This window comes from Lactuca serriola, chromosome 7 (assembly GCF_051521515.1).
Source record: "Lactuca serriola cultivar US96UC23 chromosome 7, Lser_US96UC23_V15, whole genome shotgun sequence".
NCBI classification, from domain to species: Eukaryota; Viridiplantae; Streptophyta; class Magnoliopsida; order Asterales; family Asteraceae; genus Lactuca; species Lactuca serriola.
The window spans coordinates 104,813,268-104,874,215 of NC_136414.1; the positions used below are offsets into that span (position 1 = coordinate 104,813,268).

At 36.1% G+C, this 60,948-nt stretch overlaps 2 protein-coding genes across 5 annotated transcripts; both read left to right on the top strand.

Annotated features, from left to right (window-relative positions):
* Window positions 1-23,001: 23,001 nt before the first annotated feature.
* Window positions 23,002-27,638, top strand: LOC145061330 (cyclin-T1-3-like). Of its 2 annotated transcripts, XM_079008767.1 has the most exons (7): window positions 23,004-23,187; window positions 24,310-24,931; window positions 25,040-25,121; window positions 25,298-25,432; window positions 25,511-25,686; window positions 27,080-27,225; window positions 27,299-27,638. In XM_079008767.1, the coding sequence occupies exons 2-7, from the start codon at window positions 24,315-24,317 to the stop codon at window positions 27,328-27,330; spliced, it is 1,188 nt and encodes a 395-aa protein (XP_078864893.1). In that variant the 5' UTR covers window positions 23,004-23,187; window positions 24,310-24,314; the 3' UTR covers window positions 27,331-27,638. The 2 variants fall into 2 exon arrangements, with proteins under 2 accessions (XP_078864894.1, XP_078864893.1); XM_079008768.1 differs by lacking the exons at window positions 27,080-27,225; window positions 27,299-27,638 and adding an exon at window positions 25,925-26,335 and having other exon boundaries at window positions 23,002-23,187.
* A 3,382-nt stretch (window positions 27,639-31,020) lies between these two features.
* On the top strand, window positions 31,021-40,219 carry CLC-D (chloride channel D). Of its 3 annotated transcripts, none has more exons than XM_079008346.1 (23): window positions 31,021-31,467; window positions 31,552-31,624; window positions 32,390-32,611; window positions 32,696-32,742; window positions 32,836-32,934; window positions 34,184-34,258; window positions 34,561-34,649; window positions 34,740-34,880; window positions 35,340-35,410; window positions 35,500-35,579; window positions 35,688-35,831; window positions 36,083-36,142; window positions 36,320-36,394; window positions 36,820-36,971; window positions 37,076-37,211; window positions 37,305-37,436; window positions 37,850-37,927; window positions 38,012-38,067; window positions 38,175-38,261; window positions 38,382-38,538; window positions 38,754-38,855; window positions 38,959-39,059; window positions 39,894-40,219. In XM_079008346.1, exons 1-22 carry the CDS (start codon window positions 31,282-31,284, stop codon window positions 39,013-39,015), a joined length of 2,319 nt encoding a protein of 772 aa, XP_078864472.1. In that variant the 5' UTR covers window positions 31,021-31,281; the 3' UTR covers window positions 39,016-39,059; window positions 39,894-40,219. The 3 variants fall into 3 exon arrangements, with proteins under 3 accessions (XP_078864472.1, XP_078864470.1, XP_078864471.1); XM_079008344.1 differs by having other exon boundaries at window positions 38,959-39,005; XM_079008345.1 differs by having other exon boundaries at window positions 38,959-39,000.
* Window positions 40,220-60,948: the final 20,729 nt, after the last annotated feature.

Consider the following 60,948-nt stretch of genomic DNA (forward strand, 5'->3'; position numbering starts at 1 on the left):
TGAAAATCGACCCTTATGCTCAACACAGTACAAAAGGGTTAAAGTATGAAGTTTGCATAAATTTTGAAAACATTTATGTTTAGCTTGTATTCCCCCCTGAAAACATTAAAAATACGGAAAACGTAGGGGTATGAACTCACCTCGGGTGATTTGAATGAAGGATCGACACGAAATGTTGGATGTTCAAGTGAAGCCTTGAACACACTTTGATCCTAATTAACATGTAATAAAACATAAAAGAGTCAAAAGATGGTATTTCACCACTAGATGTGATGAGGAACCATTCTAAGAACTTGGGACTACTTGCACTAAGTGTTAGGACCTCAAAGGATTGCATTAGTGAGGTGTATGGCCACTTTAAAGGTGTTTTCAAGGTCCATACTTGCATTCCATGAAGTGCCCTAGGCCCAAACTTGGTTTTAGTACAAGTTTAGGGTCTTAGAAATGGGTTTGTGGTCCTATGGTCTGTGTGAATGGTCGCACAAATGTGTGTGTTGCCGCTCACACGAGTGTGTGGTTGCTCTCCTTCAACGAGATGAAGAAAATGACGGGACTTTCATGATTCAAGGCCTATATCAAGAGGTTCTTCAAGTATAACAAGCTAAGGGATGGATTACTCATGTTTTTGAAGCTTTGGAGTTGGAGAAACTTTAGAGGAAATGATTTTGTGTGCTGCCAAGGTGTTAAAGGAATGAAAGGAAGGGGGCTACCCTTTATATAGGAGTAAAGGTGCTTCCCAAAAGAGAGTGTGCTGCCAAGGGAGTGGGTGTGCGGCCGCACACCCGTGTTTACGGCCGTACACTGCTCCAAGAGGTGTGTATGGCCCAATTTTTCACTATTCAACACTCCGACTCATTCCTAAACTCAACCTTGGTTATATATACAAGCTTAGAACACTTAAGTGACCCCTTGAATAGCACTAGAAATCGACGAAACAAGTTGAATATTGATTGAATTAATTAATTGTACAAGATTGAAATTTCGGGTTGTCACATCATCCCCTCGTTAGAGGGAATTTCGTCCCGAAATTCAAGGATAAAGTACAATCATGAACTTGGAAAGAGATAGGGGTACTTCTTCTTCATTGAATCCTCACGCTCCCAAGTGAATTCAGGACCCCACTTGGCATGCCAGCGGACCTTCACTATCGGGATGCGACTATGTTTTGTACGCTTGACTTCCCAATCCATGATTTCGACAGGTTCTTCCACGAAGTGTAGCCCCTCGTCTAATTCGATCTCGTCGAGAGGAATCATAAGTGTCTCATCGGACAGACACTTCTTTAGGTTCGACACGTGGAAGATAGGATGGATGTTGTTGAGCTCTCAAGGTAACTGGAGTTTGTATGCTACGACACCGATCCTAGCAAGGATCTCGAATGTTCCAACGTACCTTGGGTTTAGCTTTCCATGTTTTCCGAAACGTATCATGCCTTTCCAGGGCGAGACCTTCAGAAGAACGCGATCACCGACCTGGAATTCCAAGGGTTTTCGTATCTTATCGGCGTAGCTCTTTTGTCCATCCTGAGATGCTTTCAGTCGCTCTCTGATTTGCATGATCTTTTCTGTTGTCTCTCGGATGATTTCAGGACCCATGAGAGTGCTGTCAGGGACTTGACCCTTGACTAACTGCGTGTCACCTACTTCAGCCCAGCACAGAGGGTATCTGCACTTGCGGTCGTAGAAGGCTTCAAACGGCGCAACCTTGATGCTAGTATGGTAGCTGTTGTTGTAGGAAATTCGACCAAAGGAAGATGAGTGTCCCACGACGCACTGAAGTCACTAACGCAAGCTCTCAACATATCTTCCAATGTCTGAATTGTTCTCTCACTTTGTCCATCAGTCTGAGGATGATAAGCAGTGCTCATATCCATCTTAGTTCCAAGTGCCTTCTGAAGCGATTGCCAGAACCTTGAGGTGAACCTGCTATCTCGGTCAGAGATAATGGAGATAGGTACCCCATGAAGGCAAACTATTTCATGCATGTAGATTCGTGTAAGTCTCTCCATCTTGAAGTTTTCTTTGATTGGCAGGAAGTGGGCGGATTTAGTCAACCGATCGATAATCACCCAGATGGCGTCGTGCCCACTCGGGGATCTAGGTAACTTGGTGATAAAATCCATTGCTATCATTTCCCACTTCCACTCAGGTATTTCTGGCTGCTGAAGTAAACCTGAGGGCTTATGATATTCCACCTTCACCTTGTCGCAAGTCAAGCACTTGCCCACAAAGGTTGCAATCTCCGCTTTCATGTTTGGCCACCAATAGAGCTGTTTGAGATCCAGATACATCTTATCTGAACCGGGGTGAACAGAGTATTTCGTCTTGTGAGCCTCATTCATGACAACCTCTTTGTACCCACCGAACTTTGGGGTCTAGATCCGGTTCATGAAATAGTACACTCCGTCTCCCTTAACCTCTAAGTTCTTGTCCGTTTCTCAATGCTTCATCTGTCACTTTCTCTGGTTTCAAGGCTTCCTGCTGAGCCTCCCTGATTTGTGTGGATAGATGGGAATGAACGGTCATTGTCAATGCCTTCACCTTTCGCCCGGAGTATTCCTTTCGGCTGAGGGCATCTGCTACCACATTGGTCATGCCGGGATGGTACCAAATTTCGCACTCATAGTCACCGAATAGCTCTACCCATCGTCGCTGTCTCATGTTTAACTCTTTCTGATCAAGGATGTGTTGCAAGCTCTTATGGTCGGTGAAGATAGTGCACTTGGTTCCATAGAGATAGTGTCTCCAGATTTTCAATGTAAAGACAACTGCTCCCAACTATAGATCGTGAGTTGTGTAATTGACCTCGTGTGTCTTCAACTGCCTCGAGGCATAGGCAATGACCTTTCCTTGCTGCATGAGCACACAACCTAGGCCCTGATTGGATGCATCGTCATAGACCACGAAGTCTTCGGTCCCTTCGGGCAGGGACAAGATAGGTGCGCTACACAGGGCCTGCTTCAATGTTTGAAATGCATTGTCCTGCTTGACTCCCCGACTAAAGGTTACACCTTTCCATGTCAGGGTAGTTAAGGGCTTAGCGATTCTGGAGAAGTTCTGGATGAACCTGCAATAATAGCCCGCGAGGCCCAAGAATTGCCGAATTTCTGTGGGTGTTTTAGGTGCAGACCAATTCTCTATCGCTTTGATCTTGGAAGGGTCTATGTGAATACCTTCCTTGCTAACCACGTGCCCAAGGAAATTTACCTTCCTGATCCAAAACTCGCACTTCGAAAACTTCGCGTATAGCTTTTCCGCCCTTAATGTTTTCAACACCTGTCTCAAGTGGTGTTTATGATCACTCTCACTCCGCGAATAGACAAGTATGTCATCGATGAACATGATCATGAACTTGTCTAGGAAAGGGAGGCACACTCGATTCATCAGGTCCATGAATACTGTCGGTGCATTGGTCAGACCGAAGGGCATTACTACAAATTCGTAGTGTCCTTAGCGAGTTCGGAATGTTGTCTTAGGAACATCATTCTCGTGGACTCGCAAATGATGGTACCCTGATCTTAGATCTATCTTTGAGAAATAACTGGCTCCCTAAAGTTGGTCAAAGAGATCGTCGATTCTGGGTAAGGGATATCGGTTCTTGATGGTCAGCTTATTCAGCTCTCGGTAGTCAATGCACATCCGAAAGGATCCATCTTTCCTTTTCACGAATAAGATCGGAGCTCCCCAGGGTGAGGAACTCGACCTTATGAATCCTTTGCTGATCGGCTCATTGAGTTGGTTGGATAATTCTTGCATCTCCACTGGCGCTAAACGGTAGGGAGACTTAGCTACAGGAGTAGCTCCGGGGATTAAGTCAATACGAAACTCGACTTGACGTTCGGGAGGAATTCCTGGGAGATCTTCAGGAAAGTTGTAGACTTCGGGGATGCTCTTGAGGTCTTTAACTTTTTGCGTCCCATCAACAACATGAGCTAGAAACACATAGCATTCCTTCCGTAGGTACTTCTGAGCTTTGATGCACAAGATGATACGAAGGTTCGAACTAAGTTTGTCACCATAAATCATGAGGGCTTCGCCAGAGGGAAGGTTGAGTCGAATAGCTTTTTTGAAACAAAGTATATCAGTACGATTGGGGCTCAACCAATCCATACCGATAATGACATCGAAACTCTTGATAGATACAGGCATAAGATCGATAAGAAAGGAATGATTGCCTAAGGTAAGAGTACATCCTAGGAATATGTCGTTCACGCTCTCTTTCTCTCTGTTAGACATCTCGATGGTGAACGTTTTGGATAAAGGTTGGGATTTACATTTGATTAGATGTTTGAATGCATTACTAACAAAACTCCTTTCCGCACCAGAATCGAAAAGAATGCATGCATGAGAGTTGTCAAGGAGGAACGTACCCGTAACAATGATAGGATCAGCGACCGCTTCATTCTGGCCCATTGCCAAAACTCTCCCTGTATTGCCACCAGTCGTTTCCTTGGGGCAATTTCTCCTGAAATGCCCAACCTCTCCACATCCATAACAAGCTTGACCAGCACCTGCTCCCGCAGTCTGGTTGGTGGGTTGGGCTGGTACCTTGCAGTATCGAGCTGTGTGACCCTTCTTCCCACAGCTGTTGCAACTCAACTCACGACAGGGTCCGCGATGATGGAAGTTACACTTGTTGCACAAAGGTAATTTCCCAGCATAAACACCGGTAGGAGTTTGGGTGGTTGGAACAGTAGCTGGGGCAGCAGTAGGAGCAGTAATAGCATGAACTGCCACTATTTGTTGTTTCTTGGAGGGCTCCTGCGAAGACTGACCCTTGTGTTTGTTCCCTGATTTCTTCTTCTTCCCACCACTTTCCTTTTGTGGCTCAGAAACAGTTGCCACTTCATCTAGATCAACCCCATTATCGATCAGAATTTGTGCCAGATCCTTGGCGCTCTCAAATGTAGTCGGTCTAGCAGCCAAGACATTTCCCTTGGTGGGTTGTGTCAGCCCCCAGATGTACCTCTTGATTTTCTTGCTTTCCGGGGTGACCATTCCCGGACAGAGAAGTTCCAGTTCACAGAATCTAGTAGTGTAGGCAGTGATGTTGGAACCCTTCATCTTCAAGTTCCAAAGTTCGTGCTCCAACTTTTGCACTTTGCCCCTCGGGCAGTACTCCGCTAGCATGAGCTCCTTAAGCCTTTCCCAACCCATGGCATTAGCCACTGGCAGAGTTAGGGTTTTGACTCGACCATTCCACCAGGTCAAGGCTCTGTCAGTGAAGGTGCAGGCGGCAAACTTCACCTTGTTGACTTTAGAACACACGCAAATTTCGAAGATGGATTCGATCTTCTCGAACCATCGAGTCAGGGCGATGACACCTCCATTTCCATCGAAGGACTTGGGTTTCGCAGTCATGAAGTCCTTGTAGGAACACTCTTTCTGATGTCCCTGACTTCCATCTTGTCTCTGTGGGTCGGTTCCACCTCCATATCCTCCAACGTTCACTTGTGCCATTGTTGCAGTCACGGCGGTGGAAAATGCTGCCTGGAACATGACGGAGTCGAACCGAGGAGGGGGTGGTGGTGGCGGAGTGTCGTTGTTCCTTCTGATGGGTCTTGTTCGGGGAGGCATCTTGTTCTAGAAACAATCAGGAAGAAGATGATGGTAAGTCCTCGAGATATATAAGAGAACAAAATATATCTCATCCTAATAATGAAAGTATTCTACCGATCGATAATCATAGAAAGGTTACTAACACAAATAAGTTATCGCTTTAAGGAAGGAAAGGTAACAATACTTAGAGTGAATTTGCATACTAAGTTTGGCTCTAGCGAAAATACTCCTATAGTATTTTATGTGAGATGATTCTGGTAAGTTTTAGGCCTACTGTAGCACCGCAGTCACTCCCAAACACATGTTAGTCATGTCTCCACTGAATATAGTTGATCAGGCTATATTTACCCTAGACATGATTACATAACTGTCCAGGTTTAATCGTAGCATTCCAGCATCCAAATACTTTTGTTATGCTCTACTAGTGATACGAATCCTGTTATGTATGCATGCTCGTATACTTCTTATAAAAAATACTTATATTTTGAAAGTATACTTTTAGTGTAGAGAACTTAGGCCCCTTAGTGTTTATAGTTGTATACCACGTAAGGTTCGGTATACTAGTTCGCTATAAACATGGGCTCTGATACCAAACTGTCACACCCCAAAACCAGAATGGTAGAAACGTTCTGGGGTGGAGGACGTCATGTATAGCATCACAACCAATGTATAATAGCAATCATAGCAACGCAACCATTACCTTGAATACTTAAATAAAAATGTTTACATCAATTTGGAAATTGTTTGAAACTTGTTTGGATTTCATCATACAGAATATATATAGAATATAAACATTAAACTCTTATTGCTCCAACTCCTCAAAAACCCAGCAGGTACCTGTCTACTGATTTCATGAGAATACAAGCAGTTTAAAAATATCAGCATAAAGCTGGTGAGTTCATAAGCAGTAGTTTGTAATGAAACTAGTTGATGAGCTAGCAGAAATGTTTGTATAGTTTTAAGAAAATCCGATATTTTCTTTAGTAAAAATGTAGTGTTATCAGTTCTGTAGTAAACCATGAATATCTGTATGTTTCCAAGAAAATCCGATATTTTCTTTAGTGAAAATGTAGTGTTATCAGTTCTGTAGTAAACCATGAATATTTGTATGTTTCCAAGAAAACCCGACATTTTCTTTAGTGAAAATGTAGTGTTATCAATACTGTATAAAGCCATGAATGTTCGTTACTGAAAAATGTAGTGATATGCGCAATTACTACCTCATGTGACTAGCTAAAGCTAATCATGAAGTATAAGTATTTTTTATGTGAAGCCATTGCATAATTGGTTCTGTTTGAAAACCCTGGCTTTGGCCAGTATACGTAGTGTGTTTTAGTTCTATTTAGAATGAATAAAACTATTGAAGAGTGGCCGTTGTAAACTAAAGATGATTTATACATAATGTGAGTCGTATAACCATACTTGATATGACTAGAGACCTTTCCAACATTCTTTAGGCGTCGAGTTAAATGACATTTGTCACCCTGGGCATGCCTGCCCAACTGTAGCTAGCAGTTCGGGTGTGGGATTGTCAGTCCCAAATAGATCTATTCACAAATCTCACGCTCTCCCTCCAGGAGACTCTGGTTATACTATGATAGGATTTATCCCTGTACACCTAAGGGCACAGTAGTGAAGCAGCGCCTCACAGTATCGTACAATCTAGTTTACATGTAGTGTAGTAGCGTTCTACCGTAGTGAAAATCCGAATGTATACTTTTCGTAGTGATAATTATAGTTATGAAAACGTGATAAAGTAGTGGTGCAAACTGTAAACTATTTTTGTCTTGGTGCATACATTTAGTAGTGAAAGTTTCTATCCTTGTTATGTTTAGAAAAATCCCAAACTATCCCGATTATAGTTTGCATGTATAACGTAGTGAATGGCGAATCCGAAAAACGATGAAATTTTAGTGAAAATCGACCCTTATGCTCAACACAGTACAAAAGGGTTAAAGTATGAAGTTTGCATAAATTTTGAAAACATTTATGTTTAGCTTGTATTCCCCCCTGAAAACATTAAAAATACGGAAAACGTAGGGGTATGAACTCACCTCGGGTGATTTGAATGAAGGATCGACACGAAATGTTGGATGTTCAAGTGAAGCCTTGAACACGCTTTGATCCTAATTAACATGTAATGAAACATAAAAGAGTCAAAAGATGGTATTTCACCACTAGATGTGATGAGGAACCATTCTAAGAACTTGGGACTACTTGCACTAAGTGTTAGGACCTCAAAGGATTGCATTAGTGAGGTGTATGGCCACTTTAAAGGTGTTTTCAAGGTCCATACTTGCATTCCATGAAGTGTCCTAGGCCCAAACTTGGTTTTAGTACAAGTTTAGGGTCTTAGAAATGGGTTTGTGGTCCTATGGTGTGTGTGAATGGTCACACAAATGTGTGTGCTGCCGCATATAGGAGTGTGTGGCCGCACACACGGGTGTGCTGCCGCTCACACGAGTGTGTGGTCGCTCTCCTTCAACGAGATAAAGAACATGACGGGACTTTCATGATTCAAGGCCTAGATCAAGAGGTTCTTCAAGTATAACAAGCTAAGGGATGGATTACTCACGTTTTTGAATCTTTGGAAGGTTCAAAGTTGGAGAAACTTGAGAGGAAATGATGTTGTGTGCTGCCAAGGTGTTAAAGGAATGAAAGGAAGGGGGCTACCCTTTATATAGGGGTAAAAGGTGCTGCCCAAAAGTGAGTGTGCTGCCAAGGGAGTGGGTGTGCGGCCGCACACCCGTGTGTACAACCGTACACTCCTCCATGAGGTGTGTATGGCCCACTTTTTCACTATTCAACACTCCGACTCATTCCTAAACTCAACCTTGGTTATATATACAAGCTTAGAACACTTAAGTGACCCCTTGAATAGCACTAGAAATCGACGAAACAAGTTGAATATTGATTGAATTAATTAATTGTACAAGATTGAAATTCCGGGTTGTCACAGTTAAGCACTTGCATCACGCTAGGAGCATTGGGCTGAAGGACGATATTAGTTTAGATTAGATAGTTTGGAAACGTGTAATAGATAAATTCTTATTAACATTCGATGATTAAATAAAAGAGTATTATTTATTAGTAATGTCACTGTCTTATGTTAATCGTTTATCTTTTGTTTCATTTTGCATGTTTTGACTTCCTGAATAATTGATTTATTTGATAATAATCGAATTATTCAAACGGTCCACAGTCGTTCATATGTTGGAAGTAGATATGAATGAAGATTGTCATGAATTGGTGTGTAGATTGTCTAAAGTGTATTAGACATAGCAAAAGTTTGCTACAACGTTCATGAGTGCTTATGAATTTGATTTGAGCATTGGAATAGACCCACACTTGCTGAAATCACTTCATGGAATTTATCATGAGTGATCGCAAGATGGTAATATCATACGGTCTTAAAACATAGATATATGGTTTATTGTTTGCTAATTGGTTGTGCACTGATAATGCGTAAACACATCAATAACTTGATGTTATAAAACGCATTGTTGTGTATGATTTGATTAGTGGATAGTAAATGCATATAAGTCGAAGTTTATCTGTTCCTTTTATTCTAAGAGGATAAAAGCGATATCAGGGCCCCTCGATGATTTGATTTAACTTATGTGTCGGGCCCGATCAGGACTGAATTGATGTGTTCAATTAAGTTCTATGTCAAATGGATCTGAGATCGAGATAAAAATTGTTGGACAATGAGTATGACAATGTTCCATGTAACTGTCCACACGATATCTAGAACCGAGGATTGTGCGATCCCTTATATGAAGGATAGGTTACTGATAAGATCAGAGTTTGACAACGTCTTTAAGAGCTACGATTGCTAATCAGATTGTGCTTGCATTTGTAGTTACTAGACTTATCCAAGTGGGAGACTGTTGGATTAGTGTCTAAGCCCGTAACTATATTTGGTAAGTACTTGACCCGGTTGTGCATGGTCTTTTTGGGTTTCCTTCACCACAACAACTTGACAGGGTAATTTATGAAGAGATAGAAGATATTATTATAATACATTATGAGAATAATATATTAAAGGAATAATTATATTATTTAATTAATATTAGTCATAGATTAATTAGGAATTAATTTGGTGACTAAAAGAGGTTAATTAAATAAAGGGGACTGGAACTTTCAATTGTGTGATAATTGGTTTTTGGGCTATGGATCCTTATGGATTATAGGGTGGACGAAATTAAGGTGTATGGACTCCTTAAATTCGTCCAAGCCTTAATCTAGAAGGATCCTTGGATTGCTTAGGGCCTAAGTTATCCAATTAGGGTTTCAAGATGTTACCCTAGGAGCTCAAGTATTTAAAGACCTTAAGGGCTACAGAAATCGGCTACCAGAAACCTTAAGGAGTTCCAAGATCCGATTTTGTGCCTACATCCTCTCTCCAAATCATTCTCTTGCTAGTTGGTGTTTGTAAGCCATTAGAGGAGTGACAATTGTGACTCTAAGCTCCAAGAACAAGAAGATTCAAGCAAGCTACAAAAGGTAATCATCTAGATCTGATTTCTTATGTCAAATTTGAATTGTATTCACTAGATCTAAGTTTTGCAAGACATGGATACATTGCATGTTCAATTAGAGAAACCTAGATCCAAGCATTAGTGTAACACCCCGAGTTCAGAAGTGCAAGTTCAGGGTTCTTAGTGTAAATAAGGAAGATCAACTCGGCGAGTCGATGGGTAGACTCAGCGAGTCGAGTCATAGTTCTGGTCGTATGCTAAAGTGACCAACTCGGCGAGTTGGTGTTGGAATGAGAAAAACCCTAATCTTCGGGGTTGCCCCCTATTTAAAGGACTTTATGTCCATCACCCAGACCCCTAATCCCCCAGAGAGTTCCAGAAGCCCTAATATCTGAGAGTGTGAGCTTCGAGAAGTGTTTGGAGCTTTGAGGAGTGAACTTTGTGAAGAGGACTTATAGATCAAGAGGCTAGCACCAAGGATTTCGTGTTAATCAAGAACCCACTCCAGTTTGGGCACGTTTTGGGAGGTAATAAGTTGTTATCTTAACCTTTTCTTCTAGAATCATTCGTATGTGGAGGCTAGGGCTTTCCTTGGTTAAGAAATTTTATTATGGAAGCTAGATTCGAAGTTGAAACTTTAGATCTGAACCTTTTTTGAGTCCTAAGCCCATAAAGTTTATAGTTCTTGCAAGGATGAGACTCTCCTAAGGTGTAAAGCTCCATTAGAAGCTTAGTTTGGTCATTTAGAGCCCCTAGAGCCTTGCATACACGTAAAGTTTGCAACTTTACGTGATAATCATGCCCTAGAAGCTTGGATCTACAATATGGAGTTGTTGCATGGCGTAGAAAGCCACTGTATGGATTAAGAGCTGAAGTGACTCGGCGAGTCACATGGGTGGACTCGGCGAGTTGTATGAATATGTACATGGACTCGACGAGTTGGAAGAACAACTCGGCAAGTCTGTTGAAGATTTCCTTGGACTCGGTGAGTCTATTCTCGGACTCGGCGAGTCTGATCGAGAAGTCCTAACCTTTTTGGTTGAGCTGTGAATCGGGGAGTCGAGGGACGACTAGGTGAGTTGAGCAGGAAGGGACTCGGAGCTTGTTGGACTCGACGAGTCTTGGGGTGACTCGGCGAGTTGAGTCGTGGCATGGGAGTTTCTAAGCATAGGAACTCGACGAGTCAACGGGTTGACTCGGCGAGTAGGGTCAACCAGGAAGGTTGACTTTGACTGAGGACTTTGACCTTGACCAAGGGTTGACCAGTTGACTTCCAAAGGTATTTTGGTAATTATTGGTGTTAATTGGTTTTGGTTATTTGGTAATGATCAGTGGTGGAGTTCGTGCTGGTGGTCGGAGCAGCGTGGCCTTATTTCTTCAAGTCGACAGTTGCAGGTGAGTTATCCTCACTATATCGACAGGGTCTAAGGCACCAAGGTCGGCCCTTAATCGGATGGGAATCCGGGTAGTTGTTTGTTATGTTATTGCTTGGCTATGTATGCATCCGGGTAGTTAGGATGATATATATTAGAAACATGGTTAAGGTCGGTATCCTGGTATATAGGATGATGCTATGCTAGTGACCGGTTAGGTCGGTATCCCGATTAGGATGTTGCTATGTTATGTGATCTGCTAGATCGGTTGATTAGTTGTGAATTGCTATATGATTATATGTTTATGCGCACATGGTTGTTGGAATGGGGTGGGGTTGAGGCGGGTCCTGCTTCGTGTTGTAGGCCAACATACTCAGGGCGGACCGGTTAGACTGAAGGCCTGACGAGCGGTCCGGATAGGCTGAAGGCCCCAAGAGGGCGGACCAGACGTGCCGAGACTCGGATAGTGGACCAGACAGACTGAAGGCCCGGTGCGGGCGGACTAGTCACACTGTAGACTTGATATGCATGGTTGTTCTGTTTATGTTATGATATGATATGATATGATATGATATGATATGATTTGTGTATGGTATTGTGGTTGGTATTTTGGGGGTAACTCACTAAACTTTGGGGTTACAGTTTCAGTGTATTGTTTCAGGTACTTTAGGAGACCGTGGAAAGGCGAAGGCGTGACCGTATCGCTCCTCATCCTTATGTTATGATTTTTGGGACACTCTGATGGAAAATGATTTAAACATTTTGTAAACAATGTTATGTGGCTTTTAATTATGATTGAAAAAGTTTAAATTTGGTATGAATTTTGTGGATGTTACAATTAGGTTTTGCATGTGCACATAGGAAAGTTCTTATGGCTCAAACCCATCATAGGTCTCACGACTTGGGATCGGCTTAATGACCCAAAACCCTAATTTTCAGGTATGTAAGTGAATTAAAGGCTAGGGTTATCCATCCTCAGCCTCTCTCACCCTTTAAGCCTCTGGAAAACCCTAATCTCGACTCTCTTGAAGTTTATAAGCATTTTTGAGATCCTTGAAGTATTCTTTGGTGGTTTTTAGTTACTTGAAGTGGAAGAAGATCTTGTTTGAGCATCCGCTTGGCGTTTTGGCTTTCATCTTGCAATCTCTTGGAGCTTTTGGACCATTGTAAGTCATAAAGCTTGGACCTTTCCATCTATTTCTTTTTAGGTCTAAGTTATGAGCTCCTCTTTGCATGTTTGGGTGGGATTGCTTGCATGGGGTCTATAAAGTTGGCAAGTTTATGGATTAGTGGATTATTCTCTTCATTATAGTCTTAAGATCTGAATTTTGTTGAAGTTTGGGACTCTAAGTTTGAGTCTAGATCTCATTTTCCCCACTTTTGGTCTAATGAGAGTTTGATTCATGCATCGGACATGCATGATTGAAAAGCTTTGATTTTTATCATCTTTTGGGTAAAGGAAGACCCTCTCGATAGTCCCAAGTTATGGCTGAAAGGATTAAGATATTAGTGTCTTAAGTTGATCTGTTCAGATCTCACGACGTGGGGTTTAGGACCTTCATGTCGTGAGGATGTTGGCCACCCCATATGTTTTGTCCGGAATAGGTCATGACGTGACTCAAGGTTGGGTCACGAAGTGCAGGGGTCTGGAATATTCTCGATGGATTGAATTGACTCGTCAAGTCGGGACTGGGTTGAGTTGGCCCACACGATGTGACCAGGGCCTAGCCACGACGTGAGAACCTGCTGCTGGAGTTTGGACCATAGATTTTGAACCATGTTCGGCCTTGGGATTTTATGATGGGCTAATGGTATTTATTGGACTTTTGGTTTAAGGCTCATGAAGGGGATTGGACCCAATTTGGAAAATTGGGCCATATTTGGGCTTGAGTAATCATTGAGGAATTTGGGCCTTATAGTGTAGTTAGTTAGGCCTTGGCCTTGGACCAAGCTAGATAAAAGGGTAAAGTGGCCCTTTATCTTAATTTAGAATGATGATTATTAATTGAATGATATTTATTGATAGCATGGGGATTTCAGCTGACCAACAACTAGAGTTTTATCTATGAGGTTCAACAGTCTGAGGTGAGTTTCCGCACCATGTTTAGCGAGTCGAAGGCAACAATGCCGACTTATGATCTGTTATGTTAGGATACTCATTGTATGTGTGACACTAGTATGTGTATGTGCTTGTATGCTTACTGGACGGGGCCCGATGGTTATTCTGTATGTTATTATTTGTTATCCTATATGAATTGTATATGGGCGGGGCCTGTTATGCGAGCTAAGGCGCGGGGCCCGTTATACTCATTGGGCGGGGCCCGTTATATGTTATGTATGTATAGTATGTGGTATCTTGGGGGAACTCACTAAGCTTTGTGCTTATGGTTTTCAGTTTATGTTTCAGGTACTTACAGTTCCAAGGGGAAGGGCTCGGGATGATTGCAGAGCACACACTGCGCCGTTCCACTTTTTGTTATTCACTCTGATATGATATGATGTTTTATTCACTTATTCTATGTGGATTTTATTGATGATGTTTTACAATACCGATTTTTATTAAATTAAAAACGAAACTTTTTGGTCTTATTTTTGGGACGTTTCAAGTTGGTATCATAGCCTTGGTTTAAGGGATTCGGACATACCCTCGAGTGTGTCTGAACTCAAACTGAGGATTTGGTAAAGTTTTTTTCAAAAGAAATGTATTTTTAAGAAAAATAGTTTCTAAGACAAGAAAGGGTGTGGTGCATGCAATCAACCGAGCTCAAGTAAGTTTTCCTAAAATACCCATACATGTTATCTGATATGATTTTATTTTTTATTTCTAGTTAAGATCAAGTTTTTCATTCTTATTCAACACTTGATTTTTCTTCAAACTTTTGGCCTACATAAAACACAAAACTAATTTGCAAGTTATTCCTATCTATCACTTTACTTTCTTATCTTGACAAAACAAATTTTTGTCTAGATCGTACAAATTCGAACATATTTTTTTAATAATCAATTCCATTTTTTTTCTTACTAATTGTCATATTGACACTTAAAAGTTTCTTTAACAAAATCTTTCAAGTTCGAGGAAGACATTCTCTCGAATAATTCTTAGAGTTTTTTTTAAAGTGTGTCTGCTTCAACAGAAAATTTCATTGACGTAGAGGGGGAAAATGTTAAATCAATATTTTTCCTTTTGCACATTTTTTTACAACTCCTTATTTCAGTAACCATCACATAGGAGGAAACTTTATGTGTGTAAAACGAACTAGTTTTAATCCAAACAAACTCAAATGTAAACAAACACACGCAGGCAGTGTACCTATCGATAGTAGTTTAGTTTAAGCAAGTAGGGTATCGAACACAGGGAACGGTAACAATCAAATTAAATACTAGTATTACCTAATTAAAAGCAACTAATAAAAGAGGGGGTTTTCTCTAGTTTTTCAAGACTAGAAACTTAATCAAGCACTTTAAAACTCAAACAAAGACAATTAACAACTAAGAAGAATAAGAAAGGACAACTAGATTCAATGATAAAAGAGACTTCTGTTTAGATTCGGTTCACTTATTCCTATGGTTGATTTCATAGCAAGTGCAATGAATTAATACATCAATGATTACCGATTCCTAATATGATTGGGTTCATGTTCATTATTACCAATCCTTTAGTAGACAAGTTAATTCAAACAGTGATCAAGTGATTAAATTAACAAGTTTCCTAGTGTTCAGTTCGTATCAACTAAGACTTATAATAATAATTAATCAAATTGGTTCAATTCAATCAACTCATGTATAGATGTTCATCACACATGCTCACGCATTGATTTACATATTTTATAGTTAACCCTAGTTTCATATTCACTATTCATAGGCATACAATCTTATATTCATAAAACTATATGAATCAAGTAATCAAGAAGATATTCATGCAACTCAATCACTTATTTGTTAACTAAAAACATTTATCATCAATACATAAGGATCTTTAATAAGCTTAACAAGATGAATAACCAAATTAATATCAATTCAACCACTCAATCAAACCATGTTCATAAGATTATCTCATCCAAACAGAAGTAAAAAGCTTTTAGCTCATATCTAAAGCAAGTAATAACCTAAAATCAAAATCTAATGATTCAAACATGTTTCAAAACAAAGATTAAGAAAAGAAGAATGATTATTTGCCTTTGATTCTCTTTGAAATTGTCTCTTATGTTGAAATCTCGAAAATAGCAGCTCCAAGAACCCTTCTGATCTTCAAAAGTCGCAGCTAGCCTCCACAAAAAGTTAGGGTTCGAATGAGAAGAGTTTCTATATATAAATTCTGAAAACAGCGTCAACTCGACGAGTTTTCACCAAAAACTCATCGAGTTTTTTCGATAATCCGCGTATACAGCGTGTACGGCAAGGCATCTTCGAATCTGGAACATTCTAACCAACTCGTCGAGTTTGTGCTAAAAACTCGTCGAGTTTCTTTTGGAATCAACATTTTCTCAAAACATGAAAGTCGTCTGAAATTGTGTCTAGTTTTCATAACATTTTGAATCTCGTCAATCGGAGTTACGGTTCATGAGATATGGCCAAAACACTGATGAGGGGTCAAGCTGTCCAGCAACATCCTTCTTTCTTCAAAATCCAAGATCCAAGCTTCCAATCACTCAATCCTCTTCCTTTCTCACATGAGCATGTCTTTTATTGCTGAAATTGAAATATTAAGCTAATTAAGTATCTTTTGTTCATAAAATGATATAAAATCAACAATAATTAATAAGATAATGAATGATTTCTATGACTAAATAAGCCCATATCAAAATTGTTGGAAATATTTTTATGTGATTGTCGCTTAAAATAAGTTGAGTATTGATTTACATTTTCTAATAAACATTATCTGTGACAACCCAAGTTTATTCCGTTACATTACCCCGTTACCGTTAACGGAATATTCCAGTTTATAAAAGTTCCGTTAATTGGAGGTCGCCAAATAAATAAATGTTTTATTTATTTATATAATGTGTCGTTAAAGTCGTAATAAAATAAATAAAGACACTTACCTTACATTTCCATTTAATTGGAAAAAGTTAGTTTTTATTATTACGACCCCTAAATCGGGTGCGACCAAAAGCCCCGTTAAACGACAGTATTGGGTAGATTCCTACTGAGCTTCAATTCAAGCCCCTATATAAGAGGGAGTAAACTCCATTTCAACCTTTTCCACCCTCTCTCTATACACTCTCTCATAAACGCCCGTTTTCGACCCGAATCCGCAACCAAACGCTTCCTAAACGTAAGACCTTCAACCCTAACTTGTTCTATGCGTGCATTATTGTCTTTTTAGCCTAAAAATCACATGATTGAGACATGAAAAAGGAGTTTACGGCCTAAGAGCCTCCTTAGGCCGTAAACACCCAAAAAGAGGCCAAAATGACCAAAACTTGTCCCGTTGAGCCTAGGAACCAATTAAGGAATTTGTATAGGAGTGTTTAATCATCAAAACACAAGATTTTAGGGCATAAAAGAGAGTTTATGGCCCAAGCACATGCTTAGGCCGTAAACACCTCTTAAACTTGTAAAAATGCCCCAAAACACTCCCAAACCACCCTTAGGCTTAATACATAAATTAGGGGCATGCTATTTAGGGCTTGGAACATTTAAACACAAGGAAATGAGGGATAAAAAGGAGTTTACGGTCCAAGCACATTCTTAGGCCGTAAACACCCCCAAACCTTACCAAATGAGAGTTTAAACCCCCTAATTGGCCTTATACCTTCACTAGAAAATGCTAGGGTTGAACCAAGGGCTTAAAAATCAAAGTTTAAGGGGGTATATGAGAGTTCACGGCCAAGCCAAGAGCTTACAACCGTAAACTCCCAAGGAATGGTCATTTGGACCATAAACTCCAAAGGAGTGCACTCTTGGAACCCCAAACACCCCTATAGCCTTGAATAATTACTAGGATTGAAATAAGAGCCTTAAACTTCCATGAAACCAAGAGGGTAGGAGTTCACGGCCGTGAACTTCCATAGGGGTGGTTCATGGGCCGTAAACTCCCATATGGTCCCTTTAGAAGCCCTAAACCCACTCATGCAAATTAGATTTGGACCTAGAATAATTTCACAAGCAAGATAAAGCATTAAAACACCCTAGAAACCCCTCACCATGAGTTTACGGCCGTAAACTCATGGGGAGTTGTCCCTGGGCCATAAACACCATAAGGTGAGTTTACTCTTGGAGAGTAAACTCCATTCCTAAGCCATTTACATCCTTAAATGTTACCCAGGACACCCCAAACACTTAATCAAAGTGTTTTCCGCTCTATAGGGTGCGTATACTTGTTTGATTAGTATTAAATGTACTAATTATATGTGAACATATGTTATCATATGTTAAATAAGTCATTAAGAGTGTCCAAGTCTTTACTTGACATCGAGCACCCAACCGGCACCTTCGTCGGATCTACTTACACCAGGTGAGTTCATACCCCTGAATGAACCTTTTAAATGTTTTTACATGTTTTATAGGGGGGGGGGGGAATACAAGTTAAACATGCCAGTTATCATATCAATCACATGTGATTGATAACCTGCATGCACAAAGATTTACCACACTGTAAACTGTTTTACCAAGTAGGATACTATAAATGGCTTTCTAAAAGGTTTTCACTTGTTCAAACTCTTACTTATACTGCTTTATCAAAGTTCATTTTAAACTCGTTTATGAAAGGTTTCCAAGGAAATCCTTAAGGTTTTCAAACTTATTTTAACAAAGAATACCAAATTGTGATTTTCTTAAGCGTAAAGGTTTTTCAAGGTTTTCAACAAAGTTCTCTTTCATATCATATACTCTTACTTATTAGACACCGCTGTTTCATTTTCACTTAGTTTGAACTCCTACTTGATAATGTCTCCACTTCGTGATACACTTATATTTGGTAACGCATATACATCACGGTCCAGTTATTCACACACTGTTCATTTATACATCTCGACTCGGTTATTCACACACTGTTTGTTTATACATCTCGACTCGGTTATTCATACACTGTTTGTTTATACATCTTGACTCGGTTATTCACACACTGTACGTTTATACATACGATTCGGTTATTCCACACTCAGTCATAGTTAGATGTATGTCTGTGCTTGTATAGGTGCATATAAACAATGATTGAAGGACTTAGGAAGGCTTGTCCGCCCTATTTCCTTTTCTTCGTTGAGATGTGGTCTGGTGGGATCGAATGGCCGTCCGAAGGTCGTTTGATTCATTAGTTATATGTTATGTATATGAGCATAGACATATAGGTTTACTCTAGTCAGTCTAGTTATGAGTCTCTACCTCTAGTTCAGCACTTACATATGAAACCCACTACCCACTAATTGGGATGCATCTTCGGGACACGGCCTTCTCCGTCGTCTAGTTGGTAACCAGAGTCTCCTGTAGGGGGAGCGGACATTGTGTGTATAGATCTATACGGGATTGACACCCCCGCACCCTGACTGCTAGCTACAGTCCACGGCCCACCAAGCCAAGGGGTGACAAATGTCACATTTTATAGACGCTTGTAGGGCGTCAGGTACTCTAGTGTCGGTTAGTATGGTTACGAGTATCCCAGGTTACCTTATAATTCATGGCCTTAAGGTAACGGTATTTTACCAGCAATTTACACTGTATGTTGGGAAACCCATTCTCAGAGTCACACTGTTTTTAGACCTTGCTAGCCGTATCTTTCATTTGATACTGTCTGCGGTCTGTATTCTCTGTTTTAGACCTTGCTAGATGTATCATTCAGTCGATATTGTCTGGGGTCTGTGTTCACTGTTTTAGACCTTACTAGATGTACCTTTCATTTGGTACCGTCTGGGCTCTGTGTCTCTTTCTGTTAGACTGAGCCAGGCGTGTCGTTCATTCGATACTCTCCTGGAGTCTATGATTCCTTTGCCTTAGTCAGCAGTCCTCACTGCTGAGGCATACGTTTTTCCCTAAATTCTTCTACTTTCTTAATAATCAAATTCTGTATTTTGATAATGATAGCGATTAAGGGAAAACTACCTTTTTACCACATAACTCCGTCCAGTCTTGGTAGAAGACTGCTTTTATTAAAGAAAATATAGGATTTTTTTGGAAAAGACACTAATGTAATAGATACACTGAAACTACCACTTTTATTAAAGTTATTTGAATAAAATGCCACTAAATGCTTATGAACTCACCAACATTTGTAAAAATGCTGATACTCGCTTTTCAAATAACTTGTATTCTCAGGTCAGCATTAGACAGGTACATTCCTGGAGCTGTTGTTGAAGATAGCTTAGTACCAAACTGTACTTATATTATTACTTGTATTACTTTGTTGTATTGTTATGTAAACTATGTAAAACTATTACTATTAATGCAATGCTTTGTTGTACTTTGATTACTATAATGCATGTGTTGTGATACTTGACATGACGTCATCCACCCCAGAACGTTTCCGTCGTTCCGGTTTTGGGGTGTGACATTATCAGAATGTTTCAGGTCAAATAGATCCTAAAGATTCAACAAGTGTTTGAAGAATCAGATGTTGGATCACTTGCAGTTGACATTGAGCACTTGTAGTTGACATGGAGCACTTGTTGAACACAAAGCACTTAAAGAAAGCAATTTTGATCATCATGATCTCAGATGGCACATCTAGATCATATGTGGAACATCAAGACATTGATTGATCATTAGAAACATTATTGGCTCATTCACAACTCTATGGCTCAACAAGACGTTGATAGATCAACACGAATACTTAGTGGCTCATCTCAAGTGAATGGATCAACATGATCACATTAATGGCTCAACAAGATTGCACATGACACATCATGTACAATGAAGGCACGTCCAAGTTCTCAATGACACATACATTTCGTTCATGGTCCATCATGAAAACGTGGTTGTACATCTTCAAGTTTAAGACATATTCCAACATTCAAGAAACAACTCAACTTGATCAATGACACTTTTGGAAGTTGATTACATTCTAAAAGAAAATGGAGCAACATGATGCTCATCATACTTTCAATGTTGACCAATAAGGCTCAAGAGATATGAAGACTCAAAACTTGGATGGAACCCTAATGGAATTGGAATATTCCATCTGTTGTCAGTTAAGTAGGGCAAATGTGTCAACTAATGACTAAGTCATGATGACGTGTCAAAACCTGATTGGTCAAACCATGTCATGGGATTTTCCAAATCCTATAAATAGGCCCCTTGGGATCCATTATAAAGTTGCTCAATTCTTGCTCTTCCTGCTCATTCTGCACATTTTACTGTTTAGACTAGATTTTAGAGAGCAATTTGAGTGTTTTAGTGTATTTACCATTCAAAAACTTGTAACTGAATCTCTATGAATATGAGACACTTTTGAATCATTGATCTCGAGCATAAAAACATTTTATCATTAACTTGGTTGATTCATAATTTTTTATTTTCCGCATTACTTGCCACCTGGCGATTCTGAAACTCTATTTCAGTCTTTTCAACACTTGGACTTTACAAGTCTAGGTTTACTAAATTTTTCTCATTTCTTCATTTATGATTGGTTTCTTTAGGTTTTTGCTCACGTGAAATCCTACGTGAGACAATCATTAATGAGGTGTTCTCACGCGTGTCACATCTGGGCAATGGAGTCATGTGTTACTTGTCTTGGTTTTGACAATATAATTGTAGTTTTGGTATTAGTAACTATTATGGGTACAATGCCAACTATATTTAATACCCGCTTTCTTCTTCTATATTTTCTTTGACAATCAGTCGTTGTTACCCACCATCGTTAGCGTTCTACCACCACCGTTGTCGTTACTATTGTCTACATCTATGTTTTTGTAGTTTAATCGTTTCTTCTCGATCAAACTGTCAGGAGCGTGTGTGTGTGTGTGGGGGGGGGGGGGGGAGGGGAGGGGATGGGTGTGTTAGTATGTTAGCATCTAGGGTTTAAACCCAATGCCATTAAGGTTTATGTTAGACAGTGACCCTTTATGTATCCATATCTATTTTAGGTTTAACATTCACTATTCAAATTAAATAAATCATTATCTTACGAAAAATATGAACTTTGAACTCAACGAGTGTTTATGACTTGAGCTTGAGATATGAGTGTTTGAGATTAAGTATAAAAGAATTTTGAGTTTCCATTTTATTAAGAAATGAAGTTAAAATAGAAAACTTTAAGTTTTTATTTGTCTAAAATTACGAGTCTAGTCAATTTCATGGGAAATCCTACGAAAATAACAAAAATGACAACGTTTTAGAGTTTTCGTATAAATTTTGGTGTTTCTGTAGCCTACAAAATTGATGATTATTTATGTCATTACTTTTAGCTAAATCTTGAAATAAACTTATAAAAACTACATATATATATATATATATATATATATATATATATATATATATATATATATATATCCTCCCTAATAAATAAAAATAATTTTGCTACTTGTCAATTTTCATGAGTTTTGACACTTGTCATTTTGTGGTATTTTTGAAATAAATATTATCCAGTTGTCAATTTCTGATTTGTTTCAAATTTTAAAATTAAAGTCGTATACTTATATATGCAAAATATTAATATAATATATATGAAATTAAATTGCAATGAATACTTTCTTCATTTCTTATTTTAAAGTTTCATATCAAAAAATAATTACTACTTACACTTTAATGTTTATTTTTTTTTTTAAATTAACCCGTATAATATACGGGTCTCACACCTAGTTTCTAATATAACAATTTATTTGGCGATGCAATCAAGAACAAATTTCAAACACCAAGGTGCTGTTTGGTTCACAGAATGTTGCTGAAGGAATTTGAATTGGAATTGGAAAAAGAATCTGTTAGGAATTGGAATTAATTTCAGATTCTGTTTGGTTCGCAGAAAATGTAATTGGAATTAATGTAAAATGACAGAATTACCCTTTTTCCTCTTTTGCTTAATTTTACCTTGTTTTCTAACTTATATGTAAAGATACATTATGATAATTATGAAAACAATAAAATTTATGCGGTGGTGGCAGTGCTGGTGGGGGCAGTAGCGGTGGTAACGGTGGTGGCGGTGACGATGGTAACGACAACGATGGTAGTGGTGGTGGCGTCGGAGGCAGTAACGGTGGGTGGCGGTGGCGGTGATGGCGACAATGGTGGCGGCGACGATGGTGGTGGTCAGTGTTTGTGGCGGTGGTGTGTTTCCTAATAAGTGCAGGAGTATTTTTGTAAGATGTCACTTTCCTTGATAAGAAGAAATGTTTTCCATCCAATTTTAGAAGGAATTCACTTTCTTCTGTATGGTGGAAAGTTTATTTATTTAGGAATCTTTTTCCCTCTTCTAAGTCCAATCAAACGCATGAATTCAAGGGAATTGAAATCCTTTTCCATCAAATTTCATTCCTTTCCTGCCAACCGTCCCAAGACTTTCGAAATATTGTTTGTGTTTCACACCTTCCACACGAAGACAGAACAATATACCCTTTTTTTAAAATAGAGATAACAATTTATTAAAGATGATAAAATTAATACATTAGCGTGACTTTTGAACAAAAAGAAAAGTAAATTAAAATTAAAAAACCTTCCTTTTTCCGGATATTAGAGATCTCTTTTACGATCCTCTTCAATGGTTCCTTTGACAAACGGTTTCTTTGTAGGACACGAATTTTCCCCCTAACTCCCCCAATCTCAGAACTTTCTCCGATCCTCCATCAACGAAGAAGATCGAGTAGTAATTAATCGTTGGATCGACTTTTTCTCGTGACAGAATAGTCATCGGTATGATTTTTTGCACTTCTGTAATACATAGTTGTGTCTAGGATGATTCAAAGCAAAGCTGGTTGTTGATATTTTAGGTTTAGTTTTTGCTTTCAGAATTTTAGTGATGATAGTCCTGCTTGCTTTAGGCAAGTTTAGGCGTGGCGAGATTTTTCTTGCTCTTTAACCTATTGACTTCAGATTGTTAGGTCTTTTTACGTTCTCTCCATGAGATCAATGGAATCTGGGCTCATCTGCGAGCATACCTAAAATTCAGTATGTACTGTATTATGTGAAATCGAAATTATGTTAAATTGCGTAAAGAGTTGCTGCTCATGGTGTCGTGTAGAAGTGGATCAAGAGAAATAAACTGACTGATTTTTTTTTTTCTCAGAGACGAACATAAAGGAATACCTTTTCTTTCTTTGCCCAAGATCTTTACTTTCTTTTCATGCTGATCTATTTGTCTGGTTTTCTTAAAGAAGCTTTCAAGAGTCGTTAGATACATGAAATTCTGATGATATTGGTCGCTATGGTTGTGGTTGATTGTAGGCTCTTAAAGATAATTATAAACCCCAATAATTCGCCTGAGGATTGATCAGATCTAATATCAACAACTATCCACATATATACCTCAAACATCTCCAATGGTCATCTTTGCTTGAGATTGTATCTTGAAATCTCTTATTTGATATATTGTGTTGCAACAAGCTTCAAGATAATTTTGTGGAGTAACAAAACCAATATGTTTTACATCCTTAGAAACATGAAAAAACTGTTCTCTTCCTTTAGGGCATGTTTCATTTGTCAAAATGTGGTGGAACCTGATGGAATGGAATTCAAGATTCCGTTTGACCACATGGCATATCATCTTTGATTTAAAATTGTCAAGGAATTGAATTATGTCGGATTCTTTAATATTTCACTTCAAGGAATTTGACATTCCATCAACTACAATTCCACAGACATATCTACAAACCAAACATAGAATTACAAGGAATGCAATTGAATTCCATTATTTCGTTTTCAATAGTATTGTCCTTTGTATACTTATTATCTCTTTTGAAAGAGTAAGAAAACCTTCTAGATTTTTTTTTATTATTTTATTTCTCTTTATACGAATTCTTTTGGTAATTTATACAGGAACAATGTCCCTTGCTCGGCCTCATCATGCAGATAATACTCAATTCCCCGGTGATTTTAGATTTACCTTTGGACGAAATTACCCTCACGTATATTCCTCCGCCTCCACAGACTTCACTACCAACAGGCGTTACAACAATAACAATAACCATAGAAGAAGCTACAACAATTCCCATGACTTCTCAAATGAATCCAGACATCAATACAACATTTATAATCACATTGATCCCGAAGTTTTACCTTCTCTTAAAAGGAGGAAGTTTTCTTCCACCAATTGGGAAGGTTATGGTACATCTTATAATCATAACAACAACAACAACAACAACAACAACAACAACAACAACAATAATCATAATCATAATCCATCTTTCAAATATGAATATTCTCCTTCAAGCTCCAAGATTACATTCCCTCTTCCTGATGGAAATGCTAAAGTTTCCACATCCACTAGCTACAAACGTGATCGAACAAGATTTGAAGATGAAGATGTTGAATTTATGTCAAGGGATCAGATTGAGAGGTTTTCTCCTTCCAGAAAAGATGGTATTGATGCTTTACAGGAAACTCACTTGCGCTACTCTTACTGTGCTTTTCTTCAGAACCTTGGACTTCGCCTTGAGCTGTAAGCAAAACATTTTAGTTTATACTTTACTTGTATACAATTAGCCAATAATATAAACTTTTGTCTATTCTGTTGTTTGACATTAACTTTCTTTCAATTTCACTACAGCCCACAAACTACTATTGGAACTGCTATGGTTCTATGCCACCGGTTTTTTGTCCGGAGGTCTCATGCATCCCATGACAGATTTGTAAGTTATCATTTCTCTTTGGTGAAGAACTAATTAATCCCATGACAGTTTTTGTATCTTAGATGTTAATACTTATTCCATATAGACCTTTTTTCCATTATCATTTTATTCTATTTTTAAACCACAAGTTTATCTGAAAGAATTTGATTATATATTCTTTATACATTTTGCTACAGCTGATTGCTACTGCTGCTCTTTTTCTTGCTGCAAAGTCGGAGGAGACACCTTGCCCTCTGAATGATGTATTGAGAGTGTCCTCTGAAATTTTCCACAAGCAGGATTTCAATGTGCTCTGCTATTTGCTCCCTATGGTGACTTTTTAAACTTTCTATTGGCATTCAATCTTTTATAGAACTTCATATGATTGTTTTAATCTAACTATTCAACAGGATTGGTTTGATGAATACCGAGAACGAGTGCTTGAAGCTGAGCAAATGGTTTTGACAACTCTAAACTTTGAGCTGAATGTGCAGCATCCATACACACATCTGACATCCATTCTTGACAAATTAGGGCTTGCACAATCACTTTTGGTAAACCTGGCATTGAGCTTGGTTAGTGAAGGGTAAGCCTGCCATCCATTTCTTCCCTTTTATGGAGTTAATAAAATGGATGAATTAGAAAGTTGGTTGCTGTTATCTCTCACTCTCACCTAATTACTTGTTCAGAATGTTCCATTGATATTGCTTGGTAGTTGGTGGTGTGCAGTTGATGGAGTAATGTTGCATTGCATGTAATTGAGTAGTAGTTGTCTTGTTGTCTGCATTGTTTATTGATTTTTTTGGATTGGCATATAATTGCAGGGGCAATAGAAGAGTGTAGCATGCACAGAGTGTATGATTTTGTTAGCTGGTGGATTGATAGAGTTTTATTTCTCATCTCATCTCATCTCATCTGAAGTTGAAAGACAGATAGTGTTTGGATGCAGTTTTCAATCAAAATTTTTTCCTAACATAATCTCGCTAAAAGTTACAATTTTTTGCCCCACCATACACTTGCTCTTGATCTCTCGTTTGAGCAAAAGACGTGAATGCCCTTCTCATAAGCAATAGCTCTAGAAAGCTTCTAGAGTGAAGGTTAACATAGTTTTTGAGATCTCAAAAGGCAACCCTATTTAGACTAGGCAGCAGGGGTGGATCTAGTTGAAGAGAGGGATGCTCAATTTATTATTATTATTTATTTTTTGTAGTGTAAAGCTAAAATTACAAGAAAAATTTGCTGTTTGTTTGCATAGTCACCAGCATGCTGCTTTATCCAGATACCATTAGATTAGCAGCCTAAGATTTGCATATTAGCAAAGAGAATACCTGATAATATGAGGTGAATAGGATTCTATCACACGTTTGGAAATCATGAGTGAGGAGGGAAAGCGGAGGTGAGAGATAGAGAGACATTAATTTATAAAAATATAGGGTTAAGAGGGTAATGAGTTATATTTTTAACAAGGAAGGAGGAAATGTTGAAAAATGAAATGAAATCCATGGGTTTTAAGATGGAATCTTCATACTCATTTTTAACCAAGCGCAGGATTTGATATCCAATTCTTTGCCAAATCCAATTTAGTTGCCAGTTAAGCTGTATAAGCTTCATCATCAAAGTGGGCATTGTACTAGATTTTGTGTTGTAGATGTCTATTTTATGCTCATTCCATCAGCAATTCTGAAGATACTTGGAAAATGTACACCAGATGCACATGCTATGCCTTTCTTTGTTGGTAAGAGAAAATTGCATTTGATTTCACACCTGCCATCACATCACATCACATAACTAACTAACTACTCATCTCTATGGTAATTACTGCTAAACTAAAACTTGAAGCTCATATTCGTGCCAGATCTTCATCATTCCTTCTATTGCTACAAAATGGTGTGTTTAATCATCAGATAGCTGTTTTTTAATGTATTATTGAATTTGATTTGATGTTATCTCCTAAATTCGACTACTTTTTATTTTGGTAGGCTGCGTAGCTCACTTTGGCTTCAATTCAAACCCCACCAGATTGCTGCTGGAGCTGCATACCTTGCTGCAAGATCTTTAAATATGGATCTTACTACGTATCAAAATGTTTGGCAGGAGTTCTACACACCACCATCTGTACTCAAGGGTATGTATGTCATATGTCATTTCATTATTATTTATGCATAAATAAGTAATGACATATTATTTTCTTCTTGTAGATGTTGTCCAGCAGTTGATGGAGCTGTTTTAGAGCTGAAAGAAAGATGGTGACATTTTATGGCTTTGTTTGGGTGCCTTATACACGTGTGCTTCTGTAAATGGCCTTCAGTCATTTTAGGTCCAGACCATCAGTCGGTTCATAAGGCTGTGTAGTCAAAGCATTGACCTGACCCGTGCTTGTTCTTTGACTTTTATCATAGGAGGTGTCCAATATGTGGTTTAGTTGCGTAGGAAAGAGCCTTAAATTTTATTTTTATATTTGGATCATCAAAATATTTGAATCCACGAACAACACTTTTTGGAAACCTTATATCCAATATCTCTTTCGGTGTGTGTTTACTTTGGGGTCCTCACATGGACACACTATGCTTTACCTTCAAAAATAAACCATATTTGTTCCCATATATGACTAAAGAAAAAAGAAAGACTAAAAATACACAACAATGTACTTTACAACACTAACACAAAATGGCAGTGAACTTATAGATTAACAACACCTAGAATCCCAAAACCATCAATTGCTTGCAAGCTTAGTGAGCAAATCAAGGGCAATCAAGGAAATTCAAACTTGAGGCTGAGGAACCACAAAACTACAATAAAATTGTTAAGAGAAGTCTTGAAAAATTGTCACACACAAAGAATAACACAAAACCCCAAACTCACTCCCTACAATGCACAAAAATAAAAATAAAAAATAAACCATATGAATACCAAAGACTTAGTTAATCGTTAAAAATCTCCACATTCATCTCTAACAATTGCAAAAACCTTATGTAAAGCAACTATTTATAAATGATAATCTATAATCTATTAATCTGATTCAAGTGCATCATTCAGAAAACTAGAAAACTATAATCTTATAACATTGTGATTTATGATAATCTATAATCTGATTCATTGATTCAACATTCAGAATTTCAGATTTCTAATTCAACTCATTCAAGTATAATAGTGCTTATTATTTAACATTCAATTTATTGATAAGTGATAACAATGAACATTGAACAGTCTACGTATCTAACATAACTTGAAAAGTTGAACAAAAAGAAAACAAGAAAGCTTTTACCTTATATAGTTGTCAAATCGACTGATGATTGATTAAAAAGTCAAAAATCGATTCACGTCGCTGGTTCGCTGTAGGCTGCTGCCTTCTGCCTTTGCGTGGTGGGTTGATCACTGATCGATTAACAAGAGTAGTAAGAGTGACTAGACATGTGGACTATTGCTAGCATTTGATAGGGGTGTTATTCGGTGTTTTTTCTTCGGTTTAATCGATTCGGTTTTATCAGTTTTTTTACATCTTAAAACTAACAATAACCAAGGTTTGATTTAATCGGTTTTGATCTATTCGATTTGGTTTAACGGTTAAACCGAATAAAATGTCGCATGTAAAAATAAATATTAAACTAAAATGAATTTTTTTTACTAAACTTTTACCAAATGAAAAAAATACACTAATACATAGCATATTATATTTAGTCAACGTGACCATATAAATTGTAGATACAAGGTTAATATAGATTTAATCGTATATGAAAATGATAGAAATAACCTAAAGTTAATTGACATTTCACTAATTAGTTGTTTTAATACAATATATAAACAATTATAAATTTATAATGGTTCATAATTAAATAATGAATTATGAAAATATATTTTAGTAACTAATCTATCAATTTAAAAGTAAAATGTTAATTTATAGATATAAACTATAAAAATATATATTAATTAAGACTTCATTTATTTATTTATTTTTCGGTTTAACTAAGACAATAAAGATTTAACCAAAACCAAATCAATTAAATTATCCTTATTCGGTTAACCAAACCGAATAACCAAATAACCAAATAAGCTGAACCAAATAAACCAAACATCATTTGGTTTGGTTTGATTATTCGGTTTCTACTTTTTATCATAACCCTAACATTTCAGTATGATTCAACATTTAATTGAAAAAAAAATGGACCCTATGCACATGCCCTTCTTTACCCCCTCCCCCCATAACCGGCCATGCATTCTGTTCTAGGGTTCAGAACACCGTATTTCGATGAATATGCTTTTATATAAGTATGGATAAATATTTTATGAGAAATTAAATATCCTACTACATTTTCTTTATACTCATCCTTCTACCTATATTAAATGTTGGAAAAGTTAAATATCTTTCTACAAAATCTTTTTATTTGTCTTCCTACTCATAAGATTATGACAAATATCTTAATCAAATGATAAGACGATGAAAGAAAATTAGTGGATTATACTTAGACAATCAATCAATAGATATGATGACGACGTAGAAATCAATTTAATTTTCTTATATTTTGACATGTGTCTTGTTTAATGAAATTAATAATATTTTAATATATTTGTTGCCGTTTGTGTTTAGGAGGATAGAAAGAAAGAGAATATAGAAAAATATATAATTTCTCATATTTTATTATGTTTACAACATGACTTGAACCTTCAACCTTAAAGAGGAAAGACAATACCGGATACTGTAAGGCTAGAAGCCATTTGATTGATATTTTATTATTTAGGGATAATGACTTGATAGGGTAAGATACTTTTTGAAATGTACACATTTAGTCCTTATTATTATTATTATTATTATTATTATTATTATTATTATTATTATTATTATTATTATTATTATTATTATTATTTTGTAAAATAAACCCTTATACTTTATTTTTTGTAACATGCAATCCTTGTGACCGGCTATACCCGGTATACCGGTCATATACAAATTTTCTTTCAGGGAAAATGATTTGATAGGGTAAGATACTTTTTAAATTGTACACATTTAGTCCTTATTTTTTTTTTGTAAAATAAACCCTTATACTTTATTAATATGTACACATTAGGTCATTTTCACCAGATTCTATAGGTTTTGCTGATGTGGAAGCACAAGTGGCACTAAATAGCAATTAATTAGCTTAGTCACCGGAGGTGGGTGATCCTCCAACAACAAGAAAAAGGCGGCGACCCTTCTCTTTCTCGTCTCTCTTCCTTTCGATCGAACAGCAACAACCAAACACCCTTTACCTGTTGTGTTTCTCCGATCTGTCTCTCTTTGCCTCCATCTTTGAGATATGTTGCCAGAAAAAGAAGAAAGAATCGACGAGGGGGCTACCAGAGCAGCTCCTCGCCGCCAACTACCGTCTCTACTTCCTCCTGCCTCCCCCTTCGACCTTGTTGGTTTTGCCACCATTCCTCCTTGCTACCAGTGATGTGTAGGAACACACAAAGGAGTCGCCAGAGATCGGTGTTCTCCCTCTTTTTCATGATGAATAAAAGTTGGAAAAATCTCGTTATGGATATGTGGATACCACCTGGGTATTTCATTTCAACAAAATAAAAGAAAGGGAAAATGACTTGATAGGGTAAGATACTTTTTGAAATGTACATATTTAGTCTTTATTATTATTATTTTTTTTTTATAAAATAAACCATTCCACGTCAGCAAAACCTATAGAATCCGGTGAAAAAGATCTAATGTGTACATATTAATAAAGTATAAGGGTTTATTTTACAAAAAAAAAAAATAAGGATAAAATATACGCATTTCAAAAAATATCTTACCATATCAATTCATTATCCCAGCTATTTAATACGAAAAAAAAAGAACGAACTTTCACTATTTGATATTTTATATTTTACCCGACACAGGTTGTAATTGATTTTAATCCGAGGTTCTCACGCGTCATACAAAGCCTTTCAGTTGGGTGGGAAGGAATTTATCTTAAACCACGTTTCATCAACAGCGACTGTATGACCAACACACTACTACATGATTCATAAATCAATCGCCAACATTATAGATCAACAAAGCGAGAGAGATATAGGATCATTAGCCCCAAATCCTCTTTCTAGTCCTCAAAACCCCCACAAACCATCTCTCTTTCCCCAGATTCTTACACCAAACGAACAAAACGTCTTCAATTTCGCGAGATCAGAGTATTGAATTGATCTCGCCACAATAATGCTAGCGAACCATCTTCAGAACGGTGTTGAGACCGCCAAGCTAATTTGGTCTCGGTTGCCCAACGCGGAAGATGCTAGTGATGCTGAACTTGATGAAGATGGGGTTTTGAGAAACGATGGATTCGATGGTGTTGAAAGTCTTGATTATGAAGTCATTGAGAACTACGCCTATCGGCAAGAACAGGTTTCAGCTAATTAATTATAATATTGTTGTTGTCGACTTCAATCTAATTAGCAACCGCAAACTATTAACCTGTCGTAACTGCAGGCGCGAAGAGGAAAGCTTTATGTTTGGTACTACGTGGGAGTTAAATGGTTCTTTGCTCTGCTTATAGGCATAGGTAAAATAATCTTCCGCTTGATACAGGTGTTCTTTGGTTCAATTATGTTCGATTTTTGATGGCTCTATAGCTTTGATTTTGTGACCATGGCGTTCTCATGTGATTGCTGATACTATGTTATAACATTGATTCCTCCATCCACTGAACAAAGTTGAAGAGTGGCTTTTAGGGTTTAGTTTGAGTTTGTAAGACTTATAAGGTGTATGATCTTTCAGATATCTCTAATTGTATGAGAGTCATGTTTATGCTCACTACAGCTAAAATCCGCAAAAACTTAAAAGCGATTTATCAGATTAGGGTCATTAAAATCCTCAATTATTGACTAAATGACTCTAATATACTTAAGCTTAGTTGATTGTAAGTTATGTAACCAACATAAACCATTCAAAACCCTCAATTATTGAATAAATTATTCTTTTTCCATTTTATTTTGGCCTACTGTTTACAAAATTAGCAGCCTACCAACTGTAGATGCAAAGAAACTACAATCCACATATTCTTGGACCCATTTACAGAATCTTCTTTAAATGTTGAACACAGATTAAGTAAAAAAGAAACAACCCCTTACTCATTGTAAGAAATGATGTGAAGATGGGTATTTCTTATGTAGGTTTATGTAATGACTTGTTCCACATGTATAGAAAGTGAGAATTGTGAGCCCCTTATAAGCCTTTAAATTGTTTGTATATAATGGGCATTTGAAATAAAGTAATATGGTGTTCAGTGTTGTGACATGTTTTACTTGTTGATTGGTTGAGAGTTTAGGCACTGGATTTGCTGCTGTTCTTATCAATATCTCAGTTGAGAATTTTGCTGGATGGAAGTACTCATGGACATTTACAATAATACAGCGTTCATATGTAGCTGGGTTTATTGTATATACCTCCATCAACTTGGCTTTAGTCTTTTCATCTGTTTATATCATTACCCAATTTGCCCCTGCAGCAGCAGGGTCTGGTATACCTGAAATCAAGGGTTATTTGAATGGTAAGTAAGCCTTTTCATTTACAATTATTCTAAACTCGTTGTAATGCTCATAGCTTATGAAGTGATTGTTATGAGAATTTGCAGGGATTGATACTCGTGGTATACTTCTTTTTAGAACCCTAATAGGAAAGGTGATGGCAATTTCTTATTTTGATGAGGTTATGTATGAATGTTTCATTGTTAGTTAATATTTTGATAAAGGGGATATGGATGAATTATTATAGATTTTTGGAAGCATTGGATCTGTGGGTGGTGGATTGGCACTCGGTAAAGAAGGGCCTCTAGTTCATACTGGTGCTTGTATTGCTTCCTTACTGGGACAAGTAAGCAGAGTTTTTATTTATTTATTGATTCATTTATTAGTAATTCTGGTTCTCCTAGTTAACAAAAAAGCTATTGTATTTTTTGGGTGGAACTGTGATGTGGTGATCTTTCCAAAAAAAAAGTTTACTTTGAATGACATTCAGCTAAAAAGCAGATTTTGACATAGTGGCCACTTTTCAATTTATTTGGCATAGCTATGTTAGTAAAGTTTGTATAGGTAGCATAATAGTTACAATGGTGATATATGGAGACATACTTGAAGTAAATTAGTTCCAGATGATTTTGAATGTAAAGAATCACTTCGAAAGGTGAATGATGCATGTAAAATAGTATAATAAAATAAATCAAGTAATAAGTTGGAAGAAAATAGCATTATGGTTTACATTATTTGACATCAGGCATACTTTTTCTTTTTTTGAGTAATGGAGAAGAGGACCACATGTATCTTTAATGATGTCTAAGTTACAGGCATGTGATATTCACACACAATCTTCCACTAACACCATTTTCATGGGATTTGACATCCTCCAAACACACACACACACACATAAGAATCTGTCTTTTCTTGTTTCTTTCAGTTGATTTGCCTTCTGGGGACCTGTGTGATTATGCCACTCATCCCCCCTCTCTCTCTCTTTTGTTGAGTTTTTCTTTGGTACAAAACCTAGAGATTTATGAGTTGTCAATGTAAGAGGTGCTCATGACAACAGCTGTTACCTTTTGGTGAGAAAAAAAGTATAGTCTTATAAAAGATTCATCTATAGATATTAGAAACTCAATATTATAGTGATGTAATATGTTTGATAGCTATAGACATGCTTAGGATTTGAAAATGAATGCGTATTTTTCCCAAAGAGAAAACCTGAATATACATCGTATATGTGGAGGATAGAAGGAAAGAAGATAAAATAAATCAATGTAAAAGCATCCATAAATCAAAGGAAATGACATCGATCTATAAATAGTAACAATCTTAAAATAGTAGCATAGATCATGATCCTGCCAAACTTTCTTTCGTGTAATTTATAATCGGTGAAATATGAAAACTTTGCAAGACAGAGATAATAACTATTGATCTTCATTGTTGGTGAAGGATGTCATATGCTGATGAGAAAATCCACTGAAACATTTATTATTATATTCATCTCAGTTGACTTTTTCTTTTAGTTCAAATTTAACATATTAAAACTTACTCTTCTGTTTTAAAGCTGCTAACATGGTCTTGTTGTTAATTAATGTGATATTCAGGGTGGATCAACAAAATATCATCTGAGTACAAGGTGGCTACAGGTTTTTAAGAGTGACCGTGATCGCCGTGATCTTGTGAGTCATATTTATATTGATTCATGTTCTTGAACATACATAATTTACAGTTTAAGATCTTCACTTGAGAACAACTATAAACTATAAAGTAACTTTAAGACCATATGAAGCCCTATATAGTATAAACATCATCTAAAACAAAGTGCATAAAACCTGAATTAGGTGATTTTATGAAGAGAGTAGGTTTGTTTTATCTTGCTGTATAGTTGCTTGCAATTGTTTTTTCTGCTTTTGATTGTAAAAGTGATTGTGAGATGAGTGTATTCATGTTTGTTGTTTTTTATGAGTTTTGTTTTTGAAAGGTGACATGTGGATGTGCAGCTGGTGTGGCTGCTGCTTTCAGAGCTCCAGTTGGCGGTGTATTATTCGCTCTAGAGGAAGTTACATCTTGGTAAACTTTTCTTTTCCCTCTAATTGTTATATACATATATAAATATAATAATAATAATAATAATCGTTTTTTTCTTTTTTACTATTGAAGGTGGAGGAGTCAGCTGATGTGGCGTGTTTTCTTCACTTCTGCAGTTGTGGCGGTTGTAGTGCGTACTGCAATGGGATGGTGTAAGACTGGGAATTGTGGCCATTTTGGTTCTGGAGGTTTCATAATATGGGATTTGTCAGAGTGAGGACCTCATAATCATATCATATATCATTTTCCCTTCTCTTTTTAGTTTAAACTAGTTAGTTACTACCCCTGCTTTGTGGGGGGACCGAACTTGCGTAACTATGAAAGTTTAGGGAGCAAATATGCAAATATACGAAAGTCTTGTGGCCAAAGTTTGAAACCCAAAAAGGATAAGCACTAAAATTGCCAATATACAAAAGTCCTGTGGCGAAAGTGTGAAACTCAAAAAGTATTTGGACAAAACATGGCAATATACAAAAGTATAGAGACCAAACCTGCCAATATATGAAAGTCTTGTGCCCAAACTTTGAAACCCAAAAAGGCTAGGGACTGAAATTGCCATTATAGAAAACTATTGTGGCCTAACTCTTTACTATTCATTTCCACTTTCTTATTAGTATATATCATAATTTTAATTTTAATCTGATTGTTGGTTTCTCATTAAATTTGATTTAGTGGTCAAGAGGACTACTCGTTCGCGGAGTTATTGCCAATGGCCATTATTGGTGTCATAGGAGGCCTCCTTGGTATGTTTTTTTGATAATTCATTTACTACACGAAAAAAGGGTATATTTAAAATTCTAAATTGGAAAATTGTTTTGTTTTATATCTCTAGGAGCGTTATTTAACCAGCTTACACTTTATATAACACATTGGCGTCGAAACTATCTACACAAGAAAGGAAACCGAGTCAAAGTAAGTTTTGTCACCTTAAAATAATTCTGTTGAAGTAATCATTTTGGTATTTGGAATATATATGATTGGATTTGGATTGTAATCTTGATTTTTGACTGGTTATTACAGATAATTGAAGCATGTCTTATATCCGTGATAACCTCAGTGATCTCATTTGGGTTGCCTCTTTTTAGAAAATGTAGTGCATGCCCTGACTCAGATGCTTCTATTGAATGTCCTCGTGCACCGGGGATGTATGGAAATTATGTAAATGTAAGGTCATTTGTTGGTTTTCATAACTTTTTTCACACAATAATCTAGAGCAAATTTATTTTTAGTATCTGTAAAATTATGTTGTTGAAGTGTATTATTATGAGTTTAAGCACAAAAAAGACTGTTAAGGTGTTCATGTTGATGCTGTTGTAATTTTTTCTTTTTTTCTCACAATAAACAGAATTAAAATAGTGCAAAATGAATGGCTTTGTTTTAATTTCCCGTGATGGGTTTACCCTTTTTATTTGCAGTTTTTTTGTACCAAGGAGAATGAATACAATGACCTTGCAACCATCTTCTTTAATACTCAGGTCAGTATTTGCTTTTTCTTCTGTTTATATGTTACTCATGTGTAACCTAACCTCATCCCTTAGGCTTTGTTTCTTCTTCTTCTTCTTCTTCTTCTTCTTCTTCTCTCTCTCTCTCTCTCTCTCTCTCTCTCTCTCTCTCTCTCTCTCTTTTTTGATTTTCCATTTATCTGGATGCAGGATGATGCTATAAGAAATCTATTCAGTGCGAAAACCATTCACGAGTACAGCGCCCAGAGCCTGCTGACCTTTCTGGTATCCCTCACCTCCACTTTTACTTGACATCTATTTCGTGAAAACAAAATAATATCTAATAAATAGCAATTAGGAATAGGATATAGATTGGTATAAAGAAAGAAGCCTTCTAAAATGAAACTTGATGCTTGGATATTTGACATATTGTAGGTTGGTAATTTTGTGCATATTGTAATAAGAATTGATTAATTATTGGAGTTATAGTTTTTGGTATTGTGAAAGACAGTTTTTATTTGTTTTGTAGTTTTAACATTTAAAAAAGAAGCTTGAATGAAAAGTATTGAATTTTAAGTAGAAGAGAAAAAGCAACCAAACAAACAAATTACAAATCTAAGATTGATGATATACAAATAGAATGGTAAGTAAATTAAAAGATGAGAGTGTTAAATCTGTTATTGTTTTGCATGTGTGTTGCTCCTCCTCAGGTTATGTTCTATGGTTTAGCTGTGGTGACATTTGGTACTGCTGTTCCAGCTGGCCAATTTGTTCCAGGTATAATGATTGGATCTACATATGGACGCCTTGTTGGCATGTTTGTTGTTAGGCTCTATGAAAAGCTCAACATTGAAGAAGGAACGTGAGTTCACTTCACTTCACTTCACACACATCTTTTATCTTTTCTTTATAGTTATATCATATATATTTATTTCCAGTTGAGAATTTATAATTGACACCTGACAGATATGCTTTACTTGGAGCTGCCTCGTTTCTAGGAGGTTCAATGAGAATGACAGTCTCACTGTGTGTTATTATGGTTGAAATTACAAATAATTTAAAGCTCTTACCTCTTATCATGCTTGTTCTCCTCATATCAAAAGTAAGTTTTTTCTTTTATTTTGCTTACAAGTTACAATTAGAATTAGATTGATGAGTATAACAAGTTTTAGTTTTGACCCTTTACCTTCCTTAGGCTGTTGGTGATGCTTTCAACGAAGGTTTATATGAAGAACAGGCGAGATTAAGGGGTATACCTTTACTTGAATCCAGACCCAAAAATTTAATGAGAAAAATGACAGCTAAAGAGGCATGCGGGAATCAAAAGGTTTGTAACTCTGCTGTTCATATGAAAATATCTCACTTGCATCCGAATAAAAAAAAAACTGCCTGTTTTTTGTGATGGAAATCTTTTATTCTTTGGCTAAGGGGTGCTATTTATGATACAAATCTCTTGGTCTTTTATTAAGAAAAGAAAATCATAATTTTATTTCTAAAAATAACTTTTATATTAGAATCTTATTTGTGTTTCAATGAGTTGTATTATGTTTAATTTTGTGTATCTGTAAATAAAGAGTTCATTTATTATATTTATAATTACATAATGTATGGAGTGGAGTTTAAAACTGTACATACAATTAAAAAATTCATTCCATCCATCCTTATTCCATGAAACCAAACATTGTGTTTGCTTTTGATATTTGCATGTAATGATTGATTGTTTATTTATAAACTTTATAGGTTTGTTACTTCACTCGTGTGGTGAAAGTTGCTGATGTAGCCGCTATTCTGAGGACTAACAGTCACAATGGCTTTCCTGTATGTCTGTCGTTTTCTATTTCCTCTTCCTTAAAAAAAAACATTAAAAGTTATATCTCTACAATAACAATACATGACATTTAGGTTGTGGATCAGTCAAGAAGTGGAGAGACAATGGTGATAGGTCTTATCTTGCGCAGGTATAATTATAAGCAATAAAATCTTAAACCCTAAACAGTTATTTTGTTAGCAGGCAGGAAGGCAGGCTGAAGAAGTTTAATTTAAATATTAAATGTTTGTGATGCAGTCACTTATTGGTACTTCTGCAGTCGAAAGCCGATTTTCAGCATAGCCCTCTTGCAGTTGATATGAGAAGCCAATCTATACCCATCAGGTAGGTGTATATAATTACTTCATTTGTACATTTTAATAATCTTTTAGGCTGAGGGCATTTCATATAAGTCTTTTGCATAGATAGACACAGTCACAGTTAATAATATGTTGTGATTTGCAGGCACAGTCTTAGTGACTTTGTGAAGCCTGTCTCTAGTAAAGGACTATCAATATCTGATATCCATCTAAGTCCGGATGATTTGGAAATGTACATAGATCTAGCCCCCTTTGTCAACCCATCTCCATATGTTGTCCCTGAAGATATGTCTTTAACCAAGGTATCTCCTTTTTCTTTTTCTATTATATATATATATATATATATATATATATATATATATATATATATATATATATATATATACCCTTTCTTAAATATTTACCCAGTCAGTTATAGCAATGAAAATTGTTTTGTATTTGGTAATAGGAAGAAAAGAATATGGAGTTTTGGTTGGTTTACATTTACATGTGATGTAATAAGTTGTAATTGGTGCAGGTGTATAATCTATTCCGTCAGTTAGGATTGAGGCATATATTTGTAGTTCCACGTGCTTCTCGTGTGATTGGCATGATCACCAGAAAGGACTTGATATTTGAGGTATCTCAATCTAACTTTTGTTTGTGTATGATTGATTCTAATAATAATAATAATAATAATAATAATATACTTATTATGAGAAATTACAACTTTTTATGTGCAGGACAATGATGATTCAGGTTCTGTGGAGCTCCAGTCAACTAGTGTAAGGTCTCTATGATGCCTGCCTGGACTGCATTTCATTACCTTATTGCATATACAACTGTGAGATTCTGTTCTGTTCTAACTAAAATCTCTATCACTTTGGCCTCCTAAATCCCAATCTACATCATTTACAACTCTTACTTCTCCTTAATTAATGCTACAACTACAATTCCCCTTTGTACACATGTTAAAATCTACTTCAATTGATTTCTTCTTCATGTACTTTGTAAAATCTAGTCAATAATAATAACAATGCCATCAAATTACAAACCACTTCTCACTGTTGTTGTGGTTAGGTAGTTTTTTCAAAGTATAATGTTCTAAATTCTAATACAAAAGAGATTCCAAGTGTATTATAAATGCTATAATTTGCAAAGTAGAATGCCTTAACAAAAAAGAGAACAGAAAGTGCAATGGTGTAATGGAAGGAAATGAAAGTAGGATGATTTAGCCTGCCCATCCTTTTAACTATATATCACAGTGAAAGGAATGGAGTCATTCATTTCATTGTAAGATGTAACTAACTACTGTGTATCCTGATGAATTAATTATCTTCAATCTAGTGTATGCATTGTTTAATTTTCATGGTAGAGGATAAAAATGTGAAAGTAGTCAGTCGCCCATGGTTGATTATATATGTTTCAACTTTTATTTTAAGCTATGGGAGGGATTACTTACATAAGTCTGCAAGAGTAAAAACATTGTCATCAATTCATAGTTGCATACAACTAGGCTAGGCGCTGTTTCTCTTTCGACTTGAAAGAATGACTTAATAGAAACGTCAGTGCTGCCATTTCCTCAAGTGTGCTTTTCATCTCAATTTATCCAGACAACACCTGACTTGACTTGACTTGACTGAATGATTTTGTTTTGTTGATATTTATTGTTATGCAGGGGTCGACATCGAGGAGGCAATAGAGTGAGAACAAGGAATCCAGATGTCGGGCATCCACTACTTAATGGTCTTTTGGAGTAAAGTAACAAACAGCCTAGTAACTCATTTTGCATCTACTACTAATCCTTCTTATTATTCTTTTTGCTAGCTTATTATTATTATAGGTTTCACGAATTCTGTATATATACTTTATACTTTATAAACACCATTACATTCATCTGTGTGCCATATAAAAGGTTAGTCACGAACAGGAAGGAGACTCTTCCACTCTTTAGTTTCTGTATTCACAATAATAATAATAAAAAAAAACAACTATCTCTTCTCAGTGGTGATATTCTATGTTTTGATATCTAAGGGCTAAACAGGAACACATGTATCTGTGTATTGACTATATTGAAGTAAGGTGAGTGTGGGAGTTCTATTTTCGATGTGGCTTGGGCTTTATAGGCACTTGTGTTGGGTTGAGTTGAGTTGGTTCTTATTATTCAAACTCAAACTAGCATACTAATGGGTTGTTGTGCGTGATTGTGATTTGAAGTGAGATAGAGAAAAGATAAAGTTATGTTCAAATCAATTGAGCTTATATGCTATCATCCGATTCGGTTGATGTATCTTTTATAGTAAATACTAGACGAATTTCTACGCGTTGCGTAGCGACGATTAAAAATATATTGTTAAAATGTTAAAAAATATATGTTTAAAATGGTTATGTTATTGACATTAACTTTGAGATAATATTTTTACATTAATATATATATATATATATATATATATATATATATATATATATATATATATATATATATATATACTCAATTATTTTGAACAATAATATTCATTGACATCAACCCATATTCCTCATTAGTATAATTAAATATAATTATCTATTTAGTATTATTTTTAACCATTATTATTATTGATCAATTATATTTTTACTTATGTGATCATTTTTTAATTTCAATAATGATGTTCATTTAAAATACAATTTATTTATAGCTAAATGTAATTTATAATTTGATGCTATTATCATTTAAAATTGTTATTCATTAATTTTAAACCACTTATTATTAATAATAAGTTAAAGAAGACTTTTCAGAAACAATTAATATTATTATTAAAATGTGAAATATACACTAAATAATAAAATGATAAAATAGACAATTTGCATTTCAAAAGAGACTTGCATGGATAATATGACATATCCATGTAATTTGATTTTACTATTTATAATTATTGCTTATTAATTTTAAAACCATTTGTTATTATTAATAAGTGAAAGAAACTCTTAAAAAGCACTTATTATTATAATTAAAAAGTTAAACATATACTAAAATATAAAGTGATAAGATAGACAATTTGCATTTTAAAAAAGACTTATATGGATAATATGGATAATATAACATGTCCATGATTTTTAATTAATTATTGTTTTGAAGCAACATAAACATACAAATATGTATACAATAGTTAATTAAATATTATATATATCACCTTCCATAACATATGATTGATAATATGAATTTAATCTAATTTACATTAAAATTTCAACCACAACATAAAAAGATATTCTTAAAAGAATACTTAAATCAAGAAAATAAAAAAAAATAAAAAAAAGAGAATTAGTATATAACAAAACTTACAAATTAAAAACTTCAACATAATAACATGACTTGAAAAAATGTTCAAAGCCCTCAAACCAACACAAAAAACTTTAAACTTGTTTTCTTTGTGAATTTTGTATGTGATTTGTATTTGTGTCTACTCAAAAAGATTGATCTTTTTATAGTAGAGTATCCATTAATTCTCTACTAAATATATTATATAAGTTATAAAACATTTGAATTGTTAATCATTATTAAGAGACTTTTGAGTGGTAATCATTAAGATAGGAGGTTTCAAATGCATGAGGTGTTTGTAAATTTTTATGAGGGTTTCAAATGCATGAACTTCATAAAAAAATGCTAGCTTTATAAGTATGTATGATTATAGCGTTTTAGATATAGAAATAAATAATTACATGGAAACATTAGACATGTAGCTAATGGGGATGTGTGTTTTAAAATGAATATTATAGAGAAATTTATTAAACTTATCATCTTAAATAAGCTATTTAAAGAAAATGATTATTATTATTATTATTATTTCAGTTTTTGAAAACAATTTTTGTTTGACTTTTTGTTAGATATTAGTCTCAAAATTTTCAATGGATTTTAATTTTTTTTTTTTCTAATGTCGATTTGAGTATCTTTAATTTAGTTTCAATGTTTTTGGATATAAAATTATTTGATTTTGTTTTTTTTTTTGGTTGAAAAACCATTCGATTTCGGTTTGTTCTGCGTGTTGAAAAGCAGAACCCGCAAATTTCGGTTTCTATAAGTGTAAGAGTGCAACTTTCAACCAAACACATGAATATTTTCTATAAATTAATCTAAAAAATATTAAATATTTGTTGGTATTAGGTCGGTTTTGTTTATTCAGTTGCTTTTTCATTATAACAAGTCCACAAAAATGGTTTTTCAAAAAAACAAAAATAGTTAGAAAAAATCTAAACCTAGTCAAAGTAATCAAATTATATAAACAAAATTATTGTGAAAACAAATGAACCATTCATAAGAAAAATACAAAGATAGAAAAAAAACAAGAAACATAATACTATCTTCAACAAGTTTTCTTGAACAAAAACACAAAAAAAAAAAAAAAAAAATATTGACAAAAATAAAAATACTATTTTTTGCCAAGAAATTTGGTCTAACGAACTGTTTTTAAAGTTACATTTTTTACCGATATTTGCATGCAATAAAAATCGCGATAGAACTTTTATAAAAATGAGTGATTTTTTATTATAAATTAAAATTTGGTGGTTAGACCGATAAAAAGTAATAAAATATAATGTTTTTATGTTATTAGCCTAGGAATTCATATATGTTTTTTTGTTAAACATGACAATATTATATTTTTTCGATCATAAATCTAAATAGCATATTTACCATTCTTAACTTTAAAAATATTGTATTACCTAAATTATTTTTTAACAATTTTTGTTTTGTTTTGTTTGTTTTGTTTTGTTTTGTTTTTTTTTTTATTTTATTTTTATTTTTTTTATCAGTTTTCATAATCATTTTAGTTTTACAAAAAGAAGTTGCCCTTAAATATCAAAACCCTTTTGACATATAATGGATTGACCATATTATCCTTAACTATCCTAACACTCTTGAGAGCAGGTCTGATCACGTAGATTGAGGATACGACCCACACATTCAATATACACACACAAAAATGATCACACATTCAAGCACATAACTTCAAAATGTTTCAAACATACAAGATGAGAAACTAGTTGATGAAGGACATTCCAAATTTCATAAATTGGATAAACTATAAGGATCTTTTTATGGAAAATAAGAAAAAGCATAGGGTTCCAACTTTCAATCAGCTAACAACAACCTACCATGAACCATTTTGTTTGGAAATTTGCATCTCAACAACATTTATGTAACACCCAGTTCCCATAACATATCGGTTTAGGGCTTCAAGGAGTCAAATGCATGGTTTTTGGGTAAAACGGTGTCACGACGTGACCATATAGAGGTCATGACATGACTAGTGAGTAAATGAAAATGCAAATTTAATTGAGCTCACGATGTAAGACACAAGTGCTCACGACGTGAGATGGGCTGCAACCCAAGCCCATAATTTTTAGGGGTTCTTTCATATTTAAACCCCATAAACTTCATTTTAGGGTTCATTAACAGCCTCCTTCGTCCTTAAACATAGAAAAACCCTAACCCTAGCCTCTCCTTGTGATTCTTGAGCTTTTGGTGGTGTTTTTGTAACAACGTAATTTTTCAAACCAAAATTTTTATTTTTAATACCATAAAAACTTGTATCATAAATCTCAAAACACATATGTTTCAAATGTCAACAAAAGAAAACACAATCCCAAAATCATAAAAACAATCTCCTGCCGGTGTGTACAATCATGCCGGTGTCTTGCCGCGATCCTCGGAACTACTTGAAACACACAACACATAATACGGTAATCATAAAAGCTTAGTGAGTTCCCCAAAATACCACACACATCACATTAGCCACTCGAGACTATAACTCAATTAGACACTCTGGTCGGTGTGTCTCAGTGGGACCCTCTGGTCCCACAACTCATATGGACCCTCCGGTCCCTCAACTCAGCATCACAATATAATACTCATAAAGCATAACAAAGTAAATAGCAGGATATCTCATTACACAGTTCATGCACATAAGACCCTCTGGTCACACATAAGGTTTACCACTCAAGGTAAGTATAGTGAGAAGACTCACCTCGTAAGTTAATGAATGAAAATCTCGCAATCGGGATCGTGATCTACTCCCAGGTCTAGCTCCCGCCAAGCACATAATAATTATCCCTAATTAATATTGGCCCTCAAGAAGCTAGACCAAACCTTCTACAACTCACAGGAGGTTAAAAGACCATTTTACCCCTCCCAAGCTTTATAGTCCTCAATCTTGACCAAACCCTAAAAGTCAACAAAAGTCAACAACGGGAGTACGCGGCGCGTACAAGCTCTGTACGCGGGGCGTACTCCGTGGCTAACTAGAAATAGGGAACTCGACCCCCTACGCTGTGCGAATTGGGATTACATTCGGCGTAAGTCCCAGTTTCATACTTCTCGTGGTTTTTGGTTTGAGTCGGCTAAGACAAAGACTCAAATCCCAGATCTAGCTGCTCTAATGCCTCTTAATCCATAAAGTCAGTGACTTTAAGCCTTTGCAGGGCTGTAAAGGTCACCAACCCCCAAATCATGCCATTTCCTTCCTTAAAAGACTCTTAACTCATGCATGGTAAACTCTTAATGACCAAGATTAGATTTTTATGGCTCAATAACACAAAATAAGCCAACATGGGACAAATCTCGGGTTCTAGGGGCTTATTAACTCATAAAGCTATCAACTTTGGGGACAAAACCCCTAAAACACCCAACATATGAACACCACAAAATAGTAGGAAAGCTTGAAGCTTTTTACCTCCAAATGAAGCTTCTCTCACTGAAAAGTTCAAATCCAAGACCTTGGGCTCTAACTCCTTCTTCTCCAAAGCTTCCTTTCTACCTCTAATGCTCAAGAACACACCCACAAGCTCTCAAAGGCACTCTCTTGCTACGAGAACGAGATTTAGGGTTTTAAGGAGGATAAATCATGAAATTTCGAAAATCTTAATTGTAAATCAAGTTAGGAATTGATGTTAAAGAGCATTATAATGAATATATCAAACAAAACGGCGTATTAAGGTGGGTTTGGGTACCTAAGCTTATGTACCCTTAAGGGTATATTCACTTTTCGCATATATATATATATATATATATATATATATATATATATATATATATAGAGAGAGAGAGAGAGAGAGAGAGAGTTAGGTTCAAATGTTCTCACTATCTATTGTGTGCCTGTATGATTCATTCTGGACCAATCATTTTAGTTATTTTAAGAAACTAATTAATGCATATTAAATGTTGAAGATGTAATTAATACCCATTATATCTTCAACAACATGTAATATGCATTAATTACTTTCTTAAAATAACTAAAATGATTGGTCCAGAATCAATCATACATGCACACAATAGATAGTAAAAACAAAATAACTTAACCATATATATATATATATATATATATATATATATATATATATATATATATTTGTTATATTTTAAGACATGAACGCTGTATTCGACATTGAAAATAATAAGAATACAATCGAGAAGATGATTTTGATGTTTGAAAGATATATTCGATTATAGTGATGAGTTACAAAAAACATGATCTAAATCTAAGTCTAAATAAATAACTCAAACCACAAATCTCAATGATTATATTTCTCAAGCACATCTACAAATGATATGACAATGTCTATATATAGGTGTGTATACAAGTCTCTCACTCAAGTCATAAGCTACAAACGCACCTGCCTAATAAGGTGTTCTAAGCTCCTCTAGTCATCTTTCATATAAAACTTTGCATCCAACATTCTCCCCTTAAAGATCAGAAAAGACGACGAGACCCTAAAATCCAAATAAGCTACTAGTGAATAAGAAATTCGAAAGCGACATCGTAGTGAGAAGCAACGACGAAGAAATTCGCAAACTTAAATATTCTATAGTCAATAAGTATCGATGGGCTATAGTATATATAACAATGTAAAAAAATCTCTGAATAGAATGATCAACCCGAGTTATCCAAAATAATTCAAAAAATATGGCTTTATAGTATAAATCTTCTAACCAAACTTTAGTCGACGAGGGGACGTCACTTAATAAACATATATAATTACCTTTTACTCCTATGTTTTTTTTTTTGGATTTTTAATAAACAAAAACAGAGTTCATGTGCTATAAAATAAGAAAAGATCGGTGTATTTTTTTTTGAAACATATCATTACTATCTTGAATGTGGGAAGTTTACACGTAGTATAAGCATTAAAGATATGATCAAAAAATTCCATCAACGGAAAGAATATTCGTCTTTGAAGTGCCCACTTCGCTGTCAGTTGCATTACACTGAAAACACTTGATACAAGACCAATTTATAAAAACATTGAATACAAGAACATACAAGAGAAATATGACATGTTTTCAGTTAGGGGTAATAATTATTTTTATAATAAAACTATATATTTTTATAGTAATTTATATAACCAAATAAACTTTTATCAGTTAATATAGTTTTAATTTAATTTGTTACTAACCTTTTATTAGTTTCTGTAACAAAGTTGATTTCTTTTTAATTTGTAGAGAAATAAATTGATAGATCCAAAGGCGGAACACAAGCTATAAAACCAGAGGGGCCATTCAAAACATAGCCAATTTGAATATTATAGTATAAATTTAAAATATATCAAAAATATAAATAAAAAAATTAATACAAAATTTTGTTACAATTGTGAAAATGGTAATGGTTAATCTTTTAAGTTTTTGAAGTATTATAAAATTGTCTTTTAACTTTACTTGAATTGTTTAACAAATTTTATAGTAATACTCTTAACAACAATTAAGAAATTACAAAATTATTTAATACTAACTAATAAATATAAAAAACTATCAGTTAAATATATAACTTTTAGCAAATAAAATTAAACTACAAATTAAGTATTTTTATAACATTTTCCATCACACTCCTTGTTTTAATAAAAAAAAAATCATAAATTAACAAATAATAAACAAATGGTTTTGCAGCTTTTGGTTTTACTTTCACAGTTTTCATTTACCTATCCTTCACATTTCCATACTTTATCTTAGCACATTCAAGAAATAGAGAAAGATAAATAGAAAGATAGAGAGCCTGAGTGAGAGTGAGAGTGAGAGTGGGAGCGAGAAAGATAAAAAAAAACTTTACAAAAGTGGAGATACAAAGCAGAAATTCAGCAACGACAAAGAGGATCGATAGAGGGAGTGATGAGCACTCCGATAGTAGCAGCGATGTTCACTGGTGAGAATTCCAGCAAATTTCAGGACTCCATTGGTGATATTATTCCCGGTGAGCATTTTTTCATGCGGGAGAGTTATTCTTTAGTTTAGGGCTTAATACTTTACGAATGATTTCGTAAATAGAAAGTAAATTTGAACATTTTTTTGAGTTTATTTGTAGAGTTTTAGTTTCCAAAAATCACGATTTGGTTATGATTTTTTCCCTAAATTTCTGAGATTGTGTTGTATACTTGTATAATTTCCTTTTATTACTGATAATGATAAACGAAGGGGCCATAAAGTTAGCTTAAAAAATAAAAATCATCTTATATATAATAGAGGTATTTTTAAGTAAAAAATTCAGGGGGGCATGACCCCTGACCCTATGACCCTATACAGGATCCACCACTGGATAGATCATTGATAATAACATGAAACAGGACTCCAGAAATTTATAACAAATTTATTTTGATAAATAATTTGTTAAAACATAGAATTTCGTTTTCTAAATAAACCCGAGGCTCTTTTATATGCATATTTTTTTTAGTATGATAGAGTTTTTATTGTCTTAAAAAATATTATGATGTTTAAATGAAAGTCCCATATGACCTAAATTCTACAATTGAGTATCATACGGATTTGTGGTTGGAAATTGATGCGAGTGTGTTTATGTTTTTTTTTGTTGCGCCGCATTTCGAAAATTCACATAAAACCCCAACATCGAAGTATTATGTTGATTTGTTGACATTTTTAAACATTGAAAATCATATACACATAGTAAACTAGGAGCACCACGTTCATTGATTTGTTGGATATATGTATAATAAAGAAAATATAGTTTACAATCAAATTATAAGAAGGCAAAGACTCAAAGCAGAGCTTCTTTATGTGTATCTACCAACAAGTCTTCAAGCCACTTAAGATGTTAGTCTTCGTTTGTAATTAATGTTTCTTAAGCCACAAAAAACTTATACCAAATAAGTCTTAAAAGCAGAAGCAACTAAAACATTCAATACCACACAACAATCGCAAGAGATTTGGGGGGGGGGGGGCTAGCTGTTGACTTTCATGCAAAGAGCATAAGAAGTGAACTAGTTCAACATGTCTTGCAAGTAATGTGATATGTGTAAGAACAAAGCAACCAACCAACCTATACCTCATGTGGGTATGAACGATTTTCAAGATAGAGAAAGGGAAAAAGTGTTAAACACTTCTTCTTTGTTATTATTATTATTATTTTAGAAATAGTCGGCCATAAAATAAATAGAAAAAAGAAAACGAACTAGCAAGAAGTTAGAACGAAATTACAAAGAGTTCAAAGCGGTTTTAAACCAATTAAGCCTTACATTTTGATGCCTCAAATGTCTCACACAACACCACAACTCTTGGAATAACCTTGAGAGAAGACACTTATCACTCAAAATCGGCTAGCCCTCTTGTTCTTCACTTAGTAGTTCCAATTTTGCTAGTCAAGGGGTCTTTTTATAGTTGTGTCACAAGTAGAGTTACAACATGTAAACCTACGACTTTCCATATTCCATGTTCCATGGGTTTGTAACCTCCATGGACTATCCATGGAGCACCTTATGGGTTTTAGCCCAATACATATAAACCATGGATCATTAGCCCACTATACAAGAATAGATGATTTACACAATCAACCCCATATATTTAACTTAAGTGTCCTTTCTCTCATTTAGTCTATCCAAGTGTTGCAATGCCATGCAACCCAAATGGACCGTGCCAACCGGGTCAAGTACATCTCAGAAATAGTTATGAACTTAGACATCTAATCCAACAAAAGCAAGTGGCCTCCTTTGGATCACTAACAGTAGGAACATCAAAGTTGGGCTTTGGCTTTGACCGAATTCCAGACACTCCAGGATGGGCCTTACACTTCCAATCCGATTGGGAGGTGGTCTTCCTCTTCTTTCCTCTATTTTGACCAATGGCTAGGAAAGGAACACTTTCCGTAGAAAGGACATGAGTTTTCTTCATTCCCGACTCAACTGTCTGCAACAAGTTGTGGAGTTGGGTCAATGTCATCTCCGTGTTGGTCAAATGATAATTCAAGATGAACTGGTCATAACTAGGAGGTAAGGAGTTAAGTACCATGTCAATGGCCAACTCCTTATCAAATGACACATTGAGCTTTTCCAATCGCACCACATACCTCTGCATTTTTTGCACAGGAGCGCAAACAGATTCTCCTTCCTTCAACTTGCATGCCATAGGAGACTTGACCACTTTATAATGTTCTTGTCTTGCTTTCTTGTGAAAATTTTCAGGAAGATCAATGAACATTTAATATGGCTAGTATTCAACTTTTACAACTCGGTGCCATAATTGCAACCATTATGCAAGAGAACTTAGTGGTGTTGTCGTGATGTTTGTTATAGAAAGCTATTTCATCAGGAGTAGCAGTTGACTAATTGATTTAAAGGAGAGGTTTCTCGAGAACATACTCTTTGTGCCTCTAATGTTTCAGAAATCTACCACCAAAAGCTTAGTGCCTCTAATGGATTTTACCCAAACCTTAGCCTCCAAGCCTTATTTTCGAAAATTGCCTAGGGTTTCTAGTTTCCTTATCTTTTCATTTTAAATGCATATGGCCTTAAGTGTTAAGAGTATTTTCTGCATTCACATGGTTTGTTATAACTTTTAAAAACCATTAGTGATATGAGAGCCTTGGTCTCATAATTAATTGTGCATGAAGTGAATTGATCAAGCTAGAGTTTATCTAAAATAAACCCTTGCCTCTTGAAATTTCGACCTAAGGTTTCAGAAATCTACCACCAAAAGCTTAGTGCCTCTAATGGCTTTTACCCAAAACCTAAGAACTTGAAGACAAGAGGAGAGAGGATGAGAAGAGAGAAATTTTAGATATTCTTTAGGTATGATGAGTGATTGAAAATATAAGGCCAATCGGTCCTATTTATAGTTGCTTAAGAAACCCTAAAAAACCTAATTTGAATATAATAATACTATTTCAAATTAGGAAATTATCCAAATGGAGGCTTCTAGAAACCCTAATTAAGGCCTCCAAAACCATCCACCTATGGAAGGTTCTAGAATGTCTCCATTGTTCAACTATTGAACAATTACAACTTAAGTCATTGCACCTTCAATTAATTCTAAGTAACCTATAACTAAATCTAATTTAATTTTGATTAATCATTAATTAATTATTACTATTTCCAATTAATAGTATTGTAACATCCAATTTTGATAAGCTTTCTATTTCAGGAATTTTAGGCTTTAAATGGATCACGTTAAGGCCATGGATTTCAAGGTTTGGGTTCAGACCTAGTTGGGTGTGATTTATATAAGTTGGGTGATCCAAGCTTTCGATATTTATTTTGGGAGTCCAAGGTTATAATGGTAAAAGTGATGCTTCGGGACATTTATTGAATTAAGGATTCAAGTTCAAAAGGTTTTAAGTCGAAGGAGATTAGATGGAATTATAGGGTTTTTCATTACCTTTCTGAGCATATAAAGATCGCCGAAATCGGAGTTGGGATGCAGAAAATATGGCCTACGGAAGTTAGATTTGGAAAGGAGGTTTGAATTGTACGTTGAGCGTATAAGGTATGTATGCTGGGTGTACTTGGCTTAATTGATCGCAATGTTTCACCCTCATACACTGGGCATAACTGGGGTATGCTGGGTGTACGCGACATAGGGTCAAACACTAATTTTTTGGGTCTTCGACCCTATTTAAAGACCTTAACTTATTGGAAGCCCTTCTTATCTTCAAACTCCATCCTCTAAAGCAGTTCCCTAGAAACCCTACCCCTATTTATGAGATTTTTGATCCCTTTGAGTGATCTGTAGTGTACTTGGTGCATTTTGGAGAAGAAGGAGCTCATAAGAGAAGTGCTGGTTATCTTGGAGCTTTTAGATCCAGACCTTGTTCACCTTAATCTTTCTTCTAGAGATATAAAGCTTGAATCTTGATGGTTCTTTTATGTAGATCTAGTTTTAACATATGTTATGAGCATGTTTTGGTTCCATGGCTTTGATCTTGTGAGTAAAAGTTACTCCATAACCTTTGAGCCTCATTTCTAGTAATTTCTAAGATCATTAAGTCATAAAAATCGAATCTTGATGGTGTGGTACAACCACGCATGGTTTAATGGCCATTAATTGTTAATAAGAAGCCAGGGTTTGGTTTTGGTCTTTATTAAGGCATGCAAAAGCTTAAAGTTGTCGAATCTACCAGTTAAGACCTTCCCAAGACTTAGATCTGGGTATTGGACATTGTATTTAAAAGGATTAAGTGCTTAAAATGAGTTTTGAGATCCTTATGATTACGCCCTATGTAAATTGGAGTACACAGCGCGTACGACTACGTGGACCCATTTTCCTTTTCTGTGATTGCCGAGTATGCAGTGCGTAATTGGTTCTTACACATGATATACTCACCAGAGGTCCATTTGAGCCATTTGGGCCTTAGATTCTAGTGGGTTTGGTCCATGGTTATATTGGTCAAGTATGGGAAGGGTAAAATAGTATTTTACCCCTTAGCATGATAGAATATGATTGGAGCTTTGATTAGAGTTATTACCCTAATTATTAATTAGGGGTAATTTTTGGATATGTTCAGTGTCAGGAACTTTGTAGCAGCAACACTTGTGTGAATCGGTTATCTATGGATTAAGGTGAGTCACTTCACTATATTTATGGGTCGAAGGAAACAATGCTGACCCATTTGATTGTGTTTGTAGGATGATGGTTGTCTTTTTGGCACTTTTTGATATGCCTATATGTGCTTGTTGTCTTTGTGACTCATGCTTATATGTATGCGTGCTTATGTATGTGGGGTGAAACGAACCCGGGGGTTGATACGAACCCGAAACAGCTACAAGCTATAATATAGAGTCATTACAAACTCCGGTTTGATATAGACCCGAGGGTTAATATGGACCCAACACAACTACAAGTTGTTACATAAAGTCATTATGGTCTTGGGGTTGATATGGACCCAACACAGCCAGGTGTTGTTATATTTGTATACATGTTTTATGCAGTATTTTAGGGGAATCATTAAGCTTTGTGCTTATGATTTAAGTTTATGTTTCAGGTACCTTCAGTTTAAAAAGGAAGGACCCGACTTGATCGCAAGGCATCCACCCGTGTTTTCATATTTTTTATGATTTTGGGATTGTACTCTGATAACTATTTTCACATTGACACACTTTTGGATGGTTTGATATGAATACTTGATGGCTTTTGGTTGAATTAAAATTGAAATTTTTACTTATGGTTTTTGGGATGTTACAAGTTTGTATTAGAGCCTTGGTTTAATGGAGTTAGGCACACCCTCGGGTGTGTCTGGACTCAAACTGAGGAGATGGTAATCTTTTTGGAAGAAAATGAGTTTTCTAAAAGATATTTTTTTAAAGAAAAGGGGTACGATGTGTGCAATCAGTCGAGCTCAAATAAGTGATTCCCAAAATACCCATACATAATGTTATGCTGTTTTTTATGATAATTGCATGCTAGATTAGGGCTAAGGATCTGCTCAGGATTGCATGATAGAATATTAGCAAAGATGCATTTATATGCCTGTTGGTAAAGCTTTTAGAATCGCATGCTAGAATGGATTTATGTGTTAGATTGATTCGGATGATACGTGATGCCTTGTGCTTAAGAGGAATTGGATGTTATGTTCGATTTGGAATGTATGTTGGTAGCAAGTGAGCTTGAGATGTCCTGTGATTGGTTTATGGCTTGGTGTGTTATTGCACGAATGCTGTGATGTGTGTAAAACCAACTCGTTTTATTCCTACTCTAAAAATATAAATTAAACACACAAAGGCAGTGAACCTATCTTTTAGTGCTATAGTTGAATAAGTAGGGTGTCGAACTCGAGGAACGAAAATTAACCTAATAACTAATTTTAACCAACAAGTAATAAAAGTAAAAGAGTTTTCTCTAGTTTTACAAGACTAGAAACTTGGACACACTAACTAACACGCAATTAACTAATCAACTAAAACCAAGTAAAAATTCACCAAATTTAATAAAAGGTTTCTGCTTAGCTTCAACTCATTCACTCCTATGGTTAATTTTATGGCAAAGCAATAGATTAATTATTATTGGTTATTGACTAAAGTGATTAGATTCGCATTCGCTATTACCAATCCTTAGAAGATCAATTAATTTAAACAGTGATCAAGTGTTTAAGCTAATTAATTTCCTAGTTTAATTATTCGGATTAAATAAGACTTGTAATTGGTTAATCAAATTACTAATTCAATTAGCCTCTTGTTGTTGGATTATTAACAAGCTCACATATTAATTTACCCATTATCTAATTAGTCCTAGTTTCATGTTCACTAATCCTAGGCACATAACAAAGTGTTCACATAAATCATATGAGGTAAACAATTAAAAGATGTTCATGCAGCCTAATTGCCTTCCTATTAACAGAGAATAGTTGTGGTTAATGCATAAGGATCTTTAACAAGCTTAGTTTAACAAAATCACCAATAAACAATTAATCAAACCATACAATTAATCCATAGGAGTAAAATTGTCTTCCCTAAACAGAAACTAGTAAATTTAGCTCATGATTACAGTAGTCTTAAAGCTAAAAACGAAGGTAATCAACTCAAACATTGTTCAATTCAAAGATAAAGTGGAAAATTAAACCTAAGTTGCCTTGAATCTTCTAAGAATGAGAGATTAGGGTTCTTCTCATGTTCTTCAGGTCTCCAAGGGTCTCCTTAGTCGCAAAGTATCTTCCAAAAAAGCCAGAAAAAATAATGGATTCGGAATTTGACCTCTATTTATAAGATCCTCAAAACAGGGGCAACTCGTCAAGTAGATACCCAACTCGCCGGGTTTCTTTGTAAAATACGTGTACGGCAAGGACTCTACGTATTGCTTCTCCTTCCCCCTTTTTGTTTCCGAGCATGACTTCTGGACTGAAAATACAATTTAAACATTTTTAAGTACCTTTTGTCCTTAATATGCAAATAATTAGCTAATAATTGATAAAAATCTATACTAAATATATGGCTAAATATGCACATATCAAAATACCCCACACTTGACTTTTTCTTGCCCCCAAGCAAAACTGAATTTTAGCACACTAGAATCACATGAGACAATCCCAATCAAACCCAACCATTATGCCAAGACCGCAACGCATGCATTTATGTCTAAATTTTTCCTAAATGACCCCATCATCCTAAATACTGTAACAGCCCGGATTTCCAGGTATCTTTTATAATTCTAATTTTGATGTTTTGTGAGTGGACTCGGCGAGTTGGAGCCCAGACTCGCCGAGTAGGGTCGCGATTCTGGACGCGGGTTCGCGTCTGGACTCGGCGAGTCCACACTGTTTAATGAAACCCTAATTGCTCGGGTTTGGGACCTATTTAAAGGGCCTTATGGCCGTCATTTGTGCTCACCAGTCCCTTGAGTGAAACCCTAATCGAGTGTGAGCGTTTGGAGCAAAGAAGGAGGCCATTATTGATCTTGGAAGTGTCATCTTGCAAGGGAAAGGGAGGATCAGCTAAGGGGAAAGCAAGAGGAGCCATTTCTGAAGGTTTGGAGTCCAGAGCTTCGTTATTGTGGTAATATCTTCGAGCTATCCTCTTCTATGTTGATGTTTTCATTGATTTAGGGCTTATTGAGGCCTCATGTGGCTAGATCTAGTGCTCCCTTGGTCCCTTAAGCGTTTTAGACCATAGATCTGGACCCTTGGGGGTCCAGAGTGTCCCTTTGCCCAAGCTTTCTGTGAATCAATGGAGGTTTTGGATTAGAATTCTTATGCCTTGGACCAAAATGCCATTTATGAGACATGGAGTGTATTGTGAACACCAAGATAAGGGCTTTACGTGATGAATCAGTCTAGGAAGGCCAGATCTATGAATTGTTGGAGCAGATCTGACCTTAGAAGCGAGTTTGAGTGATTGCATGGCATGGACTCGCCGAGTCCGATGAGCAGACTCGACGAGTAGCTTGAAGATTGCCTTAGAACGTCCAGTGAGTGGTCCAGTCGAGTCGCGGATTGACTCAGTGAGTCAGGGCGAATTAGAGAGGGTTGTCAGGTGGACTGAGTCGGACTGGGACTCGCCGAGTTGTTCTTGAGACTCGGCGAGTTGAGTCGGGGTGGCCCCGCGATTCTTCCAGGTGGAACTCGTCGAGTTAGGGGGGAGTACTCGACGTGTCAAAAGGGAATCCTAGAGAGTTGGTGGAAACGTCTAGACTCGCCGAGTCGCCCTAGTGCACTCGCCGAGTCCGGTCAAAGTTGACCATTGACCGTTGACCAAGAGTTGACTAGTGTTGACTTAAAAAGGGTAGTCAACCTTAGTGGTAAAAGTGTTAATAAGAGATGTATGATGTTATAGGGAGATTGTAGCTCGGAGGATCGAGCACGAGTGATTTCGGGATTTGCTAGCTATCGATATTCGCGAGGTGAGTCTTCTCACTATACTGTACCCGGAAGGGTCTGATTGTGTGACCGGAAGGTCGGATATGATATGAGACATATGTGCTATATGTGATAAGTTAATTTGTTATATGTTCTATGTATGATATGCTTAATGTGGGCCGGAAGGCATTATGTTATGGGCCGGAAGGCGAATATGTTATGGGCCGGAAGGCGTTGTAATGTGGACCGTAAGGTTGTCGTGGGTAGGACCGGAAGGTTTACCCAGCAGGGACGGAAGTCCCCTGAGACACATGGACCGGAAGGTCAGGGCCTGGAAAGGCGTATGTGCGTAAGTTGTATTTTGGGGAACTCACTAAGCATTTATACTTACAGTTGTTGTGTATGTGTTTCAGGTACTAGCGAGGACCGTGGGAAGGCGCCGGCGTGATCTGTACACACTGATAGATGATTTATGATCTTGGGATTCATATGATTTGTATTATGACATGAAACGTTGGATATTTATGCCTTGTTTTGGATGAAAATACATTTTTAGAAATGAAAAATTTGTTTAAAATTTTACGTTGTTACAAATACTCACAATCCTCATAAACACTTGCCCACTTCTTTCGAACAACGCTCATTTTATGCATCCCTCCGAATCCATCATCAGAAAACTTCCTTAACCTTAAGGTATTTTTGGTTGAGCAACCCAAGCGTAAATAATCTAGACAATTACAATTTTCGATACCACTATGGAGCTTTTTGGAATTCCTCACTTTCTTGATAATTTGAACTTTGATTTCTTCAAATTTGCCACCTTCTTGATTTTCTTTGATTTTTGGGTATCTTCAAGTTTTTGAATCTTTGGAATTTTGATCTTTTGATCTTCACTTTATGACTGCTCCAAAATTCTTACAACTTTTCTTATAATTCTCTCTCTCTCTCTCTCTCTCTCTCTCTCTCTCTCTCTTTTACATGTAACTCAATTTTTTTTCACTTAAATCCTACATGCTTAAGCAAGGGTGCTCCACTTCAACCTTTATTGGTTAAAATATTAGGTTTCCTGGATACATTTCAGGTACAGGCTGCTAAACTTATCGCGATCCTCAAACTAAGCGAGGTCATGTTTTTGTCCCATGATTTCACTAGAATAAAGGGGGCCATAAATGCACTATAACGTATGTAGGCTCAACTAAACATTTGAGTCCTCATAAAATCATCAAACATAATACTAGCATGGAATCCTAATTGCTTTTACCAAAATTTTCTAATTTAAGATCCTAGCAATATTACTGCAATTTTTTTTTTAAAATTAAACCTAATTTAGGACTCTTAATTTACTAATATAACCAACCCCTACCTCACACTTAATTCATGAAATGTCCCCATTGCATGTTATGTATGAAAAGAAAAATGCAACAATAAAGAGGGAATTGGAACAAAGTCCCCTGGGATAGCAGTGGCGAGGCTGATCATCTTCAATGTAGGTCCATCTTCAAATGACTTTAGACATGGGAACACTTATCCATGCCTTCGGTGTCATGTCTCGTGTGGTAAAACATCTAAATAGCGCCAATCATTAAGGAAAAAGCTCTTAAAAATCTCCCGGAATTAATCTTCATGATAATATGAGTAAAAACTGTAGCGAATATGCCCAAAATCCGAATCATGAGAGTAGAATCTTGAGTGACTCGTCGAGTAGAACGGAAACTCGACGAGTAAATTGACTCCAATCAGAAAATCGTGATATTGCAGATGGACTCGTCGAGTCCAATATGTGCACTCGGCGAGTAGAGCATTGAGTAGAAAAAAATAATGTTCTGCTTCTGATCCTTTTCTAATCTGCTGGAATATGATAATTCAGTGACTCTTCTTTGATTTCTTTAGTAAATAACACATTTTGTCACCCTTATTCCTAATGGACTTGATCTTAAACTTGAAATTGCATACTCTTATCTAGACCCGACCCTCACTCTAACCTTGACCAATGAGAATCTTATATTGCATCCTAATCTTCAATCCTGAAAAGAGACAAGGCAACCACAAGTAAAAGAAAACAAGCACACTCCTAATTAAGTCTTAATACATAAAAGTTCAAAACACCAAACCAACAAAATAAAATGACATCCAAATTAAAAACATAAACTTTCAATCTTCTTCAATATCATATCCTCCAACTCCACTCCCACTTGCTTGGTTGTTCCTCCTCTGCACACGCTCCTCCCAACTCATCACATACGGGAATCCGGGCTCGGGCCTCGGCGCAACATTCATTTGTTCAAATAGATAAACAAATCATTCATTACTGTAGTTAATGCCTCGGCCAATGTCATCTAAATACCTCCTTAATTCCATATTATCCCATTCCGTGTTTTCCTCTTCCACCGGGATGACCGGTGGGTCTTATCGGGATCGATCCCTCCTTTGCCTAACTCTCCTTCCCGATTCCTCGGGAACAATCACCTCGTCCTCATTTGGGATCCCAAATGTATCCTCACCAAACTTCTCAATAATCCTTGCCCTCCTAAATAATGTAATGCTAAACGGAGGGGGGGGGGGAGAAATCATTGTCAATGCGCTTGCTTCTTGCCTATCCAAAATCCCATAAGACCTTGCCAATCTCGTAACAAACATACCCCCAATAATTTTGGAGGTAATTTTCTCCTTGACCGCTCCTTCCACAAGGTACTTTGCCATGCAATAAGGAAAGTTGCAAAAGATGTCCGGTGTGATAATACTCCACATATAGAAAATGTCGAGAGTGGGAACTTTTTCATCATCTTTCCTCATGTTGATGGTGCTAGAAACGAGACGGTGGATAAGATGATGGAAGGGTGAAAGGATAAAGCCTTCTTGGGCGGAAGATGGAATATAGACCCGATTGGCGATAGTATTCCACCAAGTAGAGGGAACAACTCCCTCGGGTAAATCCTTACGGCATTGTTCCAAAAATGCCTCGAAATCCTCCGAAATGATCACGTTTTGATCATAAATCCCAATCCTCCACACAAGCTCTGCTATGCTGCATTGGTGCAGCTCTCCTCCAAGGCAAAAACTTATAATATTTGGGCTATAGTAATCACTACCACCCCGGAATGAGATGGTAGCAAAGAACTCCCAGCATAGCTCTTGGAACACGGGTTCTTGCATCTTGAATAGCCGAACCCACCCATCACAAATGATTGTTGTTCTCCTATTTACATAGGAATTTACCAAGTAAGGGGTTAGTTCCTCCTCCAGCCACGTCGATTCATCCAATCCTAATTAATTGCATTGGGAACATATATCTCCTTCTGTTTCAGTGTTTCAAGCTTGCTTTTTGCACAAACTTGTGAGGATTTTGAGGTAATTTGCGTGAAGTTAAGCCATGGAATGACTCCATATCCACCTCCTCTAGAGATCTGGCCACGTCTAGACATAATTCCTGCAAAAAAAAAAAATCAAGAAAACAACAAACCAAACCCAGAACATATTAAACATAAGCAAAACAGGTCCACTGTGAGATGTACACGCTGAGTTCATGAACTACTCGGTGAGTAGTATGAACTGCGAGTTCATTTTCCAGTCGGTCCAGATTAATCCATCCAAACACTATAATTTGTACAGGGGTTTGCTATTCTAAGTCTATTAAGCATAAATTCACAAGAATTTTTATCGAAAACATCCTAATTTGTCCTAAAATCAAAACCCTAGATTTGGAGTAAACCCCAAATCCGATTTTTTTCAAAATACCTACTACAGTCTGTCCAAGTTATGATCTTTAGTGAGAATAAAGCAGAAAAATGTTACCTTTTTTCTTGTAAGAGGAAGAACTAGCGAAAATTTGAAGAAGTTGCTTGAGAGAACTTTGCTCAGCGAGTGTGGGCTGGGAGGCGGCTGAATGAAAGTGATTAGGGTAAGGAGAACCCTATTTACAGTTTGTAAAAAAATAATTTTTATTTTTTTTCAATTAAATTTGTGGACTCGCTGAGTAGGAGTGACTACTCGCCGAGTAGAAGCGTGAATCTGCGACTTTGCGTGAATTTCAGAAAGGACTCGCTGAGCAGGAGTGAAAGACTCGACGAGTTGCTCAATCAGTTTAACTAAAATTCGTTTTTTAAACCACCACCCCACACTTGAGCATTGCTTGCCCTCAAACAATCATTTTAAGCATAATTTCAGAAGAATATTGATAAAAATAGATCATAAAAGTGAAAAAACAAAAATAAAAAAGAAAAAGAAAAGAATGCAAACTCTAAACTCGGGTTGCCTCCTGGAAGCGCTTCTTTTTAAGGAGTCATTAGCTGGACTCCTTCCTGCTTACGTTTCTGTAATCCCTTCCAGCAGCAGCCCTTCTTCAAGTTCTTCATTTCTCGGAAGTCCTTCTTCATATCTTTTCACCCTATGGCCATTGAATTTGAAAGGAGTTCCATCTCTTTATATTAGCTCAATAGCTCCATGTGGAAAAATTTTCTTCACTATAAATGGACCATCCCATCGTGTCTTTAGCTTGCCCGGAAAAAGTTTGAGCCTTGAATTAAAAAGTAACACCTTTTGTCCTTCATGAAAGTCCTTATTACCCTTGAGTCTTTTGTGATGCCATTTCTTGGTCTTTTCTTTGTAAATCAAGGAACTAGTGTATGCCTCATTCCTTAGTTCTTCAAGGGCATTCATTTGCATCAATTGGTTGTTTCTAAGTTCAACCAAATCAAAATTGCACATCTTTAAAGACCAAAATGCTTTATGCTCAATCTCAACTGGCAAGTGGCAACTCTTCCCATAAACCAACCTATATGGTTTAGTACCAATAGGTGTTTTGAAAGTTGTTCTAAATGACCAAATTGCATCATCAAGCTTATCTGACCACTCCTTTCTATTACTTCCAACCGATCTTTCTAATATTCTCTTCAACGCCCTATTTGTAACTTCGGTTTGGCCACTCGTTTGAGGATGATAGGATGTTGAAAATCAATGGTGGACACCATATTTTTGCAACACCTTAGCTAATTGATCATTGGTGAAGTGGGTGCCTTGATCACTAATTAGAGCCTTTGGAACTCCAAATCTTGAAAATAATTTCTTGAGAAAACGTAGCACCACTCGAGCATCATTCGTGGGTAATGCTTGTGCCTCCGCCCATTTGGATACATAATCGACTGCTACCAAAATGTATTTATTTCCCTTTGACATTGGGAAAGGTCCCATGAAGTCAATTCCCCAAAC

Bases quoted from the DNA above. Each gene is read 5' to 3' on its own strand.
- CLC-D (XM_079008344.1), top strand. From the start codon at position 31,282: ATGCTAGCGAACCATCTTCAGAACGGTGTTGAGACCGCCAAGCTAATT. The intron at 32,743-32,835 runs GTGATGGCAATT...GAATTATTATAG, and splicing joins TTAGAACCCTAATAGGAAAG to ATTTTTGGAAGCATTGGATC. The intron at 35,832-36,082 runs GTAAGGTCATTT...TTTTATTTGCAG, and splicing joins TGTATGGAAATTATGTAAAT to TTTTTTTGTACCAAGGAGAA.
- LOC145061330 (XM_079008767.1), top strand. From the start codon at position 24,315: ATGTCCCTTGCTCGGCCTCATCATGCAGATAATACTCAATTCCCCGGT. The intron at 25,122-25,297 runs GTAAGTTATCAT...ATTTTGCTACAG, and splicing joins ATGCATCCCATGACAGATTT to CTGATTGCTACTGCTGCTCT. The intron at 25,687-27,079 runs GTAAGCCTGCCA...TTATTTTGGTAG, and splicing joins TTGAGCTTGGTTAGTGAAGG to GCTGCGTAGCTCACTTTGGC.